The following is a 72,089-nucleotide window of genomic DNA, read 5'->3' as shown; positions in this document are numbered from 1 at the left end:
ACCTCGCACAGGTAGGCCGGTCGTCGAAAATGTCGATAAAATCGGAGAAATGATCGAAGTTGACCGGCATGTTAGCAGTCGTAACATCGCCCAGGAGCTAAAAATCGACCATAAAACTGTTTTAAATCATTTACACAAAGCTGGATTCAAAAGAAGCTCGATGTTTGGGTGCCACACCAATTAACAGAAAAAAACATAACGGATCGAATTTCCATCTGCGAAGCCTTGGCCAAACGGAATGAGATAGACCTATTTCTTAAACGAATGGTGACTGGAGATGAGAAATGGATCACATACGATAACCCTGTGCGAAAACGATCGTGGTCAAAGAGCGGTGAAGCACCTCAAACGGTAGTCAAACCAGGACGGTGGTCAAACCAGCCCGAAATTTTTTAATACCAATATTCCCTTGAAAATATTCTTCATGTGGACAATGTACCATGCATAGTTGTGGAGTTTTCTGCACGGAATCGGAAATCAATTGAAGATCACGAAAAGCGGATGACTTTGAATTGATAGTCTTAAGTACTTGAAAATTCTTAGCATCTCCACATTCCAAAGAGTCGACTATCAAAGTGAAAGAATCATTCAGAGCACGTAATATGGAACCTAGACGAAGTAAGAAAAATTTTTTTTTGATCTGTTATTATTAGTTTAAAGAATTTTTTTACCTGATAGAATTAAAGCAAATTCGGAATTCAAGATTTTATCTCCGTTATTTTTTAACAGTTTGCCTAATTCCACTATTTGTTGTGGATCCATTTTCTATGCGCAGATTATGTTTTTAACTTAAACAGAAAGAAATTGGATGATAAACGAAATTACGGATCGTTTACATCCATCCATAAACATGCCTGTATATATGCTCAAAATAGTATTTAAAATCTGTTAATGTCATAATAATAAGTCAAAATGTTTAATTAAATGATAACGCGTCTTTGTTTTTCATTTGTTAAACATTATGTTAGTCCATCTCCTTTCAACATACCAAAAAAAAAGAACATTATATTATGTATATGTGGATAAATATATAGGAAAGGCCTGATCATATGACGTGCGAACACTAATTTTTTTAATTTTTCTCAACCTTTTGTTGAATTAATATAAAAATAATAAAATATTAATGCACTTTTATTTTGATTTTTCGAAAAGTATTATCGCGAATTCTAAAAAACTTATTTTGAAAAAATAGATGAAAATAAACGTTCCTACCGCCAATAAACTGATGAAACAAAGTAAAACAACGAACAAACAATTTCTTTTGGAGTTTTTAGTTTTACTGCCTGCAGCATCTATGTCCACTTCTAAATGAATTTCAATTTTTGTAAACTTCGATTTGGCAAATTCTTCGCTGGGAGCCGTTTACCTAATTTCCCCTTCACATTGCTTATAAAAAGTACCATATGTTCTGAATAGAGAAAGCACAGCGTTCTTTTCAATAATTATTTTATGATGTTAATGTGAAATGAATGAAAATAAAACACATCTTTATATGAAAGCAAACAATAAATGCACAGCTTTCTAGGAAAATAAGCAAACACTACATATCTTTCCATTAAAATGTATAACCCATAATAGTGATATAGAAAACGGTTTTAAGTTATTTATTTATGAATAAAAATATGCAAACTGGTTACAGCGTTTAGCCAAGTTTCAGCATTTAGTATTAGATAAATGTAGTCTATTATATCCTTTACATATAATGCTGCACATTAATTACGTTAGAATAAAGTTAATTTTTTGTTAAAAAACACTCATTATTGTAAGCTATCCGTTACAGCTTCTCAACTTTTTAAACAGAAAGTTATTTCTTTAAAAAAAAGCTTCAATACAATCATTTAACTTATTTTCATCCATTTACATATGCAAGAAACGAAGCGTATTTAAAAAAAGCTGCTGTAAGTTATATCAAAATGAGAAAAATCTGCTGCAAGTTCTATGAAAATGAAAGAAAGCTCGAAGAAGTTCTATGAAAGGAATATATATATATACATACGTATACATATGTAAACCAACATGGAATGGAAGAAACTTCGCTCCATCTTACAGTGAAGCATCGTGCACAAGCTACAAGTGGTATTTTTATCTTAAGTAAATTGATAAATATGATTTTTTTTTGTTGTTTTTAAATAGTAAAAGTTTACAACCGTTGGGATCATTGACGTCCTTAAAACGGTAAACCACTCTCATTCTCATCACAAATTTTTTTATAATTATTTTTGTTTTTAATGAATTTAAATTATCTCATTTTTCCCGCCACCATATGTTCACCGCAGAGTTGTTTTTGATATTAATATTGGGATGTTAATAAAGTGAGCAAAAAATGGAGCTTTGAATATTACCACAAAGCACTGCAACGGTATCTCAAAATTACCAAAAATCAATAAACAGGTATCCCAAAATGAGCAAAATCAATCAGTGTGTGTGTGAAAATGACCGTAATCAATCCACACTATTCTGAAAATGAATAAAATACATACATTTTTAATAAAAGGATTTAATGTGACTGATAATAAAGCAATTTCTATAAAAATTTCACAAATTGTCTCCCCGCAGGTATGTGAGTTCAAACGTGGTTGTTACACTTCTTGTGAGTGATAACCATTTGTTTTACAACTTTTGGCAATGATGCTCCTTACATATTACGTGTTTTCCTAATTTGCATGAATTTCGTATCTCTCACGTTGCATGTTTCTTAGTCACAATATACCTAGTGAGTCAAGTTGCATAAAGAAGTTGAGACATGGGATTATATGCTTTTAAATAACCTTCTTATTACCATTCTTATTACCACTACCGCTTTAAAATCAAATTTATAATATAATAATAGACTTTTCTCTTGCACCATAGCGACGTAGAAAAACATGAATGTAAGCGAATAAAATAAGAATCTTTTATTTTGAAAAAGTACCTTTGCGGTTATGGTAATTTTTAGATTTTTTTAATGTTAAGATTATGTTATTAGTGCTTGTATGATAATTTTGTTATAAGCAAATTAGACACAGCTAGTCTATTTGCTGTATTTTTTTAATGCAAATAAGTTTGAAAATAATATAGAAATTGCATACAAAAAATTTTTTTTTTTTATTTACTGAGTATATATTACGACTGCCTTACTGTTCTTAATCGTCTTTCGCTCAATTGCATGTCACAACATAAGTAAATTACGATGAATTGTTGTTTGTTGTCATAAGTTCTTTCGAGGGTAATTTCATGTTCCAACAACATAACAAAGTGAAATCTTTTTTTTAAGGCGAATTTCGATGTCTTTAAGTAGAAAGAAAGAAGAGGACGGTTCTGAGAAATTTTGCGAAGGAATCAGAATCTGGTCCTAGAAATCAATGTGCACATCCTGAAAGCTATGTGTTATTTTTACACCCACTACTGAAGAACGGTTATATTCTCATTTTGTTTGTCTCCATAATATATATAACATCCAAAAGGAAACGTCAGAGATTCTGTAAAGATAATCAGTGGTGAGATAATCAAGTTTAGGAAAATATTGCTTGATTTTCATTATTATTTCAGGCATAGGAAAATAAAATTGTTGCACCTCTGACCCTTATATTAAAATCTATACCAAATCAGCTTAGCTAGAATAGAAAGTCTCTCAGACGCAGTGTAAGTGAAATCAAATTTTTACGGGATAAATATTAAATGAATATAAATTGCATTACTAAATTTCAGATCTGTGCGTTCGTTGGAGAGTACCAGTACTGTTAGGCGTCGTAAGTTAGAAAGACAAAGCTCAGAAATATCCATAAATTCAACAAATTCTAGAGCCAGACTAAACATAGAAAAACAAGGGAAATTATTTGAAATGGAAAAGTCACAGACCGGTAGTGTATACATATGTTAAAATGTTTTAACAATGCATTAGTTTTTCATTTGTCAAACTAACAAATATCCCTTAGATCATTTTATAAGTATCAAACTGGTCCGCATTGTTTTGAATGCCATGACATTAGGTAATTTCAGTAAATTCATGATGTTATACTGACAAGTCCCGTCTGAATAAGTGGTAATGGGAAGCGGCCAGGTTTGGAGAATATGAGGGATGCGTTTAAACTTCCCAACATAAGCTGGAAATTATTTCTTTGGTTGTTTTTGTTATGTGAATTCCGCCGTTTTCCAGACAAATATTCTTTACTCGAAATCTCGCAAACCACATTCCAACGGTTTCGTAATTTACATAGGTTGAACTACATTTCCTTTATTCAGTCAAAACTAGAGAAAATGCAGTTCCGTGAATGACATCCGTTTCTTTAAACTTTTGTACATACTGAAGAAGGGCTTGGAAACAACTGGAACTTATATAGTTCAAACATCAATATCTAAGATATCTATATCTGCAATTTCACGAAAATTGAGCAGGTCAGTTACGTTGGTTAAGCGCAACGAATTTATTTGTACATCTGATATTTATTTATCTTGATCCTATTTTATGTAATAAATAAAAGTAGTTCCAGATAAATAACTTTGCAATAACTAAGAAATGAAAACGTTTTTGAAATATTGTTGTGAGTAACTTATAAAGTATAGACCGACAAATACGATTTGTCTTATGAAGTTTATATTAATTAGGGTAAGATACCAAAACGATCTAATCGATCACTTTATAAGCTTTTAATCGCGTCGAATAACATCTTAATGTCTACATATCTGCATAAATTACAGAAAAATTCAAGAAAAATGCAATATTTTATTTTCATTTAACTTGACTTGCTAAGATATTCTGTTTAACACTTTCTTATGCGGAATTTGCCGCCAACAAGCAGTACATTAAAAGTGTCGGCTTATTTCTATCAATGCTTACATTATTATTGAATTTTATCTTCCAAGCCCTTCAAATCGATTCCAGTTCATAGTGAGTTAACTCTTTGATCAAACAATACACTTGTCGTACATGATATCAGCTTACAAGACATCTACTTACGTGTGTACGATGTCTTCGGCTTCGGTCAAGGAAATTCGTTACGTTAAATCAAATTGTTGTCATTGTTGTCGCCTCATTCTCTTTATGTGATGAACCTTGTCTTATATATATGTGTACGGTTTTCTGTACTTGTTTCCTCAAGTTTTCTAATGTGCCTATTCAGTGTTCATGTGTTATGTTTGCGTGTTGCTTTGTGAATTTTTCCAATTTAAGCCTAAACTACATATACTAATTGGTATAATTTAACGATTTTTTATTATGTGAAAAATATAAATTTATGATTTATTAAATATGAAATTCGAAACATGTACATATTAATTTCATTTCTAATTGGCTTTTACTTTTTTTTTCCTAAATCTTTAAGAATTCATTTACAACACGTTTATTAAAGTATCATAATTGCATCTAGTTTTCTATCAATTCTTGCTATTTCCTTGGGTTGTACTTACGCTTTCAGCAAATTATATTACTATCTTTCCCACCGTATTTTCGAAGGCCTATGGATTTACTCTGGGAAGGTTAGTTAATCGTTTCTCCAATAATACAATTGATATGATATTACCCCTAAATCTGAGTGTAGTTATTCTCCAGGCTCTCATGGTAATTTGTTTTTTACCTTACCGTACTCTCAACGTTTTTAAAAATAAGTATCTTTATTAAGTAGAATTTAGGAAGTATTTTTACATAATTAAAAAAACTAATTATTTGTTAGTTTTTGGGGAAATTCTAAGCGATTATAAGTTATGTCGCGTATATAATTCTCCGAGTTCAAATGAGAGTTAGGTAAAAAACTTACGCAATGAGAGCTGAAACATGCAGCCATGCCTGTGCCTCTGGAGAACCAGAAATAAAAACTAATGAATAAACTCATCAAAAGCTTGCAAGTCGACGGCGAATACTTTAAAAGCTTGTGAAGGCATTATAAAGGTATAAATAATTGCGATTTTTATACAGAGATTGATTACAATATTATGTACTGCTACTCTTAGGTCGGAGTAAAAATTGATGAGGTCGATGCACTTTTACATGAACTTATAGCATCATCCCATGCCGTCCTCTACGTTATTCCGGCTTTCCGAAATCTATTTGTATGTCTGTTAATGACGTTCTCATGATAATCTATGGGATATAGTTTAGAAAAATGTGAGTACATCGATGGACCGATACTATTTTAAGACTGTAGTGAATAGAAAGGAAAAAATTATTTTCTTTCGTTGGTTTATAAGAAAAATAAGGTAGATAAGACAGACAACCAAACCGACCAAAGCGACCGGAAGCAAATCGAGGATACCAAAAGCGAAAACAACGATAATTGCAAAGCTTAGGAAAGCAACTACAACTGTCGCTGCTAAAAAACAACCATGAAGAAAATTGAAAAAAAAGAAATTGCCGTCGGCAAAAAGTAAATTTCCATTTCAATACATTTGAAAATGAAACGAAAGCCCTTTTTAGGGATAGAAATTTTTTTTAAAAGAGATTGAATTTACATGTACTTATATATCTTTTTTTTTGCGAGAGAAAATGGGTGCAATCTTATTTAAAGAAAAAACAAAACTACCATCGGCATAGAGAAGAAATCCAACAATACACAAGCTAAGTCTGTATTTGTTCTTATTTTCTGCCTCCCTCTTTTATATTGTTTTTGTGTTTTGCCTTCTCTTTTTATTTCTTTCCAAAGTAGAGTATAAGCACGGTTTACCAAACCACCCTTGAGATGCCGTGATAGGCGCATTGCCAATTGTTTTGAATGGCTGGCTCCACTATAGGCCTACACCATTATAGACTGAACTTAAATTCACTGCTGGTGTGCTGATATCTGCAAAACAAAAGTGTTATGGTTACTGGATTTTGTATCTAAAGATGACCACAAACTTACCATCGGCCAATTGAAGTATCTCATGCGAATACTTGTAATGGGCAGTAATGGGCGGCATTTCATTGGGGGCGGCAGTCAACGGCGAATACACGTCTTTTTATGTAAAATTAAATAGAGGTAAATACAAATAGGATAAACACAAACTTACCATTGGAGGAGAGTGAGTCATTTTCATGATGCGGGGGCGGTGACCGGAGAAGTGGACTTAATTTTTAGTAAGTCGATAGCCTTAGATGCTAGTGCTTTTAAGAGTTTAGTCTTAGAATTTATTTCTGTGGCGAAATTAATAATAATAATAATAATAATAATTAATTTTTATTCGAATCTTAAGTAGAATAATAATAAGCAATTTATAAATATACTTATGTAACACTATAATTACCTTAAGACGAGGTAGCAATCGTCTTTGACGAAATATATAATCTGCTGCGGTAAGGTTCGTTTTTTAATCTAAAAATGGTATAAAAACAAATGAATATATGCTAGATATTGAAATATATCTTAATATATTTACCTTAGAATGATGTTACGTTGATGTCCTGACGCATGCATAAAGAGCGCGTATTTAAATAAATTTATTCGGTGGATCCTGCCGCTACTGAAGGATCCTGACGCCTTGATCTGTCCGATCACAACTATTCAGATTTGAAAATTTCTTCCCAAGAACCCCAACAAATTGAAAGATCCAAGTTCGCTTTTAGGAGGCGGAGGGAGAGGCAGAAAGAGAGTGAGGGACAGAGAGAGAGACAGAACATTTCTGATTAGCATGAAAAGCCTAGCCAAATATACCCATTATTGCTCATTGAAATTCTTAAAGGTTACCTTCAGCAACGAAAGCTTCAGATTTTGTAGTACATTTGTAGATCAAGCCCGTGAACTAACCAAGAAAAGCCTTGAAGAAACGACGATTTCATTAGCTTCAATAACTTAGAAATCATATCTAGGAATTTCGACTCTGAAAATAAATTCCAATGATTTTAATTTAGTTTTGTAAAATTAGTTGGTGTACAATGTATTTCGAGATGAATAAAGAAATTATCGATCAATATTTGGTCATATCTTAAAAAACATCCTGCACTAGTGTCGATTTATGATATTCATCCATAGACGCGGGTACAGAATCCATTAAAACATTCATCAACAATTAGCTTTAAGAGTCGATTCCCAATTTGGCCACCAGTAATGGTAAAAACATGTTGTTCAGCAAATACATTAACATTTATATTTGTCAAACAATCGAGTAACAGATTTACATTAGCATCACCTCTTTGTAGACTATCATATTCAAAACTAGCATTTTTAATCAACGGCGGAATTATCTTTAACAACTGGATCGTAATAAGAACCTAAATCCAAATCCGGTAACTGTGTTATAAAAAAGAATACAAACACAATAACATTTTATAATTCAATTGTCTTACATCAATTAATTCTTGACTCTTGACTCTTTTATCCACGATTAAACCAAGTTATTCAAGACCCATGGAAATGCATTCAATGGCCCTACAAGTAAATTTAATAGGGCCACACTTGTATAAGTGGTAGCGCTAGGGGAAAACTTCCCATCCATACGGAAACACCAAACGTAAAATGCACATTAATATTGGAGTAGCAGCCCAAAAATACACACACAATGCATCTAAATGTATACGTTTTGATAAAAATTGAACTTGAGCGTCAGTATTGTTGGAACCGACGTGCGGTATATTACTTAGGTTTAAATTTTCAAAACTCGAACTATTCATGGAAGTTTGCCTATCTTCTGTTACTGTTGTCGACTGCATTAGAACAATTTTTGGTGTGCGTATACGATTAGAGTGCTCTACTTTAGTTGGCTCAGATTTCTTACTATACGCAAAACAACCACTTTGCTTGGTAATTACCGGTGTTAGGTTATCGGGTCCTTTTGTTCTGAAAATTGTAGAATATTGTTATAAAATTCGCTTTTGTCCGTATCACTGGATCGCGGATATTTTGTTCAAGAGAAATACACTTCAAAGTTTTTTTCTATTTACAATTATATTTTTTTTAATGTAGGATTATTTACAAATTATTTTTGGCAATACTTCCGACTGCTTAACTCAAATATTCTTTTTCTACTTCTCTTGCCTTTCACAAATATCCTATTTATATACATATTTACCATCATATTACCAGTACCTAATTTTATTGTTTGATTTTTAATTCGTTAACCTTTTTTTTTGGTACTCGTTTTCCTTGCCCGGCAACTGCATGACGCGCCTGCGAATGTGCACTTGGTTTTTACCTGTCTGCTTTTACTCTAATCGTTCTCATCGGCCTCCGGCTGCATGACGCGTCGCGAAGGTGCGTTCGGTTTCTTTTCTCTTTAAGGAAGTTATTATTTGGGAAAATGACTTAGCTGAAATTAACTAGATTCGGGATTTTTGTAACACTATTATATAAGTCATACTATGTGTAAATTGAAATGAAAAAATTAAATATCCTAATGTTTTGGCATTGCTTTAAACATACTTTAACACCTCTGTTTTTTTTTTTTACCATAACATTCTCACGGTTTTCCCCGCGATCTTAAAGTAGCGTGATAAGCGCGTTGCCAATAGTTTTAAATGGCTGGCATCCCCTCTAGATCTAGAAAAATTGTTAAACTTAACTTAATACATATAATAATAAATTATATATATGTATATATAAATATAAGATAATTTATATGTATACATATATATATAATAAATTAAGCCCCGCACATTATTTTTTTTTATGAGAATACATTAATAGCGAGTATATATATCTATTATGTACAAGATTCATTAATTTACACATGCATATATAAACAAAATGTGTATTATAAATATATAAGTTCAATATAACATTATTTATATAATGTAATAAGAAATATATAATATAAATATAATGTAACAATATATATACAATATAAACAAATATATATAAATATATTGGTGGTATGCGGTATGCAGTGCGTTTCGAGGTGTGTGTTTGCGGATGATGATCTGTATAATGTGACAATTTAGTGATTACTGAATTTTCCTGTAATTTTCCTGAAATTTCCTGATGATTACTTGTTGATAAGTGTGCCGGCGGGTTTTTTATGAGCGTTCTGTTGGGCGGTATTTTTTTTGTATTCTAAAATAAAATAAAAACAAATGTTGTATTCACATATATATCTTGTTGTTAGGCGTATGCTGGGCGGTAGGATCCTTTGTAGGCCAAAAAAGATTAAAAATAAATTAATAAATAATAAACATGTTTATATATTGCGAGAGCGTTTTCGTCCCTTTCCTCAAGGCTGGGGCAGCTCAGCCCTGGGCCCAGGGAAATGAAAACACACAAGAAATTTATATTTCTGTAGGGACTCCGGCGACTCGAAAACGACCCTTCGCGTCGGCAACTGCCACGCGACTCTCTTAACTAAACTGAAGTTACCCTATTCTATTCCTATTCTATTCTTAATCTATTACCATCCTATCTTAACCTATTCTTATGCTATATCTATCCTACTCTTATACTACGTTTATCTAATTCTTATACTACGTTTATCCTATTCTTACCCTATATTACTGTCTAGCAATCCTCTCTTCCCAGCCAGAGACGGACAAGCCGTGAGGCCAAAACGAGGGACAACTATGGGTCCTCAAAGATCCTTCGTTCTTCGGGGCAAAGAAAAGTGGCTTCTCCTGTATTTGCCGGCCCGTGACGGAATCGGTGTGGCGCTGTTGTTTGCTGCTGCAGTCGCGTTTTCTGCTGCTGACGACGATTGTTGGGTCGGTAAGTGACCGGAGAGCCTCTTGCTTGCGCAGAGCAGGATGCTATTATTTTCCGGGGTAATGCAGAGGCTGTTGCCTGGGCAGAGCAGGGTGCTATCGCTGCGCGGTACGGCTTTCCGACATCGGGGTGTCGGATCGTTGGCCGTTAGTCACGTCAGCTTTGGTGTACCTTTGGCTTTCCGGCATTGCATCGCCGGACCATTGGCCAGGGAGGTGCGGGTCGTGCCAACCTTGGCCGCTATGGGCGTATCTGGATTGACAGACCCTTGGCTGTGGGTGACTTATTGCTTCTTTGTGTTGTTCGCATTCTGTTGCCGATACTATGATGTGCTCGTAGCGCTTGACGTGACCGTAGTTCGTTGCAGCTTTGTTCGTAGCAGTTGGTGATTTTGTTGTTGTTGTAGATGTGATCTTTGTGGCTTCGAATTTATCGTAGTTGTTGTTTGGTTCGTCGTAGTTGCTGTGACGTTGTTGATTATGTAGATGCTGGGACGTTATTATTATAGTTGTGTGGACTATTAGGCTGGGTTTGTTGCGGTGTTTGTAGCCGTTTTGTAATTATGGCGATAGCCACCTGTTGTGGTCGCTGTGGTAATAGTTGGGAGCGCCGCTAACGGAGCTGCGGTTATGGTAGTTGTGGTGTTTGTAGTTGGATAATTGTCGATGCTGTTGCTGTGCTTCAATCACCCAGATGACGCGAAGCGACAATGTCATGTTGGCGATTGGATGGCTTATACTAGCTTAATTAGGGTTAGTAATATAAATAATTAGCAGAATGGAACTGCCTTCTGATGTTCTCTTTTATTTTCTTTTGAATGTTTTCTTCTTTTCTCTTTATTTATATTATTTCTCCCATGTATTTTGTTTGCTATTGTTGTGGTTTTTTTTTCTGTATTAACGTTTGGCCCGTACAATTTTCTATGGGGGTTAATAGTTCAAGTATTTGTGTAATTGTTATTTGTACAATTTCAAAATTTCAGAATGATAGATTGCATATGGATCCTAAGTTAGGGACGACTAATGTATTTCTTCTTCGGGTTTTCTTTTATTGGTTATTCTCCCTATCACCTTACTTTGTAACGCTTATTCGTACAATGCAATAAAGTGTCTTTATATTTATTTTGGCTGTAGAGGTGTATTTATTGAAATATTTACAACTTCACTTATGATTCTATTTATTTATCGTTTTGTTGTTTTCCTTTTGGGGATGATTTGCTGCATTAACAAAGCAAACCTCTATAAATTTCGTATTCCCTTTTCAATTCGTATGAAATCTTTAAATTACGAATACGGAGTTGCATCACTTGTTTGGAAAACTAAATCTATTTTCAAATCTCAGTAATTTCCGATCAGTGTGTTAACCAACCACAAATGCGATTCTATGTTTGCTCTTCAGAACGATCTTTGTGGTCGCACTGTGACGAGAAGGTTTCCACCAAATCTTGAACGGTGTATATGACCCAATGCGGTGGTTACCGCTTCTTCGCCCCTATTTCGAGTTTAAAGGTTTGGTTTTCGATATTATGTAAATGGTTACAGATCTTGCTGTAATTTTTTTTTATAACCGATGGACTTCTAAAAACGCCCTACAGATTTTTAAACAAGATCAGGATTTATTTACGAAATGTGAGTTCGTTTATCCCTTTAGTACAGGGATGCGTGGAGCCTTCGGCCTTGCAAATAACAAATGCCGGTCATTCGCACGTTACCTTTCTTAGTACATGTAAATGCAAAAAATCTTTCTAAAAGTTTATGATATAATTTAAAGTTTGCAGAAGATGATTCTTTTGGCTATGTTTTTTTTATATTTAGATTTTCCATTAAAGAGGGAGGGGAAGTCGCTATCCTTGTAATTTCTTTTTTTTAACTTCTATTTTTTTTTTTTTTAATTTTTAACTGTGTGGCTGTAGGCTTTTTCCTTTTCTTTGAGTCAGAACTTTGTTATTAATTGCAGCTATTTCTCGTTTAGCCTACTATTTATCATTGAACCACATTGGTTTCTCACAGTATTACTGTTATTTCGTGTATTTTATAACTTAGCGTGATCATTTTATTTTGCTTGACTTTTAGAATTTCGACCTTCACAATAACTCAGAATTGTGCTGTCCGATCGTTAATATTCAGTTGTTTTTTTTTCAATTGAATCGCCCGTTTAGGGATTTGGTTGCTATGGCAAAACCTACATGTTGTGCCCATGGGCACTGATACATATTCCGTTCAAAACTAGTAGTATATAAGTTGCTTACTGACCTGAACTCATACCCTGTTGTAATGGTGGGGGTACCTGTTGCTGGTGTTTGTTGTTAAGAAAGTTTTTTTTTTTGGTTATTGCTGATGTTGTTGTAATTGTAATTGTACTCCTGCTGTTGCTGTAATTGTTGCTGTAGTTGCGTTGGTTGTTCCTGGTGTTTGGCGAGATTAAAGTTGTTGTTGTTGTATATGCTGCTATTCTGATGCGTGATGAAGTTCTTAGAGTTATTGCTGTGGTTGGAGTGGAAATGCGTTGACGATGGTGATGTTACTGCTGCTATTGTCGCTGTTGGTGGGGTTGGTAATGCGTGGAAGGTAGGTTGGCTGTTGGTTATTGTGATTGCTGCTGCTGTGGCGATTGTTGTTATCGTTGGTATAGGGTTGACCACAATCGTCCTGAGTGGATGTACTGGTGTACCCTTGTTAACATGGGGTAGGTGCGGCTTTCTTCAGTTTTTCTTCCATTTTATTACCCCTTTCGCTCCTGTGTGCAGTTTGTTACCAATCTGGTTTGGTCCTCTGTTTTCAGCATATAAATTTCATATGTAGTTTTCTCCTCTTTCCTTTTATATTAAGTTTTATACGAATTGTTTTATATGCGTATTCGCAAACTGTTTGCATGCATGTACAATCATACACACACACAAACCCTATCGATCATTTGGTTCTTGCGTCACACTTTCGTTCGTACTTTTCTTTAATGCCTTTACAAACACATCAATTTTCTTTTTTACTCGGTTTCAGGTCTTTCAATTATATATAGGCATTATTTGCCAAGTATTATGACGGTTTAAGTTTATTTTCATTAGTTTTCACAACGTTGTGCTGACCTTTATTCAAGACATGTTGTGTTTTTGAGTGTGTTCTCTATTTTCCCCTAGGTTTTATACAAATGCTTCTATTATATATGCAAATTCGCAAATTGTTTGCACGCACACACAAGCATACACGCGCAATTGCTAATGATCATTTGGTGCTTACGTCACACTGTTGTTCGTGCTTATCTTTCAATGCATTTCCACACATCAATTTTCCACTTTAATCCATTCCAGTTCCTTTAATTTTTATGTAAGCGTTATTTGCCGAATGTTGTGGTTGTTTAAGTTTATGGTTTTCTGTTTTCGCATTATTATGTTCAATTTATTGAGGGTATTTTGTATATGATTTTCATTTTCCTCCTTCTTTCCAGCGCATTCATTTCGATTTTGATTTTTTTCTCTTGTTCAATTTGAGTTTTTTCTTTCGTTCCTGAGTGAAGTTGTGTTAGCAATTTACTTTTGTCCTGTACCTTTTAATATATACCTTCTTTTTTTTTCTTATATAAAAAAAATGTTCCACAGATGCTTCTATTACCTATGCCAATTTGCAAAATTGTCTACGCGCACACACAAGCAAACACATGCATTTGCTAACGATCATTTGCTTCTTACGTCACACTTTCACTCGTACTTCTCTTTTGCTTTTGCAAACACTTCAACCTTCCACTTTAATCAGTTCCAGTTTCTTTTAATTTTTATGTAAGCGTTATTTGCCGAATATTGCGGTTGTTTAAGTTTATTTTTTTTTTGGGTTTTGCAATCTTGTATGATTTATTTAAGACATTGTTATTTTGGTATATAAATTTTCTTGTCTCTTCTTTTTTTTTTTAAATTGTTGGACACTTTTGTAGTTTATTTCCTTTTTTTTCCTTTTGTATACTTTAATTCTGTTAGCTTGTAGCCGACACGCACTGTTTAAACACTTGTTCACGAATGATCGTCCATGTACCCACGCTCATTTTGGCAATCGTCCAATTCGCCGCGGATTTCTCTGTTGTTTTTTCTTTTCGCTGGGCAACGGTTTCGCGACGATGACATTGCGGTAGTTGATTTTATATGGATTGTTATGGGCTTCTAAATACCCGGCGTTGTTGTTGCGCGTTCGTTAGAAGCATTTATTTATTTCTTGCCTTTGCATGCATTTTATGAAAAATTCATTTCATCCCTTATCGAGGTATGTTTCTTGTTGTTATTTCGAACGTATTATCAAGAAAATTTTAGAAACTTTATTTTTCACTTTTATTTTGTTTGTTTCCTTTTTTTTCCACTTGGCACTTTTGTGTTAAAATTGTTTGCCACTTTTGTAAATGTTTTTTTTTTCATTAATTTGAACTTTTGCGACATGTTCTTGACTTGTTAATTTTTGCAAAGTTTTCGACTTTGATTATATTTTTTCTTTTCTTTCTTTTTTGTTCTGCCGTCTTTTTTTTGAATCTTACTCGCGTTTCGAAAGAATGAAGAGTCCCTGCTCGGGCCCAGGGAAATGGAAATACACAAGAAATTTATATTTTTGCAGGGACTCTTTATTTTATAATTATTTTATTAGAGATTTTTTATTCAAAGCCACGTCTCTCTTATCCGGCGACTCGAAAACCACGCCACGCGACTCTCTTAACTAAACTAAAGTTATCCTATTCTATTCCTATTCTATTCTTAATCTATTAGGGTAGTAATCTATTACTATCCTATCTTAATCTATTCTTATCCTATATTTATTCTACTCTTATACTATGTTTATCCTATTCTTACCGTATCTTACTGTCTACCAGTGCTCTCTCCACAGTCAAAAACGGAGAACCCGTGTGGTCAAAACGAGAGACGACCTTGGGTCCTCACAATATATATATACCCTTTGTTGGTGGTGTTTTGTAATTTAGAATTAAGTAATATTTTTGTCGAAGTTCTCTCTGAAGTTTTTCCACCATATGTTGCTACATATTTGTATAGAAAATTATGTATGCTGCCTTGAATACGCCGCGCACCTCTTGTGTTGAAGAGACCGATTTCAAACTTGTGAGGGTCAAGTTGTCATTTTTGTCCGTGGCAGCTTTTCACCGAATGGAAATGTCCTTCATGTGAAAAAGTGTTGCAAATGTATTAAAATCACTTTCTTTTATTTTTGATCCTTTAATATCATAATGATTAAAACAGTTTTAGTGTTTAATAACCGTGGCAAACCAACCCAGTTCTCTCTGAGTTGTTCAGTCGTTTTAAGCTATTTCTAACAATTTTCCATTTTATTCTTACAACTTCTGTCGTTACAGTTACATTTATCTTCTGTGTTAGTTCATCGGCTAACGCCCTGCCAGCTACCTTCCAGTGAATATAACCCCCTTTCTGTCTTCCTAACTCCATATATTTCTTCAAAAGATCACTAAAAATCACGTCAGGGATGAAGACCATTTTAATAATATAAAATAATAATATAAATATAACAATACCATAATAATACAATAATAATAATATAATAATAAGACGTATAATAATAATAATAATAAATAACCTAATATGGAAAAAAACAAAAGATAATAATATTTGTTAATATTTGTTTCTTTAATAATATTCTTAATTATTAGACCTAACTTAATTAGAATTTTTTTGTTTTGATAAATAGCTTGTATTCACTTGTACTCTCAGTCGTGGCCAAATTCAGACGCTTACTCTCAGATTAAACAAATTTTACACATACAGACTGACTTTTTCAATTATGTCCGTATACCCAAGTTCTTTTAATATTTTGTAAATGTTGAATTTTTATTATTTTGTATTAATTTTCTGTCTTTTTAAACAAACAAAATCTTATTAATATCGCGTTTGTTGTCTTTGGTACGTAGAACAAGGACTTGCAACAGCAAATTATTAGGCAAATCTTCCAATTGGTATCGAAACGTGACGATAACGTCTGTAACTTTTTAGGGGGAGGCAGGTAGAAAAAACAAAAATCGCTATTGCATATGCTCATGTTTTATAAAAAGATTTATAAATCTCTGCATCTCTGCATTTAGCCTAATCGGAGTTTCCGATTACAAGCTTAACTTCATATGATTGGGTTAATATCTAATGACCATTGCGACATTTACAACGTGAGAGAAACAGCTGAGCACTTAATGTTCAAATGCAAAAATTCGATAGTATCAGAAATCGCTTTAAATTTTTTTCATCCTTTTTAGATGTAAAATCAATCAAGCTATCTACCGCCACTACGCAACGTTATATTTTGTCAACGGTAAATAACGTTAGACCTGAGGCATAACAATGTCAGTCTACCAAATTTCATCATCGTATCTCGAAAATTGCGACCTGTTTAAATAAAAATGTAATACATAAAAAGGCAGATAAGATGAAAGCGATTCAATAATGATTCTGAATTGATCGGCGTAGTTGAACTGGGAAAAATTCTATGAACTAGCTTAATTGATAAATAAACCAACCGAAGTAATCGATCTTTGCAATTATTTCTCACTATTAGCGACGATATCTTGAATGATACAGAAGAGAAAATACCCCTGAAATAAATCATGCTTCTAAAAGATATACTTTACAGGATACCAATATGAGTCGTTATAGGAACTTCTAGAATTAGCTGTTATAGGCGTTGGGCAGTTCGGAAAAGTCTATCAGTATCTAAAGCCTTTATATGGCTGCATTTACGCAATTAAGAAAAATATTAAACCGGTAGCGGGCAGTTAGTTCGAGTAAGTATGAACAATGAAAGAAAAAATGTCCGTTTTTAAACGGTGTCATTGTTTCTTTTCAGAAAACGTGCTTTGAATCAAAATGAGTACTCTTTGAACTGAAAATATTACTATTACATGTAGCCGAGGGAATACGCTGTATACATTCCAATGATTTAGTTCACATGAATCAGAAAATATCTTCTTTACAAAAATACCTTCAGCGCATAAATCGCCAATGCCACCAAATTTCTGAGACAACCGGCCTCATACTCGTTGGACGATTCTACATTGCTTTTACCAGTATTTATAGCTATTAGAACATTTATTTATTGTTTTAATTTAACGAAACGTTGAATTCCTAGTAACAAAATGCTGCGCTACATATATTCTGTAGTATCTCTTATTTATTTTCATATATATATAAGTTTTTTCATTTTCTTTTTTTGCTAGATTAACTGTACATTAAATATTAAACATGCACAAGAGTTTGCAGTTTTTGTTGAGTTTTGAGGCTTTTTTATGGTTTTTTTTTCTTCTTTTTTGAACTTTGTTTTAAGGTACTTAGTACAGCGCAGAGTAGGAAAACATAGAAAATAATAATTGTAACACTTTTCTATTCATAGGAATTTGGTAAAGCTAAAAAGTCGCGTTGTAGTCGTAGATAATAAAAATAAAGGTCCCTGCAATCAATAAATTTCTTGTGTGTTTCCATTTCCCTGGGCGGCTGAGCTTCCCCAGCCATTAGGAAAGAGGCGGAGACGTCCCCACAGTCTTTAAATAATTATCAAAAATAAAAATTATAAAATGGATAATAATACAAAACGCATTTAAAACTTGTTAAATAATGGAGGATGACTTCTTTAACGTACCCGACGCTAAAAGAGAGTTACGACAGGGTATAGTGGAATGTCAGAAACGTGGTTTAGTGTACAGCGTCAAATGGTTAGCTGAAATTTGCCACGGCCTTGCAGGCGTGGATATTGACGGCGAGGATGAAAGAGATAATTTCGGTATTCGGCTGGAAAGCAAAGCACCGAAAGAATATGATAATTATTTTCTGGGTAAAAGCAACTTTGATGTACGTGAATATTATAGAGCTGCTCATTTAGTGCGGAATGCTAGTTCTCCAGTTTTCAGATTCCTTCTTCTTTATGCCACTTTTATGGCAGCGGAGAAACGACGGTTGGATTCGGCCACGGATCAATCGAATCTAAATGACTCAAGTCACTTTAAAGACCTGGGTGAGATTTTGGTTACTTTGCGGGCAGAGCATTCGCGAAATAAATTAGACGGTTACGGCATGTATTTATACGGTGTTGTGATACAAGAGCAAAAGCGACCAATTCAAAAAAACGAATCGGAAACAATCAGGTAAACATTGAAAATCATAGCGATTTCTTTTATATATATTTTTATATATATTAATAAAGCTATTTTAAATGTATAATAAAGTTATTATATAAATTGTAGTCCACTTCAAAGTGGATGCATATGACGGTATGCGATCACACTACACCCTTACCGTTTTTTTTGGTTATTTGATTATTTGTTTATTTATTTAATTATTCCACCTATACTAGAAACTCAACTAAACAAATAACAGTCGAGTTCAATTGGCTCTTAATGGAAAACTTATATTAATTAATAAAAAAATTTAGTGTAAGTACAATAACACAAATAAGAAGAAAAAAAAAGAAAAAGAAAAACAAGCATGTACATTATCAGCATAGGGACACACTTACAACCGGTGCAGAACCAAATTGCAAATGAACCCCTAAACCATCGCAAACATGCATAAGCCTGGCAACCGATAATAGATTGTCAATAATTCATTTTCGAAACGTAACGATTTTTTAGGATAAAAGCTAATTTAAATACGACATAGGTAAATCGCGCGTATTAAGCAATGTTGCTTTAATAGACTTTAAAGAGTTCTTGCAAACGACTCTGAACAGCTCATAATTAAACTTACAATGACTAAGCTTAACCAAGATAAAGTGCCTGGAGAAGCGGTTAGAGACATTAAAGCGTATTTCATCAAGTAATGAAGGCGAGTCAATAGCACCATTTATTACTTTAATTAGAAAGGAAACGCCAAGAACAAATCTACGTTTCTCAAGAGACGGTAGGGACAGCAGAAGCAACCTATTTTCATACGGAGGAAGAGAGGCAATCGGATCCCAACCCAAATTTCTAAAGGCAAACAGCAAGAACTGCTTTTGAACAGATTCGATTGCATCTACGTAGCACCTATATGAAGGAGACCACACAACTGAGGCATACTCGAGTATGGGTCTAACCAAACACATGTACAGCCTTTTCGTAATGTAGGGATCATCAACCTCTTTGGACCACCTTTTTATAAAACCAAGCGCGGACCTAGCTTTGCTAATCGAGAGCTCAATATGCAAGTTAAAACGTAACCTATGGTCAAATAGAACGCCTAAATCTGTGATCGAATCGGCATCCTCGAACTTATGCGAATTTATGAAATACTGAGTAATGAATGACTTTCTTCTTGAGAATGAAAGCTTCTTACATTTACTCAGATTTAGTTTCAGAAGATTCAAAGAGCACCATACAACAAAATTATCCAAATCACCATGAAGCTGATGTGATTGCGATTCAACAGAGAAGGAAGAAAACAGTTTCACATCATCAGCATACATTAAGATCTGGCTGGAATTAACCACCGATGGGAGATCGTTAATGTATAAACTAAATAAAATGGGACCTAAGTGACTTCCTTAAAGGAACGCCAGACGTAACGGGGAATTCATCCGAGGTGATGAAGTTAAACAAAATCCTGAAGGATCTATTGTGCAGATAAGAGCTTATCCATTTCACTAAGTAGGGTGGGAAACCAGAGGCTTGGAGTTTAAAGATAAGTAAGTTATGGTTAACCATATCAAATGCTTTGCTTAAATCAGTGTAAATAACATCTGTGCGAGAGCCACTAGAAAAAGCCTTGAAAACATGACAGGTAAACTCTAACAAGTTGGTGACTGTAGATCGCCCTTTCCGAAAGCCGTGATGGTGCGGAGAAATATACGAATTAATGGCAAAAGCCATCTGCAGTAATAATGATGGATGAGGAAGTTAAATCTATGCCTCGCCACCGAGTAAGCGATATAGTCGAGCGCAAAGCCACTTTTCGAATATTTTTTGAATAGCGAGTTTTTTCTATTCTTGTGATATTTAATTGTCTTATTAAACCACGGGGGACACCTGCTTCGAGGTCGACAATGCTTGATCGGAACAGATGCAGCAATAGCTAGATTTAAGGTATTGTAGAACGATGACAATAAGCTTTCAATACTACCGGTTGAGAAATCAAGCGTCAAATGTGAAAGACGATGCTTTAGCAATACAATATTGATTTTATGAGAATCATAATAATTATTTAAAAAAGTTTGATTTGGCACATTAAGGCATTTCAACAAACCATCATTCATATGATGAAAGGAAATGCATATTTATGGATGATAAGGATCCTCAGGTAAACTAAAAGGTGGACAACGATTTACGTTAATTTCGGGAAAATTGGCAAAGCAGAGATCAAGCAGTCTACCATTACAATTAGGGGTACGATTATATTGACCCAAATTATGATCAAACAATTCACTAAAGAACACAACAGCCCTATGAGACATTGAAGTAGCTTGTGAGACTTGTCCAGTCTGGTGACCAACATTCACACGCGAACAGCCAGGAGGAGAGGATGATTTATTTTTCTCTTCATTACTTTTAGGCGATGGCGCTTGATTAGAGTGAGTGGCGACTCTGGGTGGAGATATCCTTGCCACTTCAGCGTAGCTTAAAACAGAAGGACTTGCCGGCTTGTTTGTAACTGTTTTGCTACCAACCGACTCAGCAATATCGAAACATTACTGTTCATTTTAGAGTTAGAGGGAGCGGTAACTTGTACCAACGAATCAGATTTGGAAAAAGCCAGAGGTGACGTCCCACACGCTACGCTACGAGCAGAAGATGAGTATCCAATAAAACGACACTCATCAAACCTAGACTTAATGAGCTCAAACTTTTCCCACAAAGAGCCGAGATTTCTACTCAATTCCAAGAAACCATAACGGGTCTCCGTGAAAAGTTTATAAAAATCAATGTCCCGCTGCCTACAGTCAGGACGTCTTAAGCCTTTAGACGGGTCACCGACTGCGTCAGCAGCACCCCCGAGAATACCTTTAGAGAGAAAATTGTTAATGTTTTGACAGACGTTAACAATTTTCTGTTATGGAAGAGAATTTCTTTTTAACGGTAATTTTTAAATAATTAAATTCTTAAGTATATAGTGTTTATTTACAGCTTTGAATGCTTAGTTTTTAATTATATTTGGTTAAATTTTGTATTCATAGTCTTTTTGGTTTATAATTTTTCATTTCTTAAATTTAGTTTACTAGATTTTTATAGTGTTTGACATGTACTTTATTTGTATTGTTAATTGTTTTGTTTTTGAATCTTAGCTAGATAGTAAGTTGTATTTGGGTGTGTTTAGTTTAGGTTGAGGCTTGCCTTGGGTATTTGTAGCCCCTTTATTTAATATTCAAATATAATTGTCTTCCCAATATGTCTCATTACAAAGTTAATCTTCTTGATTTTAATATTTTCTTAAATAATCTTCATATATTTGTCGTCATTGGGTGGGTTTAATACAATGTCGCTGCTATAGTTATATCCCTTTTAGATGTTGTTGTATTTCATTATTCTTGAATAATCTTCATATGTTTGTCGTTATTGGGTGAGTTTAATGCAATGTCTTTGCTATTCCTCATTTATGTGGTTATATTCCCTTATTTACTCTTTTCACTATTCCTCATTTCAATGTGTTCTTCACATACATGGTTTAGTAAGATCTCTTAACTTTTTGTTTTAAATATCTATACTTTATATATTTTAATATTCTACGTATCTATCTGATCTTCTTAATGTTAACATATTTTGTATATTTTTCATATATACATATTTTTTTTTTTTCATGTTTCTTTCTTTTTTTTTGATTTGTATTCTAATTGCGGGTAGGGTGAATGCTGCTTATTGTTTGGTTGGCACGGAACTGCTGTCTATGTATGCCTTCCTTGATTACGTCTTGGTAATCAATAGTGTTGACGTCGTCGCCAAAAAATAGTGGATGGGCATGTTTGAAGTCCAAGGGGGTGAAGAAGGATGTGCCGTGGTCTGCCTTGAAAGGTTGAGTGTTGTCCTCGGGTGGGATCATTTCGTGGGCGGGAGTTATAGGAGGTGTGTAAAAATTATTTGGCTGCCTGACAGGATCGGTCGCAGGATCGTCATGTAATATAAAAGTTGTTTAAATGCAACAGAGTGTAGTGTTGACCAAATGTGTTGCAGTATTATTTGGAAGGATTCCCTATGAATCCTTCCCTGGCAAGGGTACTTAGAAAAAGGATGAGGTGTAAGTGTATCCCTATTCTGCTCGGCTTCAGAACGCCAAGTCTTTCCGTCGCTCATAATGCCAATTAGTCTCAGCTCGAGACGGTCCCTAAACCTTTAACGTAGACGAGTTGAACGCCTTGTATTTTTTTTAGCGAATTAAATGCTTTGATTGAATTGTTTAATAACAATTGACTTTTTTAAAAAAATGTGCACTATTTATACTTAATTCTAACAGGTGACTTAATGCTAATGTAAACACTAATTAATTGGGGCGCCTGGTATCGCATTGCATTTCGTAATGCAATACCCAGCCAGTTGAAGTGCGACAAAATTTTTGTTTTTCTCCTTCAAAGTGGATGTATATAACGGTATGCGATCGCTCTACAAAATAAAGCTATTATATAAATAATGTTATATATATATTAATAAAGCTATTTTAAATATATAATAAAGCTATTAATTAAATAAAGCTATTATATAAATAAAGCTATTTATATTTAAATATAAATTATATAAATTAATATACAGCAACAGAAAAGGCCAGTTAGATTTTTCCAATAACAAATAAAAGCGGTTGAAGAAGTGTTTGTGGCTATAAGCTCAAACTAGACGGATGCTTTTGGTTATATTTTCGGTTATACGTTGCGTTTTGGGTTATTGCATCGTATACTCGTTGTACTTGTTTCAACAGCATTTCGGATGTTGTAGTCTCGATTTGTAATAAATTTCTATTGAGTGTCTCCCAGAGTTCATTGGGTGGCCTAAAATTCTTTTTTGGGTTTAATGACAACAAGCGATTTTTACGAAACATCCTTGGAACATTCAAAGTCGAATGCCCGATGTTTAAAGTATTTTGAGATTTTAAAACGGTTTGTTTGGATTCATCATTAAGAGCCAACAATGTATCATCGGTGTGTTGACATAAACACTGCTTTGAATAATCTTGAGGAGGAACCCATTGACTTAATACAATATTAGCATAATCGCTTCCCATCTCTTCACTCCCTTCATCGTCTACAACTTTTATATTCGACTTTTTCTCAGCTGCTGACAATTTGCCGCTCCATCTGGTGTAATCTTCTTCTTCTTTCCTGCTTGTTAAAAATGTCTTAAAAGTTTTTTTTCCAGACAGCTTGCTTTGCTTCTTAGAAATAATTTTATTTTTTATACAAAGCAAATTATGCTCAATATCACCATCACTTTAACTTTGATGAAATTCGTTTAGGAGGCCTTCCAAGCGTTTTTCCCCTTTCTCAGATATGAGCACTTTCTTGTCATTAGCCGTTTGGAAACCTGTGGGTTTGTCGGCTTGTGCACTGCTCTTTGCATTTTTTTAAATTTGAATTTCATGCGATCTTTTATATCTTTCTTTCCAGTTTCTTTTTCGAATATTAGCCTTTTGCTGGTTGCGGTTGTTTTACACTTGGATTCCATACTTTTATTCGATATCCGAGCTTTTATATCTTTTAATTCAGTTTGATAATCCGTTTCCTGCAAATCGTCTTAAATTCTCTTAGGATATTTTGCTTTCTTGCGATATGGAGATTTTTTTACCATTGGCTGTTTGAAGACCTGCAGAAATAAAAAAAAAATTATAAAAATAAGCATCAAAAGAGGGTTAGGAATCCACACCTTGCGTTATCTGCTTATTTGCTTGAATTTAGATATATTGGGAAAGTTATTATTATTATTATTGATCTTCTCGTTTTGATCTAAGATTTCTTGTGTGCAAATGGGGGCCAATGAGTCATCTTCATCTTCATCCCAATCATCATTTTTACTTATCCCAGTTTTACACTAATTAGTTGGCACTAAAGCTGAAAAATTTTAGATTAACCTAAATATTGTCTCTTCACAAATTTTAAAAACACCTTACTTTGACTTACGTTGTACGTGTCGTCTTTCTCGATATCGTCGTAACAACGATCTGAAGCTATTCCTAAGAAGAATGTACAAAGTTAGACTTGTTAGTAAAAGCCTATAAAGAGCCACTTACTTTCTTTTTCTGGCGTAGAATCATATGACTTTCTAGAATTCAAAAAATGATTAACATGCAGCACTGAAGATGAACATGTGCTCATATTCTCATTGGCATAAAAAGCAGCGGTAAGTTTTTCCTACAAATTTGATTTCGCCTTTTGTTTCGATTCACGGCTATAGTTACGTTTCGGTTTCTCCAGTATTATAAATAAAGGGCTCCGTTGCAAATTTCATAATTTACTCTCAGGCGATGCTGTAGGACTGTTAAAAGACGTTGTGGAAAAGTCCTCAAATATTATATCCACTATTGTCTTCTTTTTGTTGTCACCACGAGCTCTTTCTGGTGCGTCTATGTTGTTGTTTTCTTCTTTCATCATAACTTTCACTTCATTGCAACATTCGATTAATTCTGTATCAGTGATATGAAATTCACTTCCATTTGTCGATAACTCAGCAGACTGTGACAATAATTTATGTCATGATATAAATTTTTGTGAGGCTGTCAAGTTGTCAAAATTAATTGTTGAGGTTTGCACATAAGACCGGGAATCTGCTAAGGACATTATTTCATCTTCGTATCGATCCAGGCGTTTTTCTAAAGCGATATTTTTTTGAATTACCAATGTTTTATTGATATCATTCGGGCCGTCCAAGCAACTTTCTTCACTTATGTTGTTCTGCAATTTATGTTTCCTTTGCATCCGCTTCTGATAGACAGATGTGTAGGATCTTTGGGGAATAGATTCTATGTTTTCATCCATTTTTCAAATTTAATAAATTGATTTTTAATTTTTCTTGATTTTCTTCTTTTCTTCTTTCTCCTAGATATATTGTTGTATATTTGAAATTTAATTGATGTACATTTTATATTTTATCGGTTATCGGGTTGTAACAGGCACTGTAGTGGGGAGGGAAAAAAAAGGAAAGAAAAAGGAAAACCTTGGCAACCTTGAAAAATCGACAAGCGGCGCGTAGGAATAAAGAAAAAAAGGGAAACTTGGGGAACTCTGAAGGAAGAAAAAAAGTTCTGGATAATGGCGTAGAGTGGTTTTGTTTTGATTTTACTTTTTGTGGATTTTTAGCACAATTTTTAAAGGAAATCTTTGAGAGTGTTCTTAAGATATTATAAAAATATTGAAAGGGAGAACTTTCACTTTCGTGCTATCTATATATCGATGGAATTATTCCAATCAATCTGATGAATTCTTGCCAAAAATGGCATGTGATAAAACCTTGTGACTTTGGTGCATAACAACAACAAAACCTCCAAATCACTTTTGGTCGCCTTTTACTTTCGAAATTATAAAAATATATAAAGGGAGAAACTTCACTTGGTTCTACCTTGACACGTTTTTTTGAGAAGAAGAAAAAAGATGGCGCTCCGCGGATTCTTCTAGCGTGCTAAATCTTTGTTCGTTGGGAGAGTTTAAAATAAACCTAGTTTTGCGGTGCCATCGTGATTTAACGAAAGGATAGCTATTGTGTTGAGTCGTTCAAGGAAACGATAACCGCATTTCCCACATCTTTAATAACGAAAACCGGCCCGAAGCAAAAAGGGAAAAAAATGTAAGAAGGAAGGAAGTTAAATCGTCCGGCGTAACGCCCGGAGCACACCGTCTCTAAGAGGGAAGCAAACCTCGGCTTATCTTACATGTATTATTAATTCTACTTTTTTTACGATAATTCCAGCACTTATAATTACTTAAAGCACCTTTCAGCTGCCGCGATGCGCATCGGCGTGGTTGGCGTTTTCGTAAGTCGTTTATTAAAATTAATTATTAACCTAGAGCGTAAATTTTGTATCGGTAATGTTATACTAATTCGTATTAAGATAGTGATAAGCTTGGATACTAACTATTCTTCCTTTTTTTTTTTGAAATTTGTGAATTATACATATGGAATTAAAACTGTGGATTACATTCATTGAAAGGGAGAGTAAAGAAATGCTTTGTTATTAAAGGTAACAGTACTGGTAAGACTTCCGGCGGGAGACGGAGAGTCTAGGTAGAGGCTAGGTGGTCAGGGCATGGGTTGGATTGGTTTAAAGCTTTTTTTCCAGATTTGACAATAAGCATGTTTTTATTCTAAAATAAGGAAATATCGTAGCGAGGCAAGTGCCTAACACGTGTCTGTATATCCGATACTTGGACACCCCCCATCCGACGAGCCAGGCCGGAAAACACGCGAAAAATTATGAGAATCAGACGAAACATCCGTGTTTAGGTAGAGTTTGCGAAACGTTACAGGGTGCCGCGGATTAATTGGTGGCCTAGCGATGGTGATCCTGGCCTGGTATATTTTTCTCATTTATTACAAGCAACTCTGTGCATATTCGTACTCTTCTTATTCTATTTTGGTATAAAAGAAATAGCCGATTAACGGTTTTTAGTCAGAAACCATTTTGCAAGCGCTTGTGAAAGATTGGCAAAGAAAAATTTTTGTAATAAGAGAAGAGATTATAATAAAAATATATAGAAAACAATATCAATTAAACCAAAAATACCAAAAAATTATTATTGTTATTATTATTATAATTTTAGACTAATGAAATAAATTCTTAGACTAAAAAAAAGAAGACATTGAGTACTAGCAGCACAGGCTATCGGCGCTAACCAAAAAATTAAAATTCATATAAACTATTATTTCAGTATTTTGAGTTTATTATTGTGTACTTTGATAATAAAGTAAAGTTTTCATCTCATTATATCAATATTATACGTTGCATACACCACCATATATTGTAATGAATGGCCGTGGCAAAGAAACAAGGCAAAAATCCTGCATAATAACCATTGAATACAGAAGTGAAAATTACTTGTTTCAAGCGATTATTGAAATCATTGCGTAGTAGTTCAATTTCATCACGTATGGCTTACGTTGAACAGCGCAGCAATGCAATGGTAACGCATTGAAATAAGCTCCTCTTATCTCACAAATGAAACGCAAAAATGGTTCAATTTTTAACCAATTTAAACCAAAAATTAAATAATACACAACAAACCTGAAAGTATAAGAATAAAAAAATTAAAAAATTAAAACAAATGTGTCCTTACTTCCTGCTTTGATCTATAACTTACAGACGTATTAGCAAAAAAATGGATAAATTATTTTGATTGTTGTACATCACAACAACACAGAAGACCAGCGTGGCTAATATAATATCTTCGATCAGGAATTTACATATACGCCACAGCCGGTGATATTCACGAGCTCATAATCAATTGTGGTGCTGTTTGAGCAGGTACAGACTTTCTTTTAAAAATTTGGAGATTAAAAAACAGTAAACTTATCACAATCGTAACAATACTTTTCTTGCTCTGATATCTGAGAAAAGAAGGTTATTAAATAAAACTTAAATTGGTTATCCGACGTTTCGAAATTCAAATTAGATAAGCCATTTAAAAATTCTCTCCACTGAGCATTCATCGATAAGTTTATGGGAGAGTAAGCAGCAAACATTGAGTGGATAAGTTCGTTATACTATTATTATATTCCTATATTCTCTTCACACAAATATTTTATGAAAACCTTATCAGGATATTGTTTATGTTTGATTGTGGAAGTCACCAATTTGTTCGATAAATATTAATGTTAATAAATTGCATAGCAGCAGCGCAAGTGGTAAAAAGAAACATCATTGATTCATTCAATAATTCAGAACTATTTGCAAACTCTGGTAAATATATATTTATATATATATAAGCTTCGGCATGATGCTATGTGTAGAGCTATATTCTTCCTCTTTAGAATTGTCACGCATGACGTCACTAATACTTCACTTCAGGCTTTAATCCAAAGACACTCAGATGCAATGAGAGGCTTCTCTTATTTTACGAGAAAAACTTTTTTTTTTTTTTTTTTTTGGTATGTTGAATAGAGATGGACTAAGCCAATAGATTTGTGGCTTATATGTCCAGATAATAAACTGTCGTAATTTTTGGTCACAATTATGTACAAAAAGTAACAAAAAAAAGCGCCCGTTATAACTGGAGCCAGCATATTAAGTGTAATTGTGTACGTGTGTGTAATTGTGCTTGTTAAGTTCTTGAAAGTCAAACAGTGTTGCAAACTTTGGCTGCAAACGAAAAGGAATGCTATGGTAATAGAAGATGATTGAACGCAAAAACGAAAGAAAAAAAGGAAAGAAGAGGAAAAAAAATTCTAAAAGGATAAATTAGCTTTTCTAATAAAGCAAGTTAGTTCCCCGAGATGACGTACATTTTTTGCTGCAAATAGATCGAGGAGACAGTCATATAACTTGAAGAAGCTAAAGGAATCTCTAATGCCATCAAGCCTGTGTCATCTGAAGATTAGATGCTCGGCAGACTCAACAACATTCCACACTTCACAAAAATCACATGGTAAAGCACGAATCAATTTTAAATAAACTTTGTGTGACCACTCATGAGTCTATAAAGAATTTTGATTTCCCAGGAATTAAAAGAAGATACATAAAAGTGTTTGAATTGAAATGTGGGATTTAATTTATAGAAAAGGCGATTGGATTTAACGCCCGCTATTTCTTTAAATTCGTCGTTTAGCTGTTGAAGGATGTGGGTGCGAATTGCCCGAATTGCTTCATTGGGAGTGTATTTGATGGACAAAATTGTCCCATCAACACGAGCTCTCCCTGCATGAAAGTCGGCTTTTACATTTAAAAAAAAGCCGCAGTGACCAGATACCCAAACGAGGTGACAGTCATCCACTTGAGATCCGTGCAACATCTTATGAATATCAACCACATATTGATTCTCTGCATCTCTTTTATTTATTAGAAGTAGAGCTGACCTGCTGTCAGAAAAAATAACAAACCTTCTGATACCATCGGAGATAGCAACCTTAATAACATGTCGAATGGCGAACAACTCAATAAAAGTCGAGGAAAGTTCCTCTTCTACTTTAACTCGATGTACTGTTTCAGATAGATGTTTCACGACCGAGAAGCCAGATACATTATGTCATGCATATATATCGTAGCCGTTGTTGTAATAAAAAAAGGAGCTTTTCTTGGCATAACAACCTCATACAAGAGAAGTTGACATTTTGTGTTGAGGTAGAGATCGATTCAAGAGTGTTCATGAAGACTCTGCATATGATGGTAATGAAATTCAAGGGAGGAATTGAGTCTATATTATCAAAGATATGACAAAGATTGACTATATTATCAAAGAAGACAGTGTCACAGAGATATAACTTCTTAAAAAAAAGAAGGATTTATCAGCTTGATCTTAATTAACTCTTTGGCAGTGCAAAAAAGAGCACCTTCGGAAACGGGTTACTCACCAGATATGACATCGATTCGAGAATGTTCATGAAGACTCTGCATTTACTGGTAATGAAATTCAAGGGAGGATTGAATCTAACTTATCAAAAATATGACGAATTTTTTGTTAGCAAAAAGTATAGCTGCAAGTGACAGTATCACTGAGAGATATAAGTTCCTGAAAAAAAGGAAGGATTTATCATCTTGACTTTAATTAACTCTTTGGCAGTGCAAAGAAGGGCTCTTTCGGAAACCGGCCATTCACCAGATATGACATTCAGAATATGTTGAAGAGTTGAGGGAGTCAGTCCAGTACAACGTTTTAACGTTCGATTTTCAAATGCTTGTATACGTTTCTCAATATATTTTGGGAAATTGCAACATGTGGAATGTGCAAATTCAATTTTGGACCTGACTAAAAATTTGTATACACAGTCACAGCGTTTTTAGTAGGCAAGCCTGACTGATTTTTTGTCATGAGTCTTTGAACGCCTTTTCATAATGCCCACGAAGGGTTAAGCTGTCATTTCAAATTCTCCCAACAAATCGAAGAGATTTTACCTGATTAACTTGGGAACCTTTGATAGGAAGTCTGATTTCACGTTTAGAACCTTTGGCAAAATAAATAGTGTTTGTCTTGCTGGGGTTAAAATATAAATTAAGATCAGCGCGTGCATCGAAAAACAAGTTCGCTTTCATCGAGAGTTTATTGACAGCTGCTGAAAAAGGTGAGTCTGCAGATACAATTAGAAAATCATCTGCATATTGAAAAATATGAGTCTTGTCATCTTGAAGATCATGCAAAGAAGCTGCGCATAAATTGAAGACAATAGGACTTAAACAACTGCCTTGTGGGATACCACCGTATATTTCAATTTTTTCGGTACCCATCACCAACACACGCTTGGATAAAAAATTCACAGCCCCACAGCCGCATTGAAGAAGAATCGAAAAGTTTAAGAGAATTCTACCAAGCTTAATCAAGTTGAAATCAGAGGGCTTGTCGATAGCCTGTTTACTAGGCGCAATTAAAACGTTTGCGTTATCTGCTCTTTTTTTTTCCTTTGTTTCACTAACACCGGTAAACACAAAAATTATCCAGCTGCCGTTTGCAGGGATGATGTGCTGTATCGAGTGTGAATGAAATGCGAATGCGAAAAATAACTAGTTTTCTAGTTTGGACAAATACCGTTGCCAAGTAATAAAAAATATAAAATTGGGGGACTTTTGCTGACAACTTTACAATTAACATAAAGTATTACGTTCTTTCTGTAAATAGCACAGAGTATTATGTTCGCTCTGTAAATAGCATAGAGTATGACGTTCGTTCTGTAAATTAGCAAAAAATTTAGCTACTGTTTTGTTTAATTTGATAATTTAAAAAAAATTATGGCGGTCTACTTTTAGGCTAACTTGTAAAATTGAAGAAATTAAGAAATTTTATCTGGAAACATAAAACAACTATTTTCGACATTAGATATAAAAGTCGAATTTCAAGCATTAGATTTGATTTCTTATTCACAACTATGTTATCCTTTTTCCTACTTCCTATGAAATGCTTAATCCGCCTTCATCAAAACAGAGTAAATTGTTATAAACTAACGAATGCAGAAATTTTACCAACTCGGCTTAGGAAATGTTAAAGAAATATGAAATTCACTTGACATGTGTAGAAATGTAATATTTTATACATTTTATGTATTTAATGTATTTTGCAACTGTAAAGCTGGTATTGTGTGTGTGTGTGTGGTTGTTGCTGTAAATCTTGTTGCTATAAAGCTGGGCTTCGAGCCGAACACAAAATCTAAAACAATTTATTGCTTTTAATAAATAAGAAAAACGGTGAGCAAAAAATCTCTCTCCTCTGTTAAATAAGAAAAAGTAACAAAGCAATCGTGCACAGAGAAGGTTTCACCTCGAGAAATTCAACACAGAATAAGAGCTTGTACACCGTCCGGACATTTTATATTTTGTTTTCATGTTATGACTTTTTAAAAAATTAGGCATTAGACGGTCGCAAAATAATCCATTTTTAATATTTCAAAATTCGACCATTAGGTTGAATACAGCAACACAAAGGCACTCTTCTGATATCCAGATAGATATGCAGGATATTTCAAGGTCGCCCTTGTTCATACATAATTTTTTTTATTTGAGACTTAATATGAAGAATGGTGCTTAAAACCATTCGATCCAATCCACATTTTGTCTTCTGTGTTGATCCGTCAGAGAGTGAATTAGGTATTTTGGATTTGATTCAAGTATTTATTGAGACTTTGCATAAATGCTTTGAGAATGTGTGTGGGTTTGATTTAATTTTTCACGCTAATGCGTATATCATATACTTTCCAAATTGGTAATGGGTGGGATAGTTTTGCAAACAAATATGAGCGACATAATGGCAAGGATTGAGTAGCAAAATAAGCTGGTTAAACAAGAAGCTAGCATATCATGCACCAATCCATCTAATGAATGTGAAAAGTATATAAGAAGCTGCAGTTTGATGCAAACAAGCATTACTTACATGTTTATTTAATTTCCTTCAGGATACGCCGTTATTATACATTGGCCGGTATTCTCTCGTTTTATCAGCGATCGGACAACAAGGTAAAAGTATACACCAAAATTCCGGACTGCATTAAATGGATTTTGGTAATGATTGAACAGAAACTTCATTTACGAATTAGACGATTAAGGCTATCCTGGCTTTGAGTACCAGATATTTGTTGATAAATACCAGATATTTGCTTGATATTTTCAATTTTGATAATTTATGACTTTCGAAGCAGATGTCTTTAAGTTTGAATAAAATTAAATTCTCTGAATGAGCCGACAGCCTGTGTTGCTAGTGCTCAATGTCTTTTTTTTAGTCTAAGAATTCAATTCATTAGTCTAAAATTAAAATAATAATAATAAATTCTCTGAAAATTAAATGAAAATTAAAATATGATTTTTAGAATATATCGACTGTCATCAACATGTGTTTAATTGCATTTTGGAATTTTTGATTCATTTTGCACATGTGGGTTTGGTGAGGCTCGATTTAAAGCAATCCAACTCAATGTCCAATGTAAATGTAATCCAATATAATTCTCATTTAACAGAAGCCTACATTTCTGACCCTTTAACAGAAGTGCGAGCTCACACTCTCACACACTCTAATACCTCATTTACTTTATGCTCACTCACGTAACAGAATCGAAACGTTGCAATTTATCGAAAGCAACTTCGTGCTCTCTCCATTCTCCACACATGGTTCTTTTTTTTTAAACCTTGTAAAGGAAAAAGGCAGCTAACAGATTTTGGCGAGAAATCAAAACACGGTGCCACGCCTACATTGAATTTGATTTTTTAAAATTGCTCACCTTTGACGATTTGAATCAACGCCTGAACAATATTGGACTTGGATATGGAAAAGGAAATTGAAGAACTGAATACGAAATACAATGCCAAATGACAACCTATTGTAGATGATATGAACGCAAAACGCAAATGTGAACGGAAAATTAATAATACCTTATGCAAAATTTAATAAGATTGAAAGTATTGGCAAAACTAATAGATGAAAAAAAAATCAATTTGTATATACGAGCGGAACCGCTAAGAATTACGTTGTTTTTGATGGAGATTCATTTAAAAACAATTGGTTTTTTTTTGATGTGGTGATCGTTTCCACTCTACAATAAATCGTTTTTGCAGACGATTATAAGATGCACGATATCGTATACCTCCAAATATACATTGGACGGAAAGCTAAACAGAAAATTGTAGAAGCAAGTCTACATCATCAGCATTACTACTCCTGTATTAACTCTCACCAGTGCTCTTCTCCAATCTGCAATTTTAAGGAAATTCTTAGAATAAAGCACGTTCTTTGTGACCGCTTAAAATTATGTTTATTAGAGGATTTGTAGAACAAGCAATCAGAACAACTATGAACATGAAAGTAGCTATAAAAAGTAATTAGTGGTTGAACTTATCTATTAATTATTTTTCCTTATATACATGTATAAATGTTATAATATATTAACTTTTTTATTCTTTTTTGGTTTCTTCGTAGAGTACTTAAAAGCATATACGTATTATCTTCTTCGTATTATTCTTCTCTGATCTTAGCAAGACTAAATATTTCTCACTTTCCATTGCCTTCGTTGATATTAGTTGAATTTTGAGACGTAACTAATAAGTTTAAATATATAAACATATATATAAGAAAAACTTTAAAATTTATACATTTTTATATTTATATATTTAACTTTCTTTTCTAAAATAAGTCGAGAGCCTTTGTTTCTAATTCTCCATGTTTTCTTTAAGTCTAAGAATTTATATCATTATTTCGTTTTCCTTCACTTCAGAAAGAATGGTCTAAACCATTAAAAATCGGATTTAATTATTTAAAATAAAAAAGTTGTTCTTCTCCAAATATCCTAAAATCATTTAAGAAAATGTGTTTGACCATTTATTTATTTTTTTTTTTTTTTGCTTTCTGGCAACAGTATATTAAACATAACAGATCATTTTCATAGAAAATTCCACTAAGAAAATTCCACACTAAGTTTAATCATTTAAATAATCTACTTCCTCAGTTCGTCCTTTATATACTAAAGGTTAATATTATGTGTGCGTCCTACATACGAAGAATAAATAATTCTAAAAGTAAAAAAAAAAATGCTTTTTATTATAAAAATAAAGTGGCGTGATTTTTTTTATCAATTACAGTTTTGTTATATTTCATTGGTTACGTATATACATATACATATGTGCGATTGAAATGAATTAATCACACATTTACATTTACTCTGTTGTTGTTTTTTATGGAACATATCAATCACTATTGTTTTAAGTTTAATGTGTAATCATTAGACATAAGGAGCTACTTAATACCTTAAGGTAATCAATTACTTCAACAATTACGTGTACGTTAAAATTGTTAATTTCATAAATTGTGAACATTTCACCTAGCCGACATGCGAACTTGCGTTTGTAAACAAATCTATCTTACTTCCAAAGCTGAACAGCGGAATCCAATTTAGTTTTTTTCCATTTCCGAATCTTTTAAAATGTCAAACAATTAAGATTAACAATAAAGATTTAAAAGTAAAATTCAGAATAACGTGCTACTTTGTTTATAATATTTAGAAGTGTGTTAAGATTTGCATTAAGATAAGATAAGAAGACATGATTACGAAATCATTTAGCCATGTTTCTATAAAAGAAAGTAGGTAAGTATTTTATCCAATTTATGGTGTATTTTTTGGCAAGTCTTCAATGTATAGCTGCTACGAAGTGGAACAATGGTTTCATAAAGCAAAAATTGAAAAACTCTTATTTGCTTGACCAATATTTTTGTTTTACATACTTTACCAATCGGATCGCAGTATGCATAGCAATTTACACCCCGCTGTATTGAAAATTCCATTAGAAATTGTATGCTCTGGACCACTAATTCCTTTAAATGGGGTCTTTGGGTCTTTTCACTCGACAAAAAGTATACGCTTTTTAAACCTAGCCCATTGTCTAATCAGAAAAATTTATTTTATTAGTTTTTATTATTACGGAATACATAATAAAATATTAAAAGAAAAAAACATTAGTCCAGTAGACAAGAAAATGAAATAACTTCAAGACTTGGAAAAATGTAGCGTCAATAATGATACGAAGGAACAAAAATCATATGAAATGCTCTATTTTCATTAATAAAAGAGAAAATATTTCACATTTTAAATACCAAAAAAATGAGCAGAAGTCGTTTTCGTTTAATTCAAATATCAACGAATTATCAGAAAAATCTTAGAGCCGATAGCCTGTGTTGCTAGTGCTCAATGCCTTTTTTTTAGTCTAAGAATTCAATTCATTAGTCTAAAATTAAAATAATAATAATAATAATAATAATAGAAAAATCTGAAAAGTTGTACCATTTGTTTATGTTTGTTATTCCTACGATAAAAACTAAAATCGATACACTTTTCATGCTTTCTTTTTAGCAAAGATTCTAAAAACCCGTTTGCCAATCTTTGAGCAGTTAATATAAAATTTGGGAACACCGTTGCAGTTTGTTCTCTTCTCTCGTTAGATGTATTTCCATTTGTGCAAAGCAAAAGCAAGATAGACTATCTCATTAAAGTATTCTTACAAAATTGTAAAAGAGAAAAGAAAATGCAAATCCCAAAAGTTCCAGATAATTGACATTAAACCACTCAGCAGAAAATCAAGAATACGAAATGAAAAAAAACTACAAAACATTTTGTTAACACTCGGATATTTCGACATATATTAAAAAACGCTTGAAGTGAGCGCACGTATTTTTTTCCTCAACTGGAACAAAAATATTGAAAAAGGAAATTTTCATTAAGAATACATAAGTCAAAAAAAGCTTGCGACGTCGCGTAGTCCAACATTACATATTTACATATATTTTTATAAACTAGTGGTGTGTGCTATAGGAAAAGAGCGGAAATTTTTCTAAATTTATATAAAATATATATCTATATATAGACATATTCGTATACATTTTCTTTAAGAGGAAAAGTTATTGCTAAAAAACATGAACGGAGCAAACTTAGATGGCACAGCCGGTGAAGATGAAAAATCACGACCTGAGCAAAAATCTAAGCAAATTCGTGTGTGGTGTGATGGTTGGTGAGTCATTAATTTTATCTGTCACTTTTTTTTCTAATTAAAAAATTATTGATGAAAAAATATTCTTCAAAGCAAATGTCATAAGTGTTTTTATACATGTTTTCGTCTTTCCATTGTGCATGTTTTTATTAGTTAATTAGAGAAATTTCGCTAATTTTGTTGTCTTGTGATCGCCTTCCCTATTTGCCTTGTGACGGCCGAAGAAGGAATTACGCAAATTTCCAATTTTATGTGAAAATTGAACAGCTGATCTGTTAGAATCTAAAAATTGCTCGCTACCAAACGTAATCTTTTTTAATAATCATTCTTCAAACATTTCGATTTTAAATTTTTACAAAACATTGTACTTATGGAAGAATATGATATAATGTTGTATTAATTCATAACCCCATAAGTAAATTCTGATAATGGCAATTGTCGTTTTTCTGCTGCGTCTAACATGGGAAAGAAAATATTTTTCGATAGGTGTCCTTTTTACATATCTTGCTCTGGTTATATGATCGCATATAGGAAATTAACAACACTAATCAAGAACTAATAACGGTGCTTAAACTGAACGTTATCATCGAGGCGAGGCACTTGCCGGTGAAATAATATATGTTTTGGACCTATTATCGAAATACGTTATTTCACGTAACGTCATGTGAGGATTCGGCAATGTCTGTTCGTTTATTGAGGGGATTCATACAGCAATTGCGAAAATATCTGAAATCCCTTATGTTTTACAAAGGTAATTTAATGTGTTTTTTGCATAACGTAAGCTAGCTATGTATATCGAACACTAAAATATGAATCGAATATTGAATTCACAAATTCGAAACAAAAAACTGAGGGAAAATAGGTGTGGGATTGAAATGATCATTTTGGGTAGAAGTAAGTACATGTAGAATTTCAGTACTTTTGTCATAAGCCGAATGCCAAAAAGTGACAAAAAAAGTGTGGATGATTGATGCACAGTGCATATCACTTCTTTTCTGGAAGTAAGTATACATCCAACCGTTAGGAAGCCATTATCGCTAATTAAACTAGCATTAGTCTAGCAAAACAAAGAGAAGGAAATTAATTGAAATTATTATTTTTGATAGTTTTTGTACGGCGAAAAAGCCTTTTGGTGCGTATTCGAATCTAAAAAATATATTTTAGCTCGCCAAACAAGCGGGAGATTTTACATTTATTAATTTTTGCATCATTGATTAGTATTTGAATAAAAAAGATCAATTCTTGGCCAAAAAAGGCAATAATTTTTATTAATAAAGTAATTAATTTAAAATTCCCTACGAATTCCACTATGGAATGTTATGCTAAAGACATTCCAAAAAAAATTCGAGCGAGAAGAATGAAAATTGTAAGAATGGTTGTCTCCACCGTTTTCAAATTTGTAATTACTTAATAGCAATTAATCGATGATTTTAACATTACATTTACCGCACTCGTTAATTTAACTAGTTTGCGACTTCAAGCTGAAAAATCCTGCCTAAGGAAGCAGATATCTTAACTTCTTCTTTTTTTTCTGGGATACGCTAAGTTTGCAACCGATCAAAAAAATTGTTTTTTAAATTTTCGTCTATAACTTTGGATTCCATAAATATACCTTGGAAAGGCTCCTACACTTGTTTAACGCAAAAATGATCATCGGTTCGTTAGTACGTCCACAATTGACGATAAAATTTTAATTCCAACTAATTTTTTATTTATTCTGACGCCGGTCGGAACCGTTTTTAAACAGAAAAAAAGTGAAGTTGATCCTAACGAACATTTGAATCACAGGTTTTGAAACTCATCTTCACGGAATCAAAAGGTATATACGAAAATATCAGGGAATTAATTTCTAATTTAATTGTAGTTGATTGGAAAAAAGACTAACACGCGTTAGAAAAAATTGAGAACAAGTTGGAAATAAGCTAAGATGAAAAAAGAATCTGTCTTACTGGTTAGACGCTTTCATAGGTTGAAAACACAATTGATTGAATTAATTCAAAGCAAGGAGAGCTGTTATTCCGAGCTGTAATTTCCGTATTCCAAAAATTTTAGAAAACAAACCGTTTTATTGCCTTACAGTGAAAATATGCATAAATGCGAAAAGAAGCATATTTGCTTTTCGTATATATTATGATTACCACGAGACAATGGGAGTAAACTGGATATGCGAAAATATTGGTTTACACTCCATAAAAGCTCTTGATTGAAAGGACGAAAAACTAATGCTCCCAGCCGTTCAATAAAAAATAGCTTTTATTAGATGGCTGACGGTGTCCTTAAACAGCCAAATTTGTTGCAGTATTTATAAATTATTTTATTTTATTAAGTGTGTGAAGATAAATTCGAATTTAACTAGCAGGCACCTATCATTACCCTTAACTGAGCTCTGTAAACGTCCTACGCTTTGTTAGATATTTAAAATTAAGAAATAGTTGGATTCGGAAGCCTGCTCCGTCCATATTAAAAAAGATAAAATGTTTTTGTGGACAGTTCATGAATCTACATGACAATGCCTTTTAAACAAGCTAAACGAATTCAAACTCTGATTATAGGAATTACTTTTAAAAATTTTTTGAAATTTTGCATGTTAGCGAAAAGTGGGTATGGAAAAAGAACGAAATTTGGGACTCTAGTGCAGCCAAATTAGACAATGTCGGCTGTATTCACCTATATCATGCATCTGCATGAAAATTCCTACCGAATGAGCAAAAAAATTCAAATTTTCAAGCAGGAGAGAATTTTTGCGATAGAAGCGATAATCAAATTTAAACAAACAATTTAATGATATTTGAAATCTTTTCACCTTGGCTCTGATCCAAAGTGACCATAGACAAATCTTGTGTATTCGAGTAGTCCGTATTTCAAGACCGGCGGCGATTACGATCGCGAAGAAACTTTCTGTTTATACATAACAATTAAAAAATACATAAAAAAAATTACCAGAAATGTTTCAATAAATTGTTTTCTAGTATTCTAAAATACTGGTCTAGTATCTAGTATCATGAATTTGCTTTGAAGAAGTAAAAAAAAAACAAAAAAGTAACTTAGAACAGCTAAATTTGTTCAGAGTAGCAATGATATTCGCACATACAATATATATTTTCAATACTAATAAGAAATGCAAGTCCTAACCTTTAGAAAAATATTTATGTAAGCAACCAATTTGGAGTATATTTCGTCTAAATTATTGAGTGACAAGTTCACATATCACACTGTCTAGATCACGAGGACTCAAAGTTTTCAAATTTATCTCCCAACGTGTCCGTAAATTCTAGCTGAAAATTTTAAATATCCTGAATGTAATAGACATTTTTGATAGTGCGGCGATAAAACTGAGAAAGGATATTTTAGGCAAATGCCAGCCACAGCCTTTTGAATAGTATATATACCCAAATATATATACCCCAATATATTTGACTAATCTACGTTACACAAATATGTTTTTCTGCGACAGATTCTGTGCAACACCTTTTAAAATCTGCATAAATGCAGATTCTTTAATAAGTCATTCTTGAAATTATATGACAGAAATAGCATATTTTCATTTTAAAACGTAGATACTTCACTTTACATCTAGGCAAGCAAAATTTCATACAGAATATCATGTTTGTAATACTGCTTAATATGCCTATTTCCAGTAAGATATTCATCAAATATCAAGAATGTTCGATGGTTTGATAACTTGCTTTCAAGGTGCATTCTTATCTTAACATCTAGAAACAAGTACATATAAGCTCTCACGAAAAAACTTTATACATTTGCGCTGAAAGCTGGAAAGGGTTTCAAGAGAATCATGAAATTTTGGAATATAAAATGTTGAAAAAAATTTCTTATCCATATCATACATATGGTTAGGCGCATAAGGTTCATATATAGCAGCATTTATCAAAAGGCAAACTAAGGCTCGCTAAATCAACTTATGTAGTCATGAGGAATTGTCACTCACATAAAACTCTTTTCCATATCGTTCTTTAAAATGAAAAAAGCAGTAAAACTATTAACGTTACGTCCTAAGTTGAAACGAGAAGAATTTTCAATTCATTTCAATCTGCCGAACAAAAACGGTTAAAAAAATATACCTTCATCCACCTTTTTAAAATTTTAAAATGCCACTAGTGTGCTTAAGCATTGCCTGGGGAATTTTCATTAAAATTTGCATTATTTAGTGTGCCTTATAACAAAGTTAGACAGGCCAGTGTATAATCATTGCAGCAGATTAGTGTATGATCTTACCGCAACCATAAATAAAGAGGTTTAAAAGCAAGTTTTATTTTTTGGACGAAGAGTTGAAGAATATAATGCTATTTTACATATTTCAGACAGGTGGAGAGAAAAATTGAATGCGTAAACTATGTGGAATTTTTGAGACGTATTCTTCTTTACAAGTTACTAAGGTTTCATAAATCAAGTAAACCACATGGCATGACAAACTTCTGCTTGCAAGTTAATTTATAAATAACTGGATATGTTCCGCACATTTTTGTTCCGCGGGCAAATTTGATATCGAAATTGCGTGTTGGTTTGATGGATCTCGCTTACAAGAATTCATTAACGGGAATTCGGTTGATGCTATTCTTAAGAAGATTACACTCTGAAATTCCAAAATGTTGGCAAAAATAATAATTTATACCTGTTGGTACTTAAAAATATGAATTGGTATAAATGGAGTGGAATTAACTAAAAAATTTTTGAGAACGACAAAAGTTGGAAATATAGGATTACTAGAAACTATTTAAAAGATATTGTGGAAACGTGATATTTACTGCCTGCTTGGGCGGCTTGGGTTTTGTTACGGACTAGCAAACTTAACATGAAAAAAGTAAATAACAAGTAACAAAGTAATAACAAGTTGGCTTTAAAAAACAATTTAAACAAACAGGGATATATACTTACTGTATTTTATATATTTTTTTCATAGATTTCAATTTTTTCACCTCTTTCTTTGCAAAATTTCATATTTGGTTAATTTATTTATTTCCTTTTTATTCCTCTTCTTTGCATTATTTTGTTATAAATACACACAAGAACACACAAGAGAACAGCTGCGCTTTTGCGTTATTGTATTATAATGTATCTTCTTACATCGCGCTGGTTCTTCAAACTTTTCTCCAGAAACTTCCACAACCTTTGGCTAATCGCTTGATTTAGTGTCGCTTTAATAAGACAAAGTTATTTGATTATTTTGTCAGAAAAGTCCCATTTTCTTTATCCATTTTATTGTTATCGTTGCTCCATAAATCGTTCAAAGAAATCTAATTGCTGTGCGTGAGCCTTAATTGAAGTTTGTAAGCATGAACATGTGAATCCTTCGTGCAATATTCAGGATGAAGCTTCTGAAAGTGTCCACTTTTTGACTTAATGCCTTTACACTCACTCCAACACTTACGAATTGCCTTGACTTTTCTGCTCAAGATTGGCTATAATCATTACCCTAATTTTTTTAAGTAATCTCTTCACAGTTCATGAAGTTAAATCATTATTCCGATAACATTTCGTACGAAAAATTTAAATCAATAGGACACACTATATTATGCAAGTTATTGGTTAATGGAAGATTACGAAGGCTTTTTTATTTCATCTTTTGCAATTCTAACACTTCATGCATAGCCATTATCAAATGACTGTATCTAAATATTAATGTTACGATTGCTTACTAAACACAAGATAAAGTAGACATTTGAATTAAGGCAATCAAGTAAAGCCTTAAAGTAATTAGAAGAACAGAATCGCGTACAGTTCAGAATATTGTTCATTTAAAGAAATTATTTTTCCCACTATTGTCATCCCCGTAATGGAGAACACTTTCCTGCAATGTATATTCAAGAGTAATTAGGATCGCTATTACAGAGTTGTTTGGTAGCTATATAAGCTACCTAGTTGTTACTACCGGTGCCGCAAGCCAGCGCAGGGCTGGTAAGGATAATTCGGCGAGTTTCGTGATGATTACTTAACAATTGCCCACGAGGTTTTAGTAGCTTAGCGCTAATAGCGTAATGCTTGCTAAAAAACTAAAGATATTTTTATAATGGGGCTATCTAAAAATTCGATGCGAAACTGTAGTTGCTCGAATCATCTCCATTATTAAAACAAAACTCCTGAACTATTGAGTTGAGACAGATCAGTGTGTGCGTTTCGCCACAAAGTAAATGTCAACTTTTATGAATAACTGACATCGCGCATTTCATTTTATAATCACATCGAATGCACTTAAATTAACTTAAGCTTTAGAGGAATTATACCTGTTGAATTGGTTGCATTTTTATTTACAATATGGAAACTACTTTAGCGTTTTTTTCTTTTTAATTATGATAAATACGTACAAAATTTTCATCTGTATGCTTCCAAACCTTTGTTTTTCCCTTTAGAAGGTAGCTTAGAGCCTGAGAATATTTGTCCACGTTTACATTATTGGGTTTTATTGGTTGAAAAATATATGGTTAATGGTTTACTCTTTTCGAAATCTACTTCGAATGAAAGATTTGTCTCACATAATGATGATCCATGGCAGAAGTTAAACTGCTTCCATTTTTGGTTTCTCAATTGAGTCTATAGTATGTGAATGCACAATATCTCGTTTTTATTGCGGACTATAGACATAAACTCTTTGAATGTTATTTGAGTATGACCGAATTCCAGTCGAGGCTGACCAGGATTCCGAAATTCGGAAGCTATGCTTGAGATCTATTATTTAGTTATTTTTTTAATTAGACGTGAAACTTAGCTAAAATAAATTAACAGCCGCATTCAATTGACTCTTAGAAGTAAATCTCATACTAATTAATATTAAGAGCTAATACAAAGTATAGAAGGAGAAGTAAAGAAAAAAAAAATTCATGTATAAGACAAAAAAAAAACAGAACAAGTACATAACTAGCACAGACGCAACCCACAACCAGAACAAATAAGTTCAAAGTTCAAGTGGCCACATAAGCCATTGCAAACATGCAAGAGTTTGGCAACCGATAACATTAAACAACGCTAGCTCATTTTCGCATCATAGTGATATGTTAAGGTTGCAAGTTAGTTTAAATAAGACACAGGCAAATCGAACGTGTTAAGCATAGTTCTTTTGATAGATTGTAAAGGGTGCGATTAAGCCATAGACATCGTTCAGGTTTCTGCAAACACCGCTGAAGCGATTAAACAGCTCATAATTATATTTACATTGACTAAACTTAATGACGTTAAAGTGCCTAGAGGAGCGATTAGAGACATTAAAGCTTATCTCGCCAAGTAATGAGGACGAATCGATAGTACCATTAATTAATTTATTTAAAAAGAGAACACCAACAATAAATCTATGTTTCTCAAGTGACGGTACGTATAAGAGATGCAACCTATTTTCATGAGTAGGAAGAGAGAGAAGCTGATCCCAATCCAAATTCCAGAGGGCAAACAGCCAGAATTGCTTTTGAAAGGACTCACTTAAATCTCCTTAAAACCTATAGAAAGGAAACCACACAACAGAGGCGTACTCAAGTATTAGTCTAACTAAGCACATGTGTAGCCTTTTTGTGGTGTAAGGATCCTTCAGCTGTTTAAAGCAGCTGTTAATGAATGAAATGTTTTACTTAAAAAGACTTCAATGTGCAAATTAAAATGTAATCTCTCGTCGAATAGAACACCAAATCGATGAACGAATCAACGTTTTCCAACCTGTGTAAAGCAATGAAAGACTCGGTATTGAATAACTTCCTTCTTGAAAAATAAAGTATTTTTTTACATTTAATTTCATAAAATTTCATGCAACCAAATTATTTAAGTCAAATTGAAGATGATACTATTGCGATTCCAAGGAGAAGGAAGAAAACAGTCTAATATCGCCAGCGTACATTAAGAAGAGAACTGGCTGGATTTAATCACCGAGGGGAGATCATTAATACATAAATTAAATAAAAGGGGTTCTAACTGGCTTGAGGGACACCAGATGTGAAGGGAAATTCATCCGAGGCAGTAAAGCAGAACAAGGTTTTATCTGCACAACAGTGCACAACAGTGCAGATAAAACCTTGTCCATTTCAATAAGTAGAAAGGGATGGCAGAGGCAGTGTGAACCCAAAGAGAACTCAAAACCATTGAAAGAAACATGCGAAGGGTATATGGGGATTTCTCTTTTGCAATTGACAAACTTAAGAAAATATTTAGGATTAACAATCAGTGGGAATTTTATCAACTAAAGGCACTTGTAATAACATTGGTGGGTGAGGTAATTAAATCAATGCCTTGCAGCAGAATAAGCGATATAGTCGTAAGCAGAACCGCTTTTCATAACTTTTGTGAAAAGTTTGCTTTTACAATTTTTGAAATATTTAACTCTTTTGTTAAACCATAGTGGACATTTGCTTCACTTCTCTTATTGCAACGGATGCAGAGACAGTTCCGACGAATGTAAATCAGACTTTGACCAAGTTTCTGTGAAAGCCAAACAGGAAAACTCTGTGCTTCGTATATTTTAGAGTTTAGGGTCTAACATTTTGGTAAGTGGAAGTTCTTCGGCATAAAGAAACATGTAGTTTTTTGAGGGTGGGAGAGCTACCGAATTAGTATTACGGGGTCCATTCCAAAGAATGAATTGCTTAATTAAGGATCCAACTGTCCACAATGGTTTGTTTAATAAAATTTCCGTGTTTTCAGTCGGAACTGATACTTTAAAAGACAGGATAGCTCAAGGTTGCGATGAAACATTTTCAAATTGGCGGATGAAACTTTTGCAGCCTGATGAATTTTTATGCTCAGAGATATCAGGCGTCCATCTTGACACGAATATTGCCGTCAAGTAGACGTCATCTCTACGTTGGGATTCACAGGTAGAGAGTTTTAAGTTGGCGAAAATATATAGAGGTTGACGACACTTGCACGTGCAGTTTGCGCGACTTACCAAGCATAGTGACCAGCAGGCGCATAGTAGACACAGGTTTCTTCAACTGTTATCGGATTGCCTAATAAAACGACTTGGTGCCGTACTCGTCTAAAATTGATTGGGCATCATTAGCTCGTTTTGGGTTTACTTTGGTCAGCAACCTGGTCAACTTTTCCCGCAAAAAAACGTAAGGAAGATTCGTTCTTTCTTAAATGAACGATCAGACGTACTAAGTTTCAGATTAATGAAAATACATCTAGCTTCAGCTAAATTAAGCAAGAGCCTTTGCATCTGTTGAGCATCCAAGATTAGATTCCAGGAACATATATGCATTTGTAAATGTTTAATTCGGCGGTGGATGTGCCTATATTAAAGGACAGTGGCAACAAGCACATAGTAAACATTAAAAATATTAACCTATTTTCCTCTTGTTTGAACCGTGATAAAATTCAAGTTGAATGTTCCATCAAAAGCACGTTTATTTTGCAATGCAAAAACTATGTAGAAAAAGATGATAAATTAAAATCAATTTTTCGAGTGTGAACCAAATTGCAGTTTTTTCTTTCAATTCTTCTTTGGGACTAGACGTTCGGCATAGTAACAATGTTAATGTTTTACTTAATATATTTTAATATTGAATTCACTTCTTTTTCAAAAGCTTATCTCTCGTAGGGAGCGTTTTTAGAAATTTTTGATATGAATAAGTTTTTCTAATTTGTACATACAATGACAAAAGGTTATCTTGAAGTCAATATTTACTACGTCAAAAAAGGTTTTTTTTTTCATTTAGGTGGGCTGGTACGATGTCCACACCTGCATAATAATCTTCATAATCCATATAATTTTTATGTTAAATATTTCCGGTATTTTACTTTTTTTTTGTTGAATTTTGTCTGCTGTTCCAGTTATGATATGGTTCATTTCGGTCATGCAAACTCTTTAAGACAAGCCAAGGCTCTTGGTGATGAAGTAATTGTGGGTATTCATACAGATGAAGAGATTACAAAACATAAAGGGCCGCCAGTATTTACAGAAGAAGAACGTGTTAAAATGGTTAAAGGAATTAAATGGGTCGACGAGGTTGTCTTAGGTGCACCTTATGTAACTACATTAGAGGTATTAGATGAACATAATTGTGATTTTTGCGTGCATGGAGGCAAGTGTCTTTTACTTTGCTTACGTTGGTAGTGCTTTATTTTTTACTATTGTACCACCTTTTGAACTTAGATGACATAACCATGACCGCTGAAGGAGTGGATACATATCACCTAGTTAAGAAAGCTAATCGTTACAAGTAAGTATTAAAAACTTTGGATTTACATTTTAGTTCGTTTCACATAATGAATTAAGCGAATTTAAAAAATTTTAAGTGGTTCAGAAAGAGCTTTTAGCTCGTGGTTTTTCGATTTGACTCTGTGGCTGCGTATAGGTTGTACGATAAATGCGTGCGCAACATATCCGACAGAGAAGATGTGGATTAGTCAACTATTTGTATGAACTGTTAATCTCAGTTGTGCTTTTCTGCACGAGGTTCCAAGGAAATATCTGCATCAAATAGAAAAGTGAAAAAGGATGGGTTATATTGCCTGTTAAGTAAAGGAAAAAGAGGAGTTAATAATGCTGAATCGAAGTTCTACCAATTATTGGGTACTTTAATATTGATTTACTGTATACAACGGCATATATGAAATAAACTTCCGAAAGCTGCAAATTTGCATAAAATTTAATTTTTTGTGCCCATGACCATGCCCCAACCATTAAGTGTCCGTCGAATGGGGGTTCTTACTACCATTAGGATGAACAAATCGACTGGGTTCCTATTCCTTTAAGACTAACAAAAATTTTCCTTTTTCAGGGAAGTAAAACGCACCGCTGGTGTATCTACGACTGATTTAGTGGGCCGCATGCTTTTATTAACTAAAAATCATTTTCGCCAAGGTTCCGCAGAGTATGCTATAGAAAAAGAAGGTACAATGTTTTACAATATGTATCCGTGTACTGCTCCTTAATTAATACTAACAAAAAAGTTATGCTATAATTAATTTTTATGCTTTATCTGGTTTATTAAAAGTAAATATATAGATTGCATTTGTAAGACATTAAAAATTTGATAGTATTTCTCCGTTGGCGTTCTCATGTGTAAATAATAATTTTAATTTTTACATTAATTTAAGTTTTGGTTATTAAGTTTTTCATCATGTGTCTGTAGTCATTTGTGTTTCCTTTTTTATTTATGTATTTACGTTTCTTCTTTTTCCAAAGTAAAGTTCATTTTATAATTTTTTCTTTTTCTCTCTTCTTCTTTTCATATAAATCCCATATATTAATTCAAAATACTCATAAAAAACCTCAAAAACTCCTCACAATAATCCAAACAACGCTCTCCCCTGTCTACCATTGCCTTACTATCAAATAACGGGTTTTTCAAAATGCTCTGAAATCTATGCAATGCTATATAAAAAATGTCTTGTGGTTTGCATTCTGTTTAAGTCTCTTTTTTTTTATAATTGTTCTCTTTACCTAAATATTTTTATTTTTGTAATAATTGGATCTAATTTAGCTTTAATTGATGAAGTTTTAAATAAAACCATTCCTAAATCCGAATTATCAGGTTCCTCAAATATGGGTCAAGATTCAGCTGCCAAATCGCCATGGACTGGTTGCAGTCAATTCTTGCCGACCACACAGAAAATTATTCAATTTAGTGATGGCAAAGCACCTAAACCGGGGGATAAAATTGTACGTCGATAGTGTCTATGAAGAATATTTTAGCAAGTCTCGTTTTTTTTAGGTATATGTTGCTGGCGCTTTCGATTTATTCCATGTCGGACATTTGGACTTCCTGGAGAAAGCTCGACAATTGGGCGATTATTTAATTGTTGGTCTGCACACAGATCCAGTTGTCAACTCATACAAAGGCAGTAATTACCCCATAATGAATTTACATGAACGGGTTCTAAGTGTATTGGCCTGCAAGGTAGACCATACATTTAAAAAATACTTAAAAATGGTATAATGTAGAATCTTATTTGGGTTTTATACTTTTTGTAGTACGTTAATGAGGTTGTTATCGGTGCACCGTATTGCGTTACCGATGAACTCTTGGATCATTTCAAAGTCGATGTAGTCTGTCATGGCCAGACGCAAATCACTTTAGAGGATGGAAAAATTGATCCTTATGCGTTGCCGAAGACTAGAGGTACGTTCACATTAATCGATTCAAGCAACAGCATGACCACGGAGCGTATTGTGGAGCGTATTATATCACATCGTCTCGATTATGAGCAACGTAATAAAGCCAAAGAAAAGAAAGAAATCGAAGTTTACGAAGCACTGCAACGTGCTAAAATAACACAAAAAGCTGGCTAATATGCAATTGTCAGTGTGGATAAATCGGTACCTGACGACGAAAACAACTCGAGTCCTTGACAATAGTATAAACCAAAGTCTGGAAAAGAGAAAACATTAGCGGCAACCGTTTTATCCATTGAAACACTTTTATAATTTTCGTGATTTTTTATTTTATTTGTTTTCAATATTTTTTTTATTCGAAATTGTTTTTTCTTTTTTTTACACGATTTGTTTTCCGTTAGGAATTTTTTGTCAACAGTCGGTTTTATTCGCTGCAACCGCTTTGTAAAAATTTTTGGAAACATTTATTTTCCTCAAGAATATTCTTGCTTTGTTGTTTTTATTTTGTTTTTAATATTTTCTATTCGAAGTCGCCGTTCAAGAAGAAACCTTCCTCCTAAATATTTTTTTTTATACGTTTTTTAGTTAACTACATTTTTTAGTCCTTTTTAGGCATCTTCGAAAAAACCATAACGCTGTAGCCAAATTTATTGTTTCTACACATGCTTGACAACTACATCCGGTTTACAGCAGTTCCGGAAAAAATTAACTGTGATTTGTTGTAAAAAAAATTAGAAGTTATATACCATAGGATTCGTTATTTTGATTTTAATCAAGCAATTATATATGTGTGCAAATATTATAAATAAATAAGTTATCATATTATACGAATAATTTTAAAAAAATATATGACATTAACATTAATATGTAAATATATGAAAAAATTGAACTAATTTTCAATTCTCCGTTTCGTTCTGTGTTTAATGCTAGAAACAAACTCTTTTGATTTTCTACTTGTACTCATTCCAAAACAATGATTTTAATGTCAAGATCATCAAATTTAATAATTATGCCCAGCACCCATAGATGAAAATACACAGAAATTGCTCTTCCTTCGTGAGCACGCAAAAATATTTATTAGTAAATAAATATATTTAGAGCAAAATTTCGAGGCGACTGTATACTTGTTTGCCTGCCGGAAAGATGACGGCTGCAAAAATTGCAACTTTTATATTTACATTTTGTTGACGGCCATAGATCGAAATTAAAAAGAAGTGTTACTTGCCGACGGCCACGTATATTTACAACTTTAAATACCTCTACATACGCTCAAAAGAAAGTTCTAACTGATCAACGATGCGCCCGCATATTGCAAAAAGCTGCAAAAACTATGTGTATTGGGTATCAAAGAATTGTCTTAAAGTTTATATAACTTGTTTTCCGTTCATTATTATTGTATTTACTTTTAAATATGTTTGTAAATAATAAAAATAGATTTTCCTTATCATAATGGCTGGATGATGGTTATGAAGGTGTCGTAAAAAGTTTTATCTTAATATAAGCGATTTCTCAGGAGATCAGTCGCGTCAACATTTATAGCGTCATTGATGTGATTGCGTTAATAGTTAATTTATTAACAATCCCCAAGCAAACAGTAAAGTTATAGTAAATAACATTTATGTATAATTAACTAAAAATATAAACAAAATTATACATCAATATAATAATAGCAATGTTCAAATGATAAGAAAAGTCAATAACAATATCAAAATAAATGCAAAATGAGATAATGTGAAATTTAAGCATTAAAAATTAAAATTAAAGTTAAAAAAAATAGAAGTTAAATTTGTTATAAAGTTTAAAGTCAATACAAGTAATATTAAATCTACCTAACTGCAATGAAATCGATACTAAAACTAGTTTTTATTTCGTTTAAAGGAAGAGAAATGTGAAAGAGCACCTAGGGTGAAAGTAGGAAAGATTTTTTGAAACCTATATATCCCAAAGATAACTGTATTTTTTTAACAAGGCCAACTTGTAGATCATTAAAAATTATATATATAAATTAATTGTAATCCGCGAAAAATTGAGTTATATATTATATTTTGCAATGCAAACAAATTAAGGGATAATTAAGACGCGTATGATTTTTTTTGCTCCTTGTTTGCGATTTCGAAAATAAAGGAAATGTACCGTTCGGGTAGTGGACGGAAAAAATTCATCATCTGCAAAATAGCATGCAATAGCAAAGTAATTGTGGACTTGTCCAAAAGAACATATTCTAGTGGCGTCGTCCCTTCATCGCTGCCTGTTGACATTTTATCACACGGCGTTTTAATCTGACGTTCATTAGCAAACTAAACCAGTTTAGTGCCCCGTCGGAAAATTTGCATTTGTCTATGGACCTTTCATCGACGTGAAAAGCATACACTTTGAGCCGACATTCTCAAAGATGTATCGACAATATTCGTTCGATATGGTTGCAATCGTTATATAGACACAGATTTTTTTTTAATAGAATAATTTGAGTTCTGTTCACATTAGAACGCATTTAACTACATTTAACAACATGAAAAATTGGTGAATTGGTAGAAATAAATGGTTAGAAAATTTATAGGCTATAGATTTAGTTGATTTTTTAATACGCTTACCGCTTTTACACGACTGCTCACAACGTTTTAATAAATGTTTTTTATAACTTTTAATTGCAGATCTCACAAAAGTCAAAAAAAAAGAATTTATATTGGATTGGAGATGAATCTCATTTACCAATCACTGTTATATGAAATAATAAGGTATATAATACAATTTGTTACGTCGCAGAACGAGTAAATAAATAAATGTATTATGAGTAATGCCTTTGTAATATTGTTTATCTTGCTCAAAAGCCGTTATCACTTTTAATCATTACGCGTGCAATAAAGTCGGTTAACACCGAGAAATTTGTCCAAAATTGTCTGTCATGCGTCAATCTCTTAACTTGTTTTCTTTGCGTTGTAATTATTGTTCGACTAGTAACGAGCGGCCTTCATCTGTTTGGGTCACTGTTCAATTGTTCTGTAAATTTGGAGGCGATATCTTCATTTTTGCGAACGCAAGTGTGATTACCACCGAGACTACAGAAGTCTTGTGGAAAGATATAAAACCAGACTCCTCAGTAAGTTGCTCTCAATTCATTAGACTACAAGTGTGAAGTGTTATATTTCTAATATATATGAAGATTGCTTGCAATGGAGCAGTGGATGTTATGCTTCCTGCTCTATCTGCAATTTTCGCTTTAGCCGTCTTGTCATCGTTGGAGCCATTTCATTACGCTGTCGAAGCGATAACACCTTCCTTTCCTATGTAGGTTTTGTAGTCTTTGGTGCTTTCTTTTGGTGCTTTTCTACGCATTTACCATAACAAGAAGGAAGAAGAACAAGCAAGTAGCAAGGTAGGTGGACTGAAATGATTCCGAAGTTTTTTAAAATAATTTCTTTTATAAATTTTTAGTGCTGAAGTAGCCCGTCACTTGGAGGAAGACAGTCTCGGTTTCTTTGTAAGTGTTTTTGTGAAAGAAAAAAAATAATACTTTCTTTTCGATTTGAATAGTTTTTCTTTATATGACTTGATAAGCTAATAAAATGTTGTTTTCGTTTTTATTTTCTTCTTTTTTTTTTCTCTAGTTATGCTTTTTTCGCGTAGACGAAATTTTATAAAAAGGTGATTGACTGCTTGAAACTATTCTTGAATTTTTTTTTTTTTAATTTTACTTATCCTTTTTTTTTCCATTATAAACACATTTCTCGCTTATGGTTGGTTTCGAGATGAAAAGAAAAAAAAATGTTTTATTTTCCTACTAAATTGTATACTAAAAATTATTAACATATATAATAAAATTTTCCGCGCTTGTTATCACTTCGCAAGTTCCGGTACTATTGTTATTATTGTTGTTAAAACTCGCTCTTAAATTACGCATCTTGAAACGTCTAAAGAACCATGAACGAAGGTTATACACTTCTTAATTTAATAATTCGTGCTACATTCATTCCAGGGCTTGGCATCACAATGTATATGTTTAAATTTGAGCTTGTGGTGGATATAAAAATATATTAAATTCCTGCTTGATCCTTGAAATATGTAGGAACGATTCTCTCGTTGCCACGTATTATTATCGAAACCCAACAAAGTAGACAATGATAAAAGCCTTTTGCGACACAGAATTGGACCAGCTGCTGACAATCTGCTGCTACAACTGGGATAGTCGTACATTTTTTCTTCTTTTCTGCTTGTTAAAGATGCTTTTTTTTCAATCAGCATGCTTTGATTTTTGGAAATAATTTTATTTTTTATAGAAAGCAATTATTCTCAATGTCACCATCTTCACTTTGATTAAATTCATTTAGCAGGCTTTCCACATGTTTTTTCCTTTCTCGGATATGAGCACTTTCTTACCACTCGCTGTTTGAAAACCTGCAGAAACAAGCGAACTTCCCGGATTAATGACCTTGCCAACATTATCTTGTTGTATTTTATAGGTCGCTTGAAAGCCTGTTTTGTTGGCTATTTGCGCACTGCTGTTTATATTTTTTCCAAACTTGGACTTTATACTTTTAATCGACATCCGAGCTTTTATGTCTTTTAGTTCAGTTTCATAATTCGTTTCTTTGGACTAATGCCAGTACGTCTTAAGCCCGAGAGCCGCCACCTCTTTGGTCTATTGATGCCTGGTGTACTTGTTTCAACAGGATTATTAATAAACTCCCCTAATTCTGGTGTCGTAGTCTCGGTTTGTCATGTGTTTCTATTGGGTGTCTCACAAAGTTGGGGGGGTGGGCTATAATTAAATCTTGGGTTTAATGACAATGATAAAAGTCTTTTGCGACACAGAATTGGACCAGCTGCTGACAATCTGCTGCTGTCAATGCGTACAATTGCACCTCGCTTATATACTCTATAAATATCACTGGGACGTAAACGAGACATCAGAGGCACTGAAAAGGTAATAAAGAAATAAAAATATAAAAAGTAGAAAGCCTGGTAAAGTGTACTCGCCCCAAGAAGTAAATTCCCATTTCATTTCGATATAGAAATCTGGTGCATCCAATAAATGCCGCACCAACTTGGGTACATGAGTTACACGTTGAACATGTCGTTGTAGGACACGCACTTCTAATATGGCAGTTAATATATTTTCGTCACCCGAACAGACCGCTTCCTGTACAACTATAAAAATAAACGAATTTTAGCACACTTTGTGTTCTTTGTCTATTCATATTTTGTACTTCCTTGACCAACCTTCATGCTCGTTTATAGTTGGCGATCCTGCAAAGTCTCAATTTCTTAAACAAGTGGCAGACTTTTCACCTCGACCTGTCTACACGTCAGGTAAAGCTTGTTCTTCTTCTTCCTGTTAATTCTTCGATATATTCGCACAAGTGGTTTTATATAATATATAATCTTATATATATAATTGTATAAAAAAAGAGCATTTATCTCCCCTTGAACGTCTCCTGACTAGTTGTAGTAAATTTTTAGAGATCTGGCGTTCGATTTTCGCATATTTTTGAATATTTCCTGTTAATTCTTCGATATATTGGTACAAGTAGCCCTTATTCCAGACCACTATTTGCAATTGATAATGTACGAACACAAGTGAGCGGCCTGCTCATCATAGTCTTTGAAAAGCTTTGAAGCTTGACAGAAGATCCTCATACATGAGAAATTGCTTTGAGGTGGAGATCAAGTCAAGAATGTTCTTGAAGACTCTACATTTGTTGGGAAAGAAATTCCAGAGAGGAATCGAACTTTTTCATAACAAAATGTGTAGCTGCAAGAGGCAGTATCACTAAGAGATATGTCTCTCTCAAAAAAGGAAAGCTTCATTTACTTGACCTTCCATACCATTGAGGATATGTTGGGGAGTTGAAGGTGTCAGTCCAGAAAAACTTTTTAACGTACCATTTTCGAGTGTTTGTTTACGTTTCTTAATACACTTTGAAAACTTACAAGAGGAAGAATGTGCAAATTCAATGCGCCAAACCAAAAAATACTTTTGGCTTATATGTACAGATAACAACTGATAATAATTACATGCAAGAAAAATTTATAAAAACAAAAAGACTGCGACCATGACATGCTAAGGCAAATATGTTAACACATGTATGAATGTTTAAAAATCAATGGGTGGTATGCAGATTAGAAATAAAAACAGCTGTAGAATCAATGGAAAGGCCAAAAGAACTTCTTAAAGAACTTAATAAAGTAATTTAAAATAGAAACGCATTAATCCGCGACAAATATATTTTGATATAATTTATTAACATAACGAAAGCAGTTCTTGGCCATTTGAGAAGCTAAAATGTGGATGAGCGGCTTTATAATCCTACAAAGTTGAAAGAAAATCCTCTGCTGTTTGGGATCTGCATGTGAGTTTTGGAGAAATATTTCGGTTAAAAATACTGTACGAACTTGTTGGAATCTGGATGCGAACTTGTCGGAATCTGGATGCGAACTTGTTGGAATCTGGCCTGCGTTTCTAACAAAAAACCTGTAATATATTGCAGACAAAACGCATAAAAAGTATACGTGCGTACAATTATCAGAATGCAGACAAAAAATATTAATCATTGAATAACTGAATGAATCAACAGACAGCTGTTTGAAAAGTAAAGCTTGTGTCAATATACGTTAGAATTGAAATCTTCATACGGAACATTTCATTTCAAGATAAAAGTGGGAATAACTTCGTTCAAAAGAATATATTTTCGATGTTACTTTTTCAGAGTATGAATATTTCATAACATATTGAGAATAAATAAAATTTCAAATTTCTAATATATCCAAGCCTGTTAAATCGGAAAATTAGATGTTCAGCAGACTCGCTAATATTACGAACTTCACAAATATCGCATCTTCTAGCACGAATCGTTTTTAAATACACTTTATCATATCGTGAGTCTATAAAGAATTTTGATTTCCCGGGAATTAAGCAACGCCTCAGATAATGCTTTAAACTCTAATGTCGCATTTATTTTATAGAAAATGCGATTGGATTTAACATGCGCAATCTCTTGAAATTCATTATTTAGTTGTTGAAACATGTTTGAAACATGGTTTGCTTCATTGGGAGTATATATGATTGACGAAATTTTACCATCAACTTGAACCGTTTTTGCATGAAAGTCAGATTTTTCATTAAAAAAAAGCCGCAGTGATTAGGTGTCATTCATCCTAAATTCATACAACATCCGGTGTATATCAAACGCATATTGATTATCTGCATCTCTTGTATTTATTAGAAGCAGAGCTGACCTGCTATCCGAAGAAATAACAATTCTTTTGATACCATCAAAAATAGCCACCTTAATAGCATATCTGATGGCAAGCGGGTGCTGATCGACTTAATAATAACTATTTCAATAAAATTTGTAAGATGATATTTTAATTTCAATGTATACAGTTAATATATATGGCTTTGAAGCTTTCTTCTGGGTGTCGGAAAGGTTTTGCAAAAATTAAACATACTTCAAACAATAGAAAGAAAATTTTCTTTTTAATATTTTTACGTTTTTCGTAACCATTTGTGATATAGAAAGGTTGGCGTAAAGTTGGTGAAGCTGGAAGTTCATATAATTTTTTTGGATTTAACGCAATGAATAATATAACATTAGGTATGCTTTACTTATTTATTACATATTCATTGATTCATTGGATTTTTGCAAACAAAAATTTTGAGCTTTGATATAAATCTCTCTTTTTTTTTTTTTTGTTTTCGCTCTTTTTCTCTGGTTATTTTTTCAGTGTTTGTTTTGCTATTGATGTCTTGTTACAGTGTCAACGTAACAGAGAAGTTTTGCACAAATTGGTTGATAAACTTTTATGTTAAGGATTTTTTTTTTTGCGATTTGTCTGTCTCTTCTTTATAATCCACAACTGCCTTTTTGACTGGACATGGAGTGTTTATACACACCTTGTCGGGCGAAAACGAGCCCGGAATCTGATCGATTCGTTTCTTGTTGGCTCTGCGAGCGCTTTGGTTACGCAAAGTGTGCCGGTATTGTCGGCCGTGCTGCTGACGCAGTCGGTGACCCGTCTAAAGGCTTAAGATGGTCATGTCCTGACTGTAGGCAGCGGGACATTGACTTTTATAAACTTTTCACGGAGACGCGTAATGGTTTCTCGGAATTGAGTAGAAATCTCGGCTCCTTGTGGGAAAAGTTTGAGCTAATTAAGTCTAGGTTTGATGAGTGTCGTTTTATTGAGCACTCATCTACTACTCGTAGCGTAGCGTGTGGGACGTCACCTCTGGGTTTCTCCAAGTCTGGTTCGTTGGTACAAGTTACCGCTCCCTCTAACTCTAAAATGAACAGTAATTTTTCCGATATTGCTGAGTCGGTTGGTAGCAAAACAGTTATAAACAAACGAGCAAGTCTGTCGGTTTTAAGCTACGCCGAAGTGGCAAGGGTATCTCCTCCCAGAGCCGCCACTCACTCTAATCAAGCGCCATCGCTTAAAAGTAATGAAGTGAAAAATAAATCATCCTCTTCCCCTGGCTGTTCGCGTGTGAACGCTGGTCACCAGACGGGGCAAGTTTCACAAGCTGCTGGTACAATGGCGATAACCCCATCTATATTCTCCCCAACTCTAAACTCTCCTATCGTGAACCCCCCTCCTATTCCAAGTAATGACCTTTGCTTGACGGCAGTTCCTCCCAGAAAAGCTATATTTGTGTCAAGACTAGCACCTGAAACATCAGTGGATAACGTAAAAAGTTATCTGGCGGCGAAAGTCCCATCAGTCAACTTAAAGCGGGTTAGCATCTTCAAAATGGCTCCTTCTCAATCTAGGGCAATCTCCTCTTTTAAAATATTAGTTCCGACTGAAAACAGTGATATGTTGTTAAACAAATCACTGTGGCCAGTAGGATCCTTAATTAAGGAATTTATCCCTCGAGATCGTCCCCGTAATACCAAAGCAGATAGTCTTGTCGCCTTCAAAAAACTACATGTTTCTTCAGGCCCATTATCTCTCATTTATCAAAATGTTAGGGGCCTAAATTCAAAAATTCGTTCTAGTTTTCTAAATTCAGTGAGCACGGAGTTTTTCTGTTTGGCCTTCACTGAAACTTGGTTAAAACCCGATCTTCATTCGTCAGAACTTTTTCATAATTCTTTCGAAGTCTTTAGAAATGATCGATTGAATCGCATTGGCGGTGGTGTGCCATATCTATGTCAGTCCCGTCCAATTTAATTGAATTTGCCACTTCTCCTGACGTTGAATTTATCGCCATTCGTGCGAAAATGCCTAATAAACATATATTTATAACCTGCTCCTATGTTCCCCCAAATTCTGATATCTCCATTTACAAAAAACACGCTGCCCTCATTTGTGAAGTGGCCAAGCTGTCTAGAGCCACCGATTTGCTCGTTGCAGTGGGTGACTTCAACTTGCCTCAAGTCACTTGGTGTAACAGTGATAATTCCGGCTGTTTGAATCCTACTTCAACGTCTGATAGGGCTGTTGTGTTCTTTAGTGAATTGTTTGATCATAATTTAGGTCAATATAATCGTACCCCTAATTGTAATGGTAGACTGCTTGATCTCTGCTTTGCCAATTTTCCCGAAATTAACGTAAATCGTTGTCCACCTTTTAGTTTACCTGAGGATCCTTATCATCCATCAAAATCAAACTTTTTTAAATAAATATTATGATTTTCATAAAATCAATGTTGTATTGCTAAAACATTGTCTTTCACATTTGAGGCTTGATTTCTCAACCGGTAATATTGAAAGCTTATTGTGATTGTTTTACAATACATTAAATCTAGCTATTGCTGCGTCTGTTCCGATCAAGCAGTGTCGACCTCGAAGCAGATGTCCCCCGTGGTTTAATAAGACAATTAAATATCATGAGAATAGAAAACTCTCGCTGTTCAAAAAATATTCGAAAAGTGGCTCTGCGCTCGACTATATCGCTTACTCGGTGGCGAGGCATAGATTTAACTCTCTCAACCATCATTATTAGTGCAGATATCTTCAGTTCATTAAATCCTCTCTGTTTGCTGATCCTAAATTCTTTTTTAAATTTGTTAACTCTAAAAGAAAAATATCCACATATCCCTCTCATGTTTCTTTTAATGGCTCTGATTCCTCGGATGATTTTGAAATCTCAAATCTATTTGGTGAGTATTTCCGACGAAACTTTTCGATTGCTAATTTCGATTTATCAGCAAGCTACCCATATCCTATAACTAACTCGGTTTCAATACCTAACTTGGTTATTTCGGAAGATGATGTTTTCAAAGGGTTGAGTTCTCTAAAATACAGTTGTTCGCCTGGACCTGACGGAATTCCATCATGTGTACTTAAATCTTGCGCTGTCGAGTTGTGTGGTGTGATCTCAAAGATATTTAACATGTCCTTGTATTCAGGTGTTTTCCCTTCATGTTGGAAGAGTAGTTTCCTTTCCAAGTTGAGTGTCTTGCCCAAGTTGTTCGAGCGTATTGTGACTCAGCATTTGGCCTTTGCCATTAACTCGTATATTTCTCCGCACCAGCACGGCTTTCGGAAAGGGCGATCTACAATCACCAACTTGTTAGACTTTACCTGTCATGTTTTCAAGGCTTTTTCTAGTGGCTCTCGCACAGATGTTATTTACACTGATTTAAGCAAAGCATTTGATATGGTTAACCATAGACTACTTATCTTTAAACTCCAAGCCTCTGGTTTCCCACCCTACTTAGTGAAATGGATAAGCTCTTATCTGCACAATAGATCCTTCAGAGTTTTGTTTAACTTCATCACCTCGGATGAATTCCCCGTTACGTCTGGCGTACCTCAAGGAAGTCACTTAGGTCCCATTTTATTTAGTTTATACATTAACGATCTCCCATCGGTGGTTAATTCCAGCCAGATCTTAATGTATGCTGATGATGTGAAACTGTTTTCTTCCTTCTCTGTTGAATCGCAATCACATCATCTTCAAGGTGATTTGGATAATTTTGTTGCATGGTGCTCTTTGAATCTTCTGAAACTAAATCTGAGTAAATGTAAGAAGCTTTCTTTCTCAAGAAGAAAGTCATTCATTACTCAGTATTTCATAGTTTTGCACAAGTTGGAGGACGTCAATTCGATCACAGGTTTAGGCGTTCTATTTGACCATAGGTTATGTTTTAATTTGCATATTGAGCTCTCGATAAGCAAAGCTATGTCCGCGCTTGGTTTTATAAAAAGTTGGTCCAAAGAGCTTGATGATCCCTACATTATGAAAAGGCTGTACATGTGTTTGGTTAGACCCATACTCGAGTATGCCTCTGTTGTGTGGTCTTCTTCATATAGGTTCTATGTAGATTCAATTGAATCTGTTCAAAAGCAATTCTTTCTGTTTGCTCTTAGAAATTAGGGTTGGGATCCGGTTGCCTCTCTTCCTCCCTACGAAAATAAGTTACTTCTGCTGTCCTTACTGCCTCTTGAGAAACGTAGCTTTGTTCTTGGCGTTTCCTTTGTAATCAAAGTAATAAATGGTGCTATTGACTCACCTGCATTACTTGGTGAAATAAGCTTTAATGTCCTTACCCGCTTGTCTAGGCACTTTATCTTGATTAAGCTTAGTCAGTGTAAATTTAATTATGAGCTGTTTAATCCGCTCAGAGTCGTTTGCAAGAACCTAAATGATGTTTATCAATTATTCTCATTGTCGGGCTCTTTAAAGTCCATTAAAGCAACATTGCTTAATACGCGCGATTTACCTATGTCTTACTTAAACTAGCTTTTATCCATAAAAGTCGTTACGATTCGAAAATGAATTATTGTTAATTATTATCGGTTGCCAGGGTTATGCATGTTTGCGATGGCTTAGGGGTTCATTTGCAATTTGGTCTTGTGCTGGTTGTAGGTGTGGCTCTATGCTGAAAGTGTACATGCTTTTTTTTCTTTTTGTTTTTCTTCTTATTTGTTTTATTATACTTATACTAAATTTTATTATTAATTAATATAAGTTTTGCATTATGAGCCAATTGAACTCGACTGTTATTTGTTTAGTTGAGTTTCTAGTATAAGTAGAATTAAAATAAATAAATAAATAATAAATGTTTATTCTTTCCCAGACGAAATAATAAAAATGGTAAGCAAGAAAAGCATCATACTTAGCATTGCCGTCGTACCAAACTAAATAGGTCTTCTGGAGGAAAGGAATCCAAATCTAGAAGAAGATCTAGAAGGTTGACATCGGTAACGGAGGAAAGAAAGATAATGTTGGAGACGTTAGTAACCTATTGATATTTTTACTTAAAATGATTTTTATTTAACATGCGTAACAATTAGGGATAAGGCATCGGCAGAAGACTCTTTGGAATGTCCCCAAAGAACCGAAATCAAATAAAAGAGTATTTTTACTTTCTTTAATTAAATGAAGTTAAACTGATCTAAAATCATACTACTTAAAAACAAATAAAAATAAATAAAAAGCTATCACAATAACAGCACATTAAATTATAATTTATAGGTATAACAAATATTCAGGCATGTTTCTTTCTTTCCATAAATTTTAAATCAAATACAAAAAGAAAAAATTTGAACATTTTTGTTTTCAATTTTGACAATTTCCTCTTCTCCTAAAAAAAAAAAAACAAAAGCGAAAAAATAGAACAGAATTGTGCTAAAAAAAGGATAAAAACTTATAAGCAAGCAACATATGCGTCTATGCAATTGTTGCAATTAATAACTGACTGACTGACTCAACTTTTAATTTACGCGCCATTTTTAACATTTACAAAGAAAAAAATGTGTTGCTGTTTTTGCTTTTCTTCAGCTATCAGCTCTGCTTTTCTTTTTTTAATATTTTTAATATTTCATCAATTTTTGGCCATTAATATGCAAGCGAATAGCAAACAGCATAGTAATTTTTGTGAAGATTTTTCGTTAGTTACTGTTGTTACTATATTTGTTGTAGATATTGTAAGGAAGCGTTTTCGCTTCCTTACGAAATACAAGTCCGTCCGCTTAAAAGTCCACCCGCACTCCGCAGTCAACAAGTCCGATCTGTCCACGCACATCGTTCTGTGAACAATACACGAGCAGCCTCCCCCAACATCAAATGCATTATAAAAACACACACTAAATATGCCTATACTTGTAAAGAGAAAATCGTAAAAACACACACTAAACATGCCTATACCTTGCCAAAAGAAAAATCATAAAATATGCCTATACCGTATAAAGAGAAAAGGTATAGACATATTGCACAGGCCTACGCTAGTTAATCCATAAGAATACACACTCCAGCACCAAACGAAGGGTAAAGAGAATGAAGAAAACATGTATGGAACGGCGCCAAGGCATAGAATATGTAAAATATATAATACAGGCACGAGCAAATAGGTATAAGATCGGTAGAATGAATAAAACTTGTATGAGACGGCACGTAGGCATAGAACATGTAAAATCATACAACACAAGCCCTAGACGAACTTAGGCACAAACCCATACGTAATATTTACACAACCGCCAAAGCGCAGAATATGTGTGAATAAGATCTGTCAGACACAACCCAAAGCCATAGAACTTGTGAGTCATATAACTCAAACCCAAGTCAAACATAGGTATAAAACCATATGGAGTAAGTACAACATATACAAGAAGAAATCTGTATGCCTTAAAATTGTATAAGCAAACTGTAGAAACGCGTACATATTACGCATTACGGTACAAATCCCGTTAGATTGTTTAAGCATATAGAAACCCTTGTGCTTCGCAATACACAAGCACACACGCGCTTATAAACGCACATGCCAAAGAATCACACATAGCATTGTATATAACAGTTAGGCCATACAGAAATCTGTATGCCTTAAAATTGTATAAGTGAACTGTAGAAACGCTTACATATTACGCATAAGCACACTCGCTCATGCAAACGCACATACCAAAGAATCACACATAGCATTTTATAGTACTGTTAGGTTATAGTAACATACAGAAATCTGTATGCCTTAAAATTGTATAAGCGAACGGTAGAAACGCTTACATATTACGCATTACTGCATAAACCCCGTTAGGGTATAGAATCAGGTAGAAACCCCTATTCTCTACAATGAATATATGATCAGACAAAACAAATAAACGTTAGAGTCACACATAGCAATGCACACCAATACCCGTACGCGCAAAGAGCACAAACACACACACAATATTACACAAAATGTACAAAGACATGATCACACATGTAGAAATACACAAAGAAAAACATGCATATGCAAACACAGTGGCACAAGCATTCACATACCTAACGGTGATTGAATCACGCGATTTGGTATCTGGGTGCCTGTTGCGTCGAAATTTGAACAAACATAATAATAAGCTAGATGTAAGTGATATCAAGTTATGTATAAGCAGGATCATGCAAGTCGTAACTAAGGTTGCGACTGCAGCCAACCTAAGCTAAGCATACACGTAAGCATTTGTAAACACATGGAAACTGTTGGCACTAGCGAGCGAGACCCCCCGATATAAAAGAGTAGCACATCGCGCAGATTCTTTCATTTCGGTGTCATAGCTGCCTGGAGGTAAGTGGTTACAGACAATATGACAAATCTCTTTTTTTTTGACATTACGGATAGGGGATGTGACGGTTGGTATAAATCGCCATCCCTGAAAGACTATGTGGGACAACTGACATTATGGATGAGGGATGTACCAGCTGACTGAAGAATATTTTGTCTTTACCGACGAGTAGCGAAACGGGGACACCCCTGCGGCAGCTATGACACTGGCAGCGTATTCGGTCCTTTTCTTTCAGCGCCCCGCGATATTAAAAGCGTAACGAAAAAGAAGTGCAAGTTCGAACCTTACAAGTAAAAGAAAAAAAAAAACAAACCGATAATAGCGCGACAAGTCGGGACACCTCGCTGGTTCCTTGCCGTTGTCAGTTTCTACCCATCGTTGTACTTCTCTCCGTAAAAAGGAACTAATAAATCAAGGAAATAGTACACCATTCCTCCCCGAAGGTCCGGATTTTTATTCAAAATTTCTTGCAACGAACCTTGGAGTGACTGAGTTATACCTCGCCCAAGAAAACTCGTTACAATACTTGTTTATGAAAAATGTTAAAAATGCTTTCCTGATTGCAAGGTAACTCCTTGATACGTTGTTTCATTTCGCTTTTTCATATCTGCTTATTAGTGAATTCACTCCTTAGTCGAAATTCTAGCCAAACGCTGGGAAATATGCTTTCACAATCATCAACTCTATTGTTCGCGTAGTTCCGGTTCTACGAAATATTTTCATTTAAGAGAATCTTTCATTTCTTTACACCAAACATGCCGGTTAACAATGTTGATTTCTTTAAGTGCAGAATAGTTGCCTGCACTTAAACGTTGCTTTTCATTTTTCTGTACACAATCTGCATGCATAGCAGTAACTTATATATGTTCATTGTTCTTAACACTAATTTTAAAAAAGCAATGGCTGATATAAGAACAAGTACATACACACATAATGTACAAGTACACTCTTGTTATGTTTTATGTTTTGCAATTTATTCTAAGCTTTGTTTGCCAGAAACGGAAGTTCCTCGCACTGTAGCAGAAACGGAGGCCAGTTTTTCAAACTTTAACAGAGGCAGCACCTTAATTCTCAAACTATGAAAATTTCGAACTCTCTCATTATTAAGTTCGAAATAAGTATTATGTGATTATTTCGTACTCTTTTTTTTCATTTTCATTCAAAGCGTTGCCATTTATTGAAAGCAACTCTGTTCTCTCTCTATTATCACCATATGACACCTTTTTTATAAAAACGTACCTTTTATATGTAAAGGAAAAACACCAGCTAACGGTTTTTGTAAAAGCAAAAAACCATTTGGCAAGTATAGAAAGAAGTTGTACAAAGTGAACAATTGCGGAAAAAAAATTACAAAATATAAAAATATCGTAAGAAAATATTTACGGAAAACTTAATCATAGCGTTGTTGCCTGTTAGCAACTAAGTATTTGAGCAAAGTCTGCTTGACTGGTAATGCGGTTGTCCAGAACTTTTCTGTATCGAAGCGAATAAATTATTCACTTAGTTTCTATTCTCAAACGTCGAACTAAACGCTGATTCTTTGAGCCTAATAATAATAATAAATTTATGATTTCATATGTGCAGAGGGTGTAAGCAAATAGTAACAAAACTACCAAAATATTTTTGGAATTCATGTCTAAGTAGAAACTTACTGACATCTCGAAATGAAATATATAACACTTTCATTATTAAATGCACATAAATGAGCTATTAAAATTCAACTATTAGCTCTTTGCTTTTCTCACTTCCTCTTTTGTTCATAGCGAACTCATGATGTGACGTTTCTTAAGAGCTTCAGATAAAGAATATTTTAAATCCGCCTACGTAATTGTCGGCTCACAATACACAGAAAGATTTAACCCCTCCTTTTACGTTCATATAGAGCATATAAAGGAAAATAAAGGTTGGTAAGTGGTATGGTTTTGTTTTCATGTTCATGTTTTTATTGCACTAATTTAAATCTTTTTTACGTTATATGATTTGAAATTATGTTTAATACTAGTCAGTCTGTTATACCGTTCAGAATTTCAACAGATGTTTTTTATTGATTAACAGAGAATTTGGAACAAATTGTGTATTTTTTCCGACGGCTTTGCAGATTAGCATAGAGTATTACGTTCGTTCTGTAAATTAGCAGAAAATTTAGCTACTGTTTTGTTTAATTTGATAATAAAAAAAAAATTATGGCGGTCTACTTTTAGGCCAAGTTGTAAAATTATATTATTATTATTATAAATTTAGCTAAAGAATAAATTCTAAGATAGCGTCAATAGAATTTTGTCCAACTTAACAGAAAACAAAGGACCAACTCTGTTAAAATTGAAAAATTTTCCCTAAGTGGGAATAAACTGTAACAATGATAAATGCAAGTAACGCCATCTATGAATAATTGTCAACCAACTAAACTATGTTTTTATATTAAATATTATGTATGCATGCATATATTACATTATATTATTTGTATTATCATTGTAAAAAAAAACAAAAATCAAGAAATATGAAAGAAAAATGACTGCAATTTTTTCAAAAAGATAAAAATAATAATGAGTAACAAAAAAAAAAAAAAAGAAGACGAAAAAGAAAATGAAAGTATATAACATAGCGCATCCAAAAGTATACAATTAAATAAATTAAAAAGCTTTTAGAAGACAAATAAATAAAAATAAAAAAAAATGCATTACTAGAAATATTTACATAATTTTATTAGAAACTAATGCGACAGCAAATTATACACAAAGATCATAACGATTTTATAGCTTTTTATGACATCTTTTTTTTTTTTAGTTTCTGTGGCAATTTTTACACTCATGTTTAAATAGTTGTCATAAAATCTTAAAAAAAAATGCAATTAATACACAGTGCCGAGAAAAATGATGATTTTAATTTTAATGAAAGGTAAAAAAATAAATATTGGAAATATATTATGTCCAGATCCTTTTCCTTTATTTTTTGTTCAATGCATTTACTCGAAGATTTTATTAATTTGCTTGGCATGAGTTTCGACAGCTCTAAACCATGAAAGCGGGAAACTGTTCACTAGTGGGATATGACGTTTTGAGGAATTGTTTGCCCCCGACTTTCTTTCATTTTTGGCAACCAAGACTGAATCACATTTGCAGAATTTTTTTCTAAAAGGAACATCGGTATTTCTTCCTTTCTTGACTCTCATAAGTCCACGACATTTAATTCATTACTTTACAATTCTCTTAAAAGTTGATTATATTTATTTTTTAATGATCAAGGATACATTGTGAAAATAACATTTTTCAATATCAAATGTCAAAAACTTCTTAAACTATAATAAACATCGGCGAGCTCTAAGTTTGATTTGGGAGAACAAATTTCAGCCCTTAAGTTAGTTAAAAGATAAACAACCACCCACCAATAATCTCAAACCCAAATAATTGTAAACAAATACGGTTGAGTTCTTAGCTTGATTTGTTGTCATATACAACAGGATTCATAATTAATTAAATACTAAAAAAAAACATTTAAGTTTTTATATATTTATTTATATATTATTATTATTATATTTATTTATATATTCAGTCGATGAGATTTCAGTTTTCGAATATCTGTTACGGGATCTTTTTGCAGCTGACGCTTCTTTTCTTCTATAATAAAATCCATCTTTTCAGTTCGCTTCATATATTATAAATAAACATTAGTTACTAAATATCCAAAGTTTTCCTTTGTTTTGCCGACGGTATTTGCTAATTTTTCTTAGATAATTTGGTCCGTTAGATAATTTGGTCCGTTGTTTTGCCGACGGCATTTGCTAATTTTTCTTAGATAATTTGGTCCGTTAGATAATTTGGTCCGTTAGATAATTTGGTCCGTTGTTTTGCCGACGGCATTTGCTAATTTTTCTTAGATAATTTGGTCCGTTGTTTTGACGACGGCATTTGCTAATTTTTCTTAGATAATTTGGTCCGTTAGATAATGTTGTTTTGCCGACGGCTTTTGCTAATTTTTCTTAGATAATTTTTAGATAATTTCACAGAGTTGAATCTTAACATTTAAGTTAAGTTAGTTGGGCACTCAACCATTTATAAGCGACTCTGTGCTTTGAACAGGGAATTTAGCGAGGACTTTGTTTAAAAATTATGACGGTTTAATTCTAAGCGAAAATGTAAAATACGACAAAATTTTAAATGCCCAGGATTCCTCATATTTCATTATGCTTATTATTTCACTATTAAAATCCGCGATGAGACAATATTTAAATTAATTCAAATTTTAATCAGCGTAAAACTGATTAATGGGATGATATATAAATGTAGGATGATGACTTTTGATTAACGAGTCGATATGATATTTGATTTATAGGATCTATATTCTATAATCCTACGTACTTATTGAGTGATGCGGTACGATAATTATAATTTACGACTTGTTTTTCTCATTTTCTTGCGTGAAAGCCAAGTATAAAGCGTAAATGTAAGATAAGAAGCTCTCGCATTTCAATCTGAATGAAATTTTGTATGAATTTTTGCTTTTCTATAAAATTTGATGAAAATTTTCCCGGGGCACTGTATATCTTCTAAACAATTTACTCTTCAATGATTTTTTTTTTTTGTTGATTTTGGTTTAAAATAGACAGTAGCGAAGAAGAAGTTTGTTTATAAACTAATAAAACATTGTTTTTAAAACATTTAAAACAATTTAAGACAAAAGCATACATATATTGAGAATGCATTGATTAATTGTTAAATCATTAATGATAAATTTATTTATTCCACTTATTGTAAAAAAGAAAAAAAAAAAGAAGAATTTATTGTTAATTTATATAATATGAGCTTTTATTTTAAAACATTGTTGCTTTTGGCTGTTTACTTTATGATTAAAAGTTTTATATCTCTTCAAAGATGATGTGTATATATGACAAACTTGAAGGCGGCAAGAAAAGCAAAAACGAATTAACACAAAAGTTCGTGCAGTGACAACAAATGTGAATCAATAATGAATTATTGACTATTTTTCCTTCTTCACTTTATTATTTTATTATATTATTTATTGCGTTTTAATGGCCAACTTTTCATTTAACAGGGTTCCAAAAAGTTTGAATATTTTCCACAACTTTTGAGAGAATCTTCTTGGAAATGATACGTGTGTACGCAGAGTTAATCGATGATAGGAAACGCATAGAAATACGCTTTTAATATGCCAGAATTGTATATATTTGGCATCAATGTGATTAACATAGCGACCCCTTTATTTCAAACACATTGCATGACTTTTTGGACCTAATGCATTCAGTCCTTGTCCTCAGACGTAATATGTCAAAAATAAAAGGCAATAGAAAAGATGCTAAAAGTTCCTTTCCCTTTCTATCTTGAGTTGAAAGTAAACGGGAAATGCCATTAAAAAGATACGCTATATATAGATTATTATACCTTACATCACTTGTGCTGCAGGGTACACTTTGGATCGGTCCATTTTTTGCAAGCCTTGCCCTTATAACGCCCAATGTTGAGAAGCCATTATATAGGAAAAAATTGTAAATTTTCAAAAGTTCGCGACAAAACTCGCTCTGCTATACCATTTGAGCATTCTAAATCGGTATCAATAATGGGTCTCGGGTTTTAAACCCTCTCTCACAAAAATTGTGCCTACTAAAACTGAATCTTCATATAGTAAAGAGGTATAATTCTTAATAATTCAGAGGGAAAGCTAGTTCACAATAGTAAATTGGCATAGAAATCAACCTTAACGAACTTTGACCACGTAGATGTATTTTTTGGATATCTCCGCATATGCGGGCTTTCATGAAAAATGCTGCTTTGCTGTATTATTACCAAAACGAGTTAATAGTTGTATTAGGCAAAGTGGTGTGGGGTATGTAATTCGCGGACTTGTCCGGCTATAAAGTTTTTATTAGTTATATTTAGAAAACGATTCCTAAAATACTTGACGAACTGAATATCGGCATGTGAACTTTTGTGAATTACTTGAAAAATAGTAAAAGACTTAAATACCCGAGCGAAAGCAAGCGAACGGTGTGTGAAACCAAGCGGTCAGGCAATTTATCCAGACATCTATCTAATCATCCAAGCATCTAAAAGAGATTATAAAAAGGACATACGGTCTTAAATTCCTACGAAACGAATCTCTTATCGCCTGAAGCCAATAAAGAAAAATTATAAACTAGATCTTTAAGTGCTTACGAGGACCATCCGTGCAAATGAACTAATTGTGAATTGCTATTTTCGAAAATAATATATTGTAGTACAATAATGTTTTAATCTATTTTTCCTTTTAAATATAATTTCTTTATACCGTATAAAAAAGTTTATGCCGAAGCCATTAACCAACAAAGCAAAGCATTAATCTGCAGGGTAGAAAAGTTTCAAAACTTTCTACTGCTTCCAGGGAGGTGCTGTCTTGATCACTTATTTTTAATATTATTCAAATTTTTTTTTTGTTTTGTTAATAACCGTTTTTTCTCTTTTTAAACGAAATATTTGCATAAAAGTTTTCCTCTTTTTGTTTTTTTTTTTTGTTTTTTATTAGAATTATTTCTATATATTTTAAGTTGTTTATATTTTAACCAAAGTTCTCGTTTTTATTTTGTTATGTATTTATATACGTTTTTGAACTATGTTATATAATTATGTTATAACACAAACAAGAAAAAACGTAGTACATATAATTATATAATTATTCCACAAATAATATGTAAACAACAATAAAAAAAAAGAAATTCATTGTTATAATTGTTTTTTTTAAATCTCGTAAACCTATGTAAGTGAAAGGAAGTTAGGGAATTCTGTTCTCCAAGATACTTTCAATCAAAGGCACAATTAAACGTAAGTAGATTATATTTACTATTATTTGGTTTTTATTACAAACTACAAAGAGAAGGAATTTAATACAATTTAATACAATAATACCAGAAATTTTTCGCCTAACACCTCAGATTGTTTAATATCAGGAAATGTCGCTATTGCATCTGAAAGGACGCGTGCTTGTGAAAAGCGGTGGATTCTCAACACAGTTAGCTAAGCATGTAGGTGATAAAATAATTCGCGATCTGTTGCGGGGTTCGCGTTTTGATAAGGAGAATCCCGAAGCTGTAACGCAAACTCATTTAGATTTTTTGGAATTTGAGCAGTAAACATAGTACGACAATATTCCTTTACATATAAAAACGACGTTAATAATATATTGCAGTTGGAGCAGATATTATTGTCACCAATACCTATCAGTCAAGTGTAGAAGGCTTTACTAAACATCTCAATTTAACCAAAGAAGAGAGTATAGACTTAATGCGTGAAAGTGTTAAATTAGCCATGCAAGCGAAGAACAAATATTTAGAACGTTTAAAAGATTGCAATCGGCACAAGGAACCGTGATTACCTTTGATTATGGGTTCCATTGACCGCTATGGCGCTATGCTGCACGATGGGTCTGAATATACTGGTTCCTATACTGAAAAACTAACTAAACGGCAAATACAGCAATGGCATCGCACACGTATTGAAGCTGTCCTGTCCGGAGTCGTAGATGGTTTAGTTGTAGAAACTATACTTTGTCAAATGGAAGCTGAAGCTGTAACGGAAATGTTATTGAAAGACTATGCAGATGTAAAATTTTGGGTTTCTTTTCAATGTAAAGATGAATTGCTTTTGGCTCATGGCCAGAATTTCGCAAATTCTGCTAAAAGTGTTTGGGAATTAATAAGAAAGTCTAATGCTGTTGATCGCCTATATTGTATTGGCGTGAATTGTGTTAATCCAAAGGTACTATAATTATAAGTTTTCAGTCATAATCTTTTTATATTTTGTTAATAAGCAAACATATATATAAATAATGAGCAAATACCACCATTAATAGTTTATAGTAATCGTGGCGAAATGTACGATGCTCTTAAAAGTGGGTGGACCGGCCATGATAAATGTGTCCCATTAGCGAGTTATGGATACAATTGAAAGCTAAAATTAAAATTGGTGGCTGTTGTAGGGTATCTCCCGAAGGTATACTGGCTATATGTAAATGCATTTATAACATCGGTAATAATAATTAAATCTAGTTAGCGAACATACCTGATTGTTGCTGGGAGTTACACTTATAAGAACTGTAAACATGTATAATCCTTTTCTTGTTTACTTTTTACTTATGTTATTATAATGAAATTTAAATTATTTTATTTGTGATCTCTTAATAAAGAATTTTTTAATTCCTTTACGATTTAAGGAACATTTTTAAACTTTCGTTTACCAAAAACTATTGTAAGATGCGCAACACCCACAAATGTCTGCAATATCTGCAATCTAAGCATCACAAGTAAGAAATAAAGCTAAAATGTATTACGATGATATGGAAGGAGCATTTTACGCTAATGACCGTGAGGTTAATTTTAGCCGGAAGCGATATAAAGCTGGTACAGTTGAAATCTGGTAAAATCTCATTACTCAACGAAGGTGGAAGTAACTTCGATGAAAGTATATAAAAAAGAAAAAAGCTATCAGCTTCAAATTTGACGGAAAAATTTGAAAGCTCTTGTACGCAGGTTGGCATTAAAAATGGGCCAAATCGATGGAAAAACAAGCCCATAATACCCCGTAAACTGATAGCATCTCTGTTTTTCAAATGGAATCAAAAAGAAATTTTCTGCTTACTAAACATTACCTATAACAATTTACAAAAATTTGGACGTATATTCTATGGGCGATGTTATGATAGCTGTACAAAATTGGAAAATATTGACCGAGCCTATCCTATATTATAATGGTTTAAAATTTAATTTTTTTTTTCAACATCTTTATAACGCTCAGAAAAAAACTTCAGAAATCTTGGCCAGTTTCAAATTCGCAAAGCCCTAAGCATGTCGACTATCAGATTAATTTTTCTTGATTTTCGAAAATTTCCAAAAATTATTGTAGAATAAACCTTGAAATCTCTTTCACATCTTCCTCTCCTTATTGCTTCTCCTAAATCATCTCAACTCATCCATTTTGTTCATA

At 33.4% G+C, this 72,089-nt stretch overlaps 3 protein-coding genes and 2 pseudogenes across 3 annotated transcripts; 3 read left to right on the top strand and 2 right to left on the bottom strand.

The window, feature by feature from the left end:
• Positions 1–337: 337 nt before the first annotated feature.
• LOC119640660 lies at positions 338–966 on the bottom strand. Its single transcript, XM_038038852.1, has 2 exons — positions 672–966; positions 338–609 (listed from the first exon to the last, which is right to left on the bottom strand). Exons 1-2 carry the CDS (start codon positions 760–762, stop codon positions 356–358), a joined length of 345 nt encoding a protein of 114 aa, XP_037894780.1. The 5' UTR covers positions 763–966; the 3' UTR covers positions 338–355.
• Positions 967–15,782: 14,816 nt separating this feature from the next.
• Positions 15,783–34,042, top strand: LOC119640542 (annotated as a pseudogene).
• Positions 34,043–36,225: 2,183 nt separating this feature from the next.
• LOC119640422 (ethanolamine-phosphate cytidylyltransferase) lies at positions 36,226–48,874 on the top strand. Its single transcript, XM_038038457.1, has 7 exons — positions 36,226–36,612; positions 46,357–46,607; positions 46,679–46,745; positions 47,307–47,419; positions 48,063–48,190; positions 48,243–48,428; positions 48,503–48,874. The coding sequence occupies exons 1-7, from the start codon at positions 36,518–36,520 to the stop codon at positions 48,818–48,820; spliced, it is 1,158 nt and encodes a 385-aa protein (XP_037894385.1). The 5' UTR covers positions 36,226–36,517; the 3' UTR covers positions 48,821–48,874.
• Positions 48,875–53,429: 4,555 nt separating this feature from the next.
• LOC119640541 (ankyrin repeat domain-containing protein 13D-like) lies at positions 53,430–53,866 on the bottom strand. Its single transcript, XM_038038628.1, has 3 exons — positions 53,848–53,866; positions 53,614–53,788; positions 53,430–53,556 (listed from the first exon to the last, which is right to left on the bottom strand). The coding sequence occupies exons 1-3, from the start codon at positions 53,864–53,866 to the stop codon at positions 53,526–53,528; spliced, it is 225 nt and encodes a 74-aa protein (XP_037894556.1). The 3' UTR covers positions 53,430–53,525.
• Positions 53,867–70,060: 16,194 nt separating this feature from the next.
• On the top strand, positions 70,061–71,149 carry LOC119640540 (annotated as a pseudogene).
• The last annotated feature ends 940 nt before the right edge of the window (positions 71,150–72,089 follow it).

This window comes from Glossina fuscipes, unplaced genomic scaffold, assembly GCF_014805625.2.
Source record: "Glossina fuscipes isolate IAEA_lab_2018 unplaced genomic scaffold, Yale_Gfus_2 121, whole genome shotgun sequence".
In the NCBI taxonomy this organism is placed as follows: domain Eukaryota; kingdom Metazoa; phylum Arthropoda; class Insecta; order Diptera; family Glossinidae; genus Glossina; species Glossina fuscipes.
Note: the sequence above shows the minus strand (reverse complement) of the source record. Positions and strands in the feature narration are given on the sequence as shown.

Coding starts and splice junctions, on each gene's coding strand:
- LOC119640541 (XM_038038628.1), bottom strand. Junction 53,557..53,613: donor GAATTTACTTCTTGGGGCGA/GTACACTTTACC, acceptor TTACCTTTTCAG/TGCCTCTGATGTCTCGTTTA.
- LOC119640660 (XM_038038852.1), bottom strand. CDS start 762: ATGGATCCACAACAAATAGTGGAATTAGGCAAACTGTTAAAAAATAAC. Junction 610..671: donor ATTTGCTTTAATTCTATCAG/GTAAAAAAATTC, acceptor TACTTCGTCTAG/GTTCCATATTACGTGCTCTG.
- LOC119640422 (XM_038038457.1), top strand. CDS start 36,518: ATGAACGGAGCAAACTTAGATGGCACAGCCGGTGAAGATGAAAAATCA. Junction 36,613..46,356: donor CGTGTGTGGTGTGATGGTTG/GTGAGTCATTAA, acceptor CTGCTGTTCCAG/TTATGATATGGTTCATTTCG. Junction 47,420..48,062: donor GTATGCTATAGAAAAAGAAG/GTACAATGTTTT, acceptor CCGAATTATCAG/GTTCCTCAAATATGGGTCAA.